Here is a 72,089-nt window from a genome sequence, read left to right on the forward strand (position 1 = left end):
ATATCGACCAGTGTTACTATTGTCACAAGAGCCGCATCATAATTTATTGCTGTACGTCAATAAGGCAGCGAGCGTATGTCGGTCAATGGTACCAGATTCCATGTTCCTGGAAGAAGGGAGATAACTATGGATGGCATTGAACTAACAGTCAATATGCAGAAGCTGAGTGGTCTCCCTTCATTTCGTTCGCACGGGCTCTCTATTCGATGAATGAACAAGACCAAATACTATATCCCGGGTGAACGCACGTCTAGTTGAGAAGTACACGCTGAAGTGTGCTTAAGAGTGTACACTCTTAAGTGTAGATCTCCCTCCGATTTTATAGACCTGTCGTATAGATGCGTAAAGTCCTGGATGGTTGTCTATTTATTCCCGGGGAAAGTTTTACTGACCTGTAGGGCCTACAATTCGAGCCCGTCCTTTTTTGGTATACACATGCGAAGTTATCCGAAGTGTAGGTATGCATCGACAACACACCTTTGAATATTAATTCAGCCGTTTTATCAGCCATTTGTATCTTTTGAATCGAACAAATCGAACCAACGCTTGCCATTTTTTGAATTCGAACTTCATCAAGGTCCGGCAAGGTATCAATTCCTCATGGTGCAGAGCAGGATTGTTTATATAACCGTGTATTACGTCAGATGGAAGTGTTTCAGGCCTGCACATCATAAGCTCGATGGGTCGATTGCGAGTCGGTACGCATGCATAGACAATCATACGGTAGATAAACTTTGACGAGTTTTAAAAATTGTCACGTTTAATTTCCCAGTTCAGGAACATTAGAACTATTTTCGAGTGCCTATAAAGGGATGTCTTACAGGCTCAGTTAATACGCAGAAATTGTACTTGGATGTGTGTGACTGCAGGGCCAAGTTGTTCGAAAGTGTATTCGCCAAAACTGGTATTAAGTTACTTTTATATTTAAATTTTAGCCACATTCAGGAGCCAATGCTCAGAAGCCCTACTAAATTTCAGACTTGGCTTAAAGTTAAATCTCGAATTAAGTCTTAAAACAGTTTTGAACAACCGGGCCCTGGGGATTACAGTGATTTAACATACAGAGACTTGTCGCTGTTTATCTGCAGCAAGACCCAGAAAAATCTGATCTATCTTACTGGACCAACTTAAAATTTAAATGTTTGGCTGCGTAGACGATCATCTAACTTTATACGCAGGCCTATTGTTCAGTTTTAACGGTGTTAAATTTGCTTTTGACCATTGCATTGCGTAACTGTTCTATATGATCCAAGCTACAGGTGTAAGTTGTGACGTGTGGTATATGCTTAAAATTTTGCATGGAGTATATAGCCTTTCCTGCTCTTTAAATGAACATATTTTTACCGATAACCTGTAATGCTAACCAAAATTTAATGAAAGAAAAAGAACTAACCTGTTACAATGCGAAACAAAACACAATGTGTCGTTGTTCCTGCAGAAGGATATTTTGCTGGCGATTACTTGGAATAACAGCTGCTTTCACCAGTAGGTGTATTCCACAATTGTACATGAGTACCTAACACTAAAACATCCTACCCAAAATCTCACATTTTCACCTGATGTTACCTTCCCGCTGTTTGTAGGCTCTTTTTTTCATACCTCAACCTTTCCGCACAGCTATAGCAAAATGGGTTCGTTTAGTCTGGTGCCGCCTATGTGGAGCAATTCATACACCTGTTCGAGAGGCAAGGTACCAGACTAAAAAGAAGTAACAAGGTCGAAGCCGGGCTTCACCTCATTGAATTTCATTTCACATGGCAACTCTAATGGCTTTGACGCTCGAATCAGAGTTGTGCATCTGAATTACAATAGCTTAGGAGTGGAAACAGCGAGACAGTCTACAAATATAACGTGAAAAACAGCCTAGAGGCCTTGCAGTCAATAAGCGATCGACGGCGCTCACCTGACCGTTAAAAAGAGTCCTTCATGAAGATTGCTGAAGCTTACCCCTTCCAACAAAGACAGTAACATGCATATTAGAGGGCCCTGTGAATTTAGTTCGCTATCTTCCGATCAAAAATGTAGGAGGCCTCCGTGGTCGAGTGGTTAGCGTGTATGGTAGCGCGATGCAATGATACGAGAGGCTCTCACTACAATGCGATCGCTTTGAGTTTAAGTCCAGCCCACGCTGGCTTCCTCTCTGGTCTTATCTGGGAAAGTCAGTCAGCAAACTGCCAATAGTCGTGGGTTTCCATCGGGCTCTGCAAGGTTTCTTCCGCCATTATGGGGGCTGCCGTGGTATAAGTGAAATATTCTTGAGTACGCAGTAAAATATCAATGAAATAAATAAATAAATAATTTATCCCCCAGCAGATCAGGTAAGTGAAGTGTTATTGAGTATGTGAAGCTCACCTCCAACCAAGACAATAAAGAAGTAATTTGTCCCAAAACAATCACCTAAATTTATAAAAGAAACGCATAGATGAATTTTGAAATGATAAACCTTCTTCAATTAAAGTAGAATAATTAATGTGGTAAGCTGCCATTTTCAGCCAAGTTATACAATGAGAAAGTGAGGATGTCTGCAATCATAACATATCTGGTGTCAACTATGCATTTCTTTTTTTTTTTTTTTTTTTTTGGGTAAAGCACATATATCAGTTTTATGAGCCATACTGACTCATTGTTTATTGGTACCAAAGTTACGTACAGTACGTCGACTATACAATAGCACACGGCAAAAGCTACTACTTGTTGAAGTGCAATGAACATTCACATAATTTCTGTAGATATAGTTCTTCACAAGTTCTTACACCGAAAACTATGTAAAGTGGTTTAAATTGATACAGTCAAGTTGAAGCACAACGTAGTGTATGCCTCTTCGTCAAAATAATCAAATTCTGACTAATCTAGTCAGTCCATTTGTGTCACATTTATGATTCTTACCTCGAATAAGGGCACATGAGGTATTCTGAAATGCAACATTGTAATTGAATTTTGTTTAAGCTTCTATCAGCATTGTTCATTACTCAGCCACAGTGCTAACCACAAACTATAGTCTCCTTTTTTAAGCCAGCCGCCTTTTTTAAGTCAGCTGTAGGTAAAAATCAGTAATACTTGTCCCCAAAATTACCTTTAGCGGGGGATATGTAAGAAGTAAAATCAGTCATGCTCACCACCAGAATTATCTTGAAATTATGAAATGAAGTTAGAGCACTTTTCTCATTTATAATGTTAAACTGCAAAACCTCAGGTTCGACGGCAAGAACTCATTGCCTCAGTGACGTCATAATTATTCAAAAACCCGCAGCATGCTGGATATCGGGCGGAGTAAAACACGTTTTGACGCAGGACGACACCAGATACGTAAACTGCTGTCGACTTTACTATAAACCCTCTTTCTGACACCGTCATATTTGAAACTGTTTACACGTTTTAGTATAATATTACCTTAATAGATTAATCTTATTTTGACTTGTAGCATATGATCTCACAGCAGAATGGTTTTACAGTTGGGTATTAGGAAATTCTGTGGTAAGAAAGAATATAGTCTATTCGCGGAGACAGTAGTGTAGTCTGTGTTACTGGGTGGAGTTTGTTCTAGCGGCATGTTGGTGCATCCATTGCCTCACCCGAGACAATGAGTTCTTTGTGTTGCAAGCAAGCATATGAAGTTTAACATCACGAATTAGAAAAATGTTTTAACAGCATTTTCTTTGGAATGATATAGATATCCAACATAGCAATGTGACGGGTTTGTGGTGTTACGTGCCACTAATGAAATACAATTTTGGTAGAGCGTATGACTGATTCCACATATGGCTGAAATTAGGCGAGTAGTTAAAAGAGACAGACTATAGTCCAGTATATCTGAGGTTAACACTATCTGGGTGAAAAATACATATAAATCACAGAGACGAGAAAATATAAAATCTTAGATATGAATTATTGTAAGTGCAAAATGCACGAATCTCTTCATCCAGTATCAAAAATCTGGTTTTATTTAAATGGAATGGATTCTCGTCACAACCTCTTTGCAACACAATGGCTTCAACGGCACACTAACTGTAAGTGACATATGACGTTTTGAAACTGGTTAGGCTGATAAACACTGGGCGTTGTTAAAATCGAGCTCTAACATCTATATTCTCTGCCATGGAATATCCATGAAATCATCATCTGTCACTGTCCATGTAGTTTTTCCATGAAATGTATGACAAGACGTTCATAAATTTTACCTCCTCATCCTTGATCGCCAGTTTCATTTCACAAGCTGGCAAGTGTATGACAAGAGCTATTATTACACAAGATCAAACGTTCGAGGACCTTTAGTTTACAACACCATGTCAATTGTGCTAGAACTTCAGCCCCTTGTGTTCCTTGGTTACATCAAACCCAAAATTCTCTCGGTTAAATAAGATCCTGGATGCAAAACAATTCTTCCTAGTTTGGCCTGCCAGTGCAAGACAGTTCACTCAAATAAACAGGTCAAGGATGACTGGTGTTTTGGTTTAAGTTAAGTCCAACACGTGATTAAGATAAGATATGTAACAAATCGCCAGGCGAAGAATTTCAATTTTGGACAGTTTTTTGTCGGGTGGGAGAGTAGGTAACAGTTTTCTCAGCTCTGTAAAGGCAACATTGAAGGCTTCTACGCGAACCCTTTCTCTTGTGGCATGCGCAGTTCGGTATTTCTGCGTGGCTCGACGTCGTCGACGTCTTTCTTCCCGGCTCAGAGCCGAATTTTCTTGGTTCGCACCACCACGTCGAGTGCGTGCGTGGAGCTGGCTCTGATCATGAACCCGATGTGTGACGTCAAAATGTAGATGTCTATTTTCTCTGTTAGAATTCGTTGCAGCAGCTTCCTCTGACTCCCTGTGCCCGTTGGCAACTGCGCTTCCATCTGGCTGGCGGACAGCTGCCATATTGGAGTTAGACTCGGCGTGCATGGTGATAGGAACAAGCACCGAGTCCATCCACCGACCTATGTCTCTCCGGTTGGCCGCAAACCCATTACAGGCATTCCACACCTTCGAGGCTTTTCCTGATTTTTCCTGAAACAAAGAGAAATTATTACTAGTCTACCGGAAAACAATATACGCACACAATTTGATAACGACACCTTTGAGTGTAAACTATACCATGAAGCTCGGTGCCCGCTTGCTCAGATCAAACTTGTCAACTCTCTGGGTGTGGACTTTCTCAGCCTTTAGGACCCAGGGAAGGGCAAACCCCAAAATGATAACCACATTACCATGTCCATTGACGCCGAGAGAACGGTATTTCCCGTTGCCATGGTCACCAGTAAAATGAATAGGACCTGGCCTCTTTGAAGAAAATTGGATTCCCTGTTTGAGAAAAAAATTAGATTCCCCGTTTTCACGCTTGTTCGGTTATTCTAGCTGCACTTGTGAAAATTATGTTACCATAAAACTACGAGCTCCAGTCGACATCCCTGGCCAATACAAAACCATATTTTCACCACGTCTCACTTCGTTTCAGTTGTCTCCCAGCTGATAATTACCTTGATGAAGCCCATTTCTTACACTACAGTTTTGTACAGAGGTGTGAGGCGAATCTAGTAATACACTAGTAATATAGATACATCGTCTACAAATAGGCCATATACCTTGCTGCATTAAATTACAATGTTCTGTGGGACGTAATCCCAGATCGCAAGTGGTGCGTACTTTTGAAAAAGGATGCGACCAACATCTACACTAACGAACAAAAAAAAAAACAGGAAAACAATTCAAATTTAAAGTGTTTGTTATGATTGGGGATGTTAACCTCTCCATGAGGAACACCCCAAGTGTTAAAATTTCATTTGGGGACTGAGGTTCTGATTAAAGACAAATTTTATTAAACCCGTGACACATTTGTAAGGACCACTTCAAGACTTTCTCTGCGTATATACACCACAATTACACAATTTTTTCAAGGCTTAATATATAGCCTTACTTCACACATAGAGTAGCATTAGGATCATGTCTCTTAATTTTGTGTTTCTGTGCTTCCCATGTTGTAATTGTGTCTAAAGCTTAAGGGTTTCGAGCCAAGAAAGATGGAACAGATGGCCTGATAATCTCCAAGGGCAGCGTTGAGTCTCCGTTAAGCCCATCCTCCAGATTGCAGGTTTTCTCGCACGGTCGAAGATACAGAGGAGTCTATTGCTATTAAATTCTACGTAATTACTGCAAGTCATATTTACTGTAAGAAATGCTAAAAATTAGCCAAGTCTGTTGATATACTACCGTTCACAAGGATTCAGCTTTGCATAAAATATTCGTCTAGCTACCCTATATGTTCCTGGCAACTCTATATGGCGCGAAAAAAATGAACCAAATTTAACATAAAGATTATGATATACGGTCTTTTCCGGAGACTTGTATACGATGATCTGAAATGAATACTTTCCGCGAAAGGCTGATGCTTTGTTCGTATAAAAATGAACAATACGCCGTTGACGGCCGCCATTAGGAGAGCTGTGTCAACGGTAGCCTAAATATCAATAGGCCTACAACTCACAACCTTATAAAGCATCATTCCACCCTACATGCTGAATTAAAACGGCTTCTTAAATGGCAGTGTGTTTTTGGGACGGCGCGAAAAGCCACGATCATTGTGTGTTAACACAAAACCACGCAGAGATCGGACTTACCTCTGGTCTGTCCGCCATGTTTTGCAAGAGAAACTAGAAAGGAGAGCATCGCGCGAGCGACATGCCGGAATACACAGGGGAATGTGAGTAAAGAGCCGAATAAATCAACGGTGCTCCTCCAAATAGGCCCTCAACACTACAAGATATGACTTTCAAACGGCTCCACTAGATCGGAATTAACTTTAATCCTGACAAAAGAATTACCCGGTCTTGTAATTTTATGTGCAAAAATACATCTTATACGCGCAAGACAGATTGTCATGAGAAAATAATTCTTATATACTTGACATAGATGATAAATTGTTAAAAGGTTTTATTATCATAGATTACATATATTTTCCCTCTACAGATAAGTATCTTTTTAAATATAGTTATCCACCTAATTCATCAGACCCGAGATCAGTTTTTACTTTGAGATGAGCAGATTTTAGGGTGTTTTGCTGACCACAGCGTCCAGGCCCTTGGGTGTTAATTTGTGGATGTGTGAAGAAGGGTGGGCGAACATTCATTCATTTCCCTAATCACTTAGTTATAAGTCCGGTGTGCATTCCATTCCAGTGAGATCTCTTCTATTTCGGTTTCAGATACAAGTGTTATACAAGTGGAAATTAATTCGCAGGGTATTTAGTGTTCAGAATGGTGTTCATTATATAAATGATGGATGCTAATCCGGGTTTGCAACACAAGAATGGGTATGCGGTATATAAGGGCTCGAATTGCGAGTTTGTCCAGTCTAATCTATACTTCAACTGAGTCCACAGACGATTTATATTCGATGATCAGACAAATTTCATTTATTTACTTTCATTCTTTGCACACGTTAAGTCGTATCAAGTACTCAAGAAGTTTCCAACTCTCATGCTGTCCTGCGGATGGCCGTGGGTTATCCCTGTGCTCTGCCCGGTTTCCTCCAACCATAATGTCGGCCATCGTCGTGTAAATGAAATATTCTTGAGTATGTCGTAAAACATCCATCAAGTAATTAAATAAATTTCATAATGTCATTATACATGACGGTGAATACAGATATTTAGTTACATACGTGCGTCTTTGTTTGGCAATTAAGAGGTGCGAAATACCACCCCAGTTGTGCCAACTGTCTCCCTGATAATCCATTTATCAACTGAGACATTTGTTAGTATAGTTCCAAAGTAGACATGACTGTGTACAACAAGCCTGTAGTACTTGGCACACACCTGGGTCAGAGCTGTAAAGGCGCTTTGGTGCATGCTTAGTCATAGTCATGTAACGTCTTACAAACAGAAGAACCGTACAAACGACAAGCATGGGTCTTCTCATTCCGAGGCTCAGCCTCAACGAAAACCGTTAGCCAAATGACTTTCTCCTTTAAAAACACAAAATTAACATTTGACACCTCCCCAGGGAGGTTTACCCGTCTTCGTTTAACTGGGAGTACTGGATCACAGGGGAAAGACAAAGGGAAAATCTGCATGTAGATTGAATGAGGGATAAGGGAGAGCAAATATTAGGTCCTTCGGGGGTTTCCTGCGACTAATTTCAATCGATAACCAGCCACTGGGACCTCTTAACTGTCTCTGCCAACCATCTCCGTCCGCCGTGAAAAGGGCTGGAGATGCGCAGGAATAAGTTAACAAGAAATGTGAAGTCCGACCATAACATCAGGGGAGTTTCAACTTTTCTGACAGACGAACGTCGACCAGTTGGAAATTGACGTGGATGTTCCGCGGTCTTATGCGGGAAAACTAAGGAAATGAGAGCGATGTACAAACAGTAATGTTACATTAAATGGCCAAATTATATTAATATGACAACTTACTTCATACCACAACGTTTGCGTTTGGCAGCTGAATATACTCCTAAGTTGGTAAGTTGACTATAACACGAAAGGCCTCATCACCAGCTGGTGTATTAATAGGTAGCGCACGCAAACATGACAGAGCATTCTTCATCCAATTAAAATCTTAAAGATCTAATTCTGACAAGAAAACTTGCAAATGCACATACAGTTTAAATTTATAGACATTGTATGTCCGGGACTACATGCGATATGCCCATGGTCAATCCAGATAATCATTTTGTTACTTATTGCAATAAAATTTAAAAAAAAAAAACAAAGTGTTAATATACGCGTAAAGAACAAGTATAAAAGTTTAAATTTCAGACCGGTATACAGAAGGAGGAGGTTAAAGATGTTAAACGGTAACAGAAAGGTGTGATCTACCTTAGTTTTCAAACCGTAAATAATTCATTCGAAATATCTATAGATGGAATATATACAAATTGAAGCACCTCATCTAGACACATCTCTTCATATAAATATTACGACACTTTCTACAAACAAACATCCAGCCTACAGTCCCAAATGTGGTGGCAGTGCAAACAAACTTTAAAGCAAAGTGCACATTATTCTTGTCTCGTAAATCTTTGCCAAATAACCGGAATATAGATTATACTACTACAACATGTTGCTAAGTCAGTTATAGTCGAGCTGGTAATCAGCCACAAAATACATAGTAACAAACGCAAATTCTAGTATTAGCCGAATTCAAAAATACTCATGAGGAATAGGTTAGACTGAGCACAACCTAACACCTTTATAGTAATTGTCATTGTGGTTTAAACTTGACAACTATATACGGTTATTCGTGTTATGTGCTGTGCGCAAGGTTCGGGTGGTTGTAGTCTCTGTCAACCTGAACCACTTTCCCCGTATGTGTACGACAGATTGGTCACAAACAAGTCAAACTGGAATAAAATAATGATAATGACAATGCCGGGGTGTGGAAAATATCTTACCCGACATATTAGATAACCCGAAGCTGGAATGCATTTTGCAATGCATTTTGCGGGATACAGAGAGGAAGGACAAGTTACAAGACGTGTCCTCTACAATTAAAACTTTCTGCAAATGAATGTTTTTGTCCTTCGCTATGACAGAAGCCCGTAATTCATCTGTACTTGATATTTAAGTACGTTGCCTAAATCAACCTGCACACCTTCAAGGTGAAAGCACACAGCCCTGGAGGGTTGGTAGGCTCCAGGTTTACGGTCCGTCTATCTACCTCTTGACTCTCCCTCCTTGAAACGGTGCTGAAACACTTGGTTACAAGATAAAGGTCAACAAAACACATGTGATTATATCTTTCACTTTACAGAAATAGTATGGCCGAAACAATGAGTATTCTTTTATTAAGGGAGTAATGACCTTTTGATGGCACATTCTAATATTGGTGTGAACAATTTATCACTCTCTCTCCGACACACAGCATTGATTAACCAGGGGCGCACTGCGTGGTACAGATTCATTACACCATGCACTAACACATGAGTCAGGTGTCAGAGCAGGTAACGTGTCTAAAGGGTAGTGAAGTGCCCCATATATGTCCACCTTAGAGGCACAGTTCCCTTTGTAAGATCACATCTGAGACCAGGTTACAAAACCCTCAGAACCCAGTTAAGCGTTTCCGTATGCTATACGACAGTTTTATAGAGCAGCTTTATCGTTATTGGCTAAAGAACCAAAACCCTTCACATGGAGAAAACCTTTTTGGATTCCATTTGTGGAAGATCAGTCAACATGTGTGGGCAATGTAATGTGGTTTTACGTAAATATTGAGAAAGTACTATGATATAACAGTTATAGTAAACTGTGTATATGGCGTGGTTTTGAGCAATTGTTCATTTGTTACGATTTAAATCCAGTCAACGCAATTTAAAAGAGTTTAAAGGGAGAAAAATAATCCATTTGACGTTTAATTCGCTGTAACGAGACAAATTCTTTGTTCAGTGAAGGAAATTGTACACTTTACCCATAACATATAGTGGGATCTGGAGATATTAACCAATGCACCGAGCCTGGAAACTGGCCAACATGAATAACGGACAAACAGAACGGAACCTTAGTTTGTCACTGGACTGAAAGTTACTATTATATTTGTTATTCCTGGTATTTCAAAAGGTAATAATAACTTACTTCAGTTTTGCTACAACAGGCTCTACAACAGGAAAGAGGTTTCAGAGATAACACCCCCCCCCCCAGCCGATATCGCAGGCACCTGACCTTGTAGATAATTATTTGCTAAACAGCAAGGGGAAGGTGAAAATGTACATTAGCTGTGATCTATACAGGATTAGTTCTCCCGGAGATCACATCTTCCGAAAATCCGTTGACCAAATTACAATGGCATGCAGTCTTATAACAACACATGCATTAAAATACAGACCAAGTGCCAACGTCATACCGTCAGTCACTACGCTAGGAAAAGGAGCAAAAGGCTATACCGCTTCGTTTCCTGAAAGCGATCACCAAATAGCCACACTGGTTGCGTTATTCACCAGGAGACACAGATGTAGAGTCAGGGTAATCTTAGCTCTTTTAACAGTAATAGGTGCAAAGCCTAAATCTCATTTCAGTTTGTCAACAGAATTCCCAAGCAAAAACCGAAGGTATAAATCTACATCACAAATATCGAGGTAAAGGTAAGAAATAAATAGTTTTTAATACGCTCGAGAAGATCGGTTGCATCCTCTGTGTTTGATGGATCAATTCCCAGGAACCATTTGCATTCCAGTTTACTTAATTTGTACCAATGTTGCTTGGCTGTTTCTAATTTCATTAAGCTTGAGCAGAGTTAATTTGGGGCCGTCCCTTTGAGTCCGCGGGCCTTTAGGCAACAGATGTCCAATTGACTTTTAACTATACGTCTGTAAGTGAAGACATGTCTTCAAGTCGATCATCATCACAACCGGTCGTGCCGCAGGTGTGCAAAACCCAGCAATAATTACCACCGTTAAATAACCAGAAAAAATGGTCACTGTCTCAAGTAGCCTGTTAAGAAGTTTTTTCAATTACTAGTTAGCGTCGAGCCCTGCACACCTGCCTCTGTGACTTGGCTTTGTATTGATAATCGACACTGCAGAGCGCCCACTATCATCAACCAGGATCATATAACCATCCAAACAGCAAAAGACTCTCAGCCATGCCCAAAAACAAAACACTCCCAGCAGTCGTGTGGTTCCACCATCTTTTAAGATATAGCTTTGTTCACCACCTTGATCAACAAGCTGAAACAAACCATCCCCCTGATTCGATATAGTAAATGAATAATAATGAGTATCCAAGAATGCAATCAAATAGTAGCTTCCTCATTGATCGGTTCAAAGGTAGGTAAAATTTGATCACACAATAACTCGCCATTCCCTCAAAGAGAAGGAAGAAAAGACAATAACAGGTAGGACGAATTGCTGGTACACTGTCATAAATATAAGCGTTCGATCGTCTCCTCAACATGGTCCGTCATGTGTTTAAGTGCTTTCATTACATAGTGCATTTGATTGACGTGTTTGAATTTTTCGATTTGTATAAATCTTGTGTCCACGTTAACAGGTAAGGTTCCGACTGGATAACGATGGCGGTCAGTTAAGCTCGGGTAGTTAGCCTTTACAAAGCTGTTGGATCTATTGAGTAAATGAAGTGATATAAAAACGTACATGTATAGTGTCTGCCTGGACTTATTAAAGATGGGCTTATATGTCATAATTGCTGTCAACAGGCGTCCACAACGTCGTCCACGCTATATATGAACAGACAAGGTAGTAAACTCACCATTTGTAATCTCCACAACTCGACCTTTCTTACCACAAATTGAGCCACAATAACTTATATCTGAATTGTATAATCATACATGCACTGTATGAGTGTGTCTTGTTTCCTGTCTAATCATCAAAATGTTCCAGTTGAAGATTTTGAGTAACGTTCACCATAGTAAATGTTTCCACTTTTTTCTTTGGTCATTAAAGCATCGCCATTCATTCGAAGTGTTACAAATGTGCTCAAAGTTAGGAGAGTTTCATTGCTTCGCCGAAGTGAAAAATAAGGCCATTGGATTGTTAGAAAAAACAATCAGAGGTATATTATTGTTTAGACGTTTGGCCCATTCAGCAAGGCAGTATTCCTACCGCTGTTACAGATAATGTCTTGTCAATATGACAACTGTAGACAAAACTTTTAAAGTTTTAAGAGTCGCTGCTGTGGCGCGTTTCCAGGCGAAACGTGCCACAGACATATTTACATGCAATACTTGTGACTAATATAAGTTCCAGACATTAGTAAGTTTAAGGTAAAAGCGCCCAGACCAATAAATGGCCCACTTAATGTATATGACAAAACATTTTCGCTTGTGATACAATACCCTGAGTATATTGAGGAAGCCGATGAATTATACGGTTATAAAGACAACATGGACTGACTGGAACATATGAGATGCGACTTGTCGGTTGACAGATAGGCTGATATATAGGCGATCCACTGACAGACCTCAGATGTTCTCTGCTTCCTCTAATTAAATACCGAGGGCACCAAACAACAATCCAGATGCTCATGTCTACATTAATGTCACTTCCACAGCTACCGATTTTCGCTACTGCAACAAATGTATTCGTCAAAACTACATGTACTTGTCAATAAAAACTTATCATGTTCTGTTAACTTCTTGAGACCCATCACACCGCCATCCATGCCAAAATATTTACATATCTTCCTGTTTTAATCTCCAATTTCAAAGAATGTGTTAGATTTCCTCTATTAGTAATACTAAAACATATCTAGATGTGACAAATTTCCTATTCTACCCAGCCTTCAATTACCTCGTTGTGCTACTTAGTGGGCATGATCACTGGAACAGTCGAGGCAGCCTCAGTCTTTTCGTGATTTACTCACGGCATACAATGTATATCTTCACACAAGTTCGCTCCTGACCTCTGGTCTACACACAGTGATTCGTGCAGCATTCCCTCATTAACACCCAAACACGGTATATTGCACCAAGAATAATAAGTTAGCTCGTCCAAAGCTGTGTAGTTACTCAAGAAAAAACGATCTGTTTCCGGATGGTATTGCTCCAGAATCAATTGTTGCGAGCAGCGGTGTTGTTCCAGGATCAAGAGTTAAACTAATCGCTGGGGAAATGACTTGTTTTCGTGCAGGAGGTCATTTAGGAAGTGGCCACCGTGTCAGAAATCAATGTTTTGTGCACTGTTGAAGAAACAAGAAATGAACACTGGTTTCGGGTGGAAATAAACTGAAGTTGGATGGAGCTGGTCAGATTTACACACGATCGATACAGTTTTCTCCAATTTTAATCGAAATACTTCAGCAGACAATTTCCAAAGAGCGAATTTAATTTGTCACGTGATATTCTCTGGAGGCAGTGTGTGTCGTCTGCCAACCAGCAGACGATGGAACTCCGCAGGGAGGACAGGCTGTGGGATTAGACGCCAGCTTTCCAACTCCTTCACATCTGTCGGGAGGAAATGCAGAATCATTCGAATGGAGCCTTCTAACAATCAACACTTTCCTCTCTCCCTGTAATCTCATTAAAACGGAACCTTTCTGATAATAAATGTGGGTGTACACAGGATGTGCTCTGCCAATGTAACGGGTGAAAAATAATTAGTCCTATAATAAGAAAAAACGTGCACAGCACTATTTTACACTGAGCTTGCTGACAATAAGATTTATTAAAATTATACATACATCTAACAAGTGAAGACCATACTAAGCCCAAGATCCGACTCATTCAGCATGGAGACATTCATTTATTTTGAATGTTTGTTGTTCTAAACAATTCATTTTCAAGAATTTTTAATTTACACGATGGGACTCAGTTTAATGTGTAGAGGGAATTGGAGTGCCCGGGATAAGCCACCGCCTTAGTGCAAGTTAGTGAGGAACTTTCTCACATGAGATGTATAGATACGCACGCCTTAAAAGCGAGTGGTGATCAACGAACGCCAAACTGCGCACACGGCCACACGGCCACACGGTCACACGAGTAAATGTTAATGTCTGGAAAGTTAGCTTACCTACCATCATTTATCATACATTTCATAAATTTCTCTGTTACTTTACTTGATCATTTATAAATCTTATAACTATTCTGTCCAATCAGACGTTTAAGTACATGTGAACTGTACTTTGAATACTAACTTTGTGCATAATATTCAAAACAACAAGTTGTTTGATTTATTCAAAGTAAGTAAGTAAACGGCACACCACTTGAGAATTATTAGACGGGAAAAAGAAAATAACAACGACCTCAAGCCTATAGAAAATGTGGGATTAATGAACCAAAGATGTATACACAGGGTGTTATGAACAAAAAGAACGAAGGGTTTTCCTGTACTCTTGGTTTAGCTGAAATTTGTCAAAACCTATCTCCCCAAAACCTACTTTTGTAGTTTTGATCCCTGTAGTTATTCCGTGTCTGGCTCAATGTCGTATCAGTTATTTTGTTTTTCTAAAAATGTTCTCTTTTCAGTGCGATTAATACAAATATGTCTTGGCAATCAAATGTAAACATAAATACATGTAAATACAAATATATATTTGTACTCAAATACAAATTTAATACCTGCATATACAACTCCATTAATTCATTTATTATTTGATTGATGTTTTACGCCGTACTATGGAATATTTCACTTATACGACGGCGGCCAGCATTATGGTGGGAGGAAAGCTGGCAACCGAAATACATCTCCATGCATACTGGTATATTTAAATGCAGATATATAATTTTGTGCACATTAACAAGTTTCACGCCGTTTCCCGATGCCTATAGCAGTTCTGTATAATGCGTCGTCTGTGCTATTTGTTGTGGTAAAATGTGGAATACTGCTCTCAAAAGTCTTCAATTATACGGAGTGCCCAGGGAAAACCATCGCAAAATGTCGCAGAAGGACTATAGCTAGGTTCGAACCTGTTACATCTTTATTCAACTTGTTATTGGGACCAGCGCAGCGAAAATAAGGTTTTAACTGCCCAGATACAAATATGTTTTAATTTCAGTCACATGAAGGCGCAACCGGAAATCTGATTAATTGAGATAACAAACAAATAATTATATAATTACATATAAATATATTTGAACACCTTACTCCATTAGGCATCCCTGATAAAACATTTACAGGTTTAATACAGTACAGGAGTTGTTTATACTTTACAAAGTAAATATACGCTGGTAGGTCTACCATCATAATAACTTGCGTGTAAACTGGTAGTTAGTGTACATCACGAAATCTTTTCATACAATACTTCGAAGATTACGTTAAAATACTGGTATGAATGTACCGAAACTCGTATGACAGTCAAAATGTCTTCTACTATCGAAATATTCTCTGATAATACTTCAACGGTGTCAAACGGACTATATATCTATATTACAAGCATTATTATGTTGAGCAGGCTTTGGGGATTTAATGTCACGTTTACAAGAGCGCATGTAATCAAGGAACTAATTACAACCTGTATGAACAGCTAAGTAATTTCGTGTTTCAGCAGAACGTTGCCCAGCACAAATTACTGCTCGGATTAGCCTTGACGAAAAGACAAGTAGATCAAATTTCCAGCAACTTCTCGTCATAATTCTGTTATAATTAAACTCGAACGCAAAACGGTTGCTGTATTTTACAAAACAAACATAATTGACAGGCGCTTATGTCTCGTGGACGGCACACTTGAACAGGGTCGGGTATCGGTGTGATTATTTCATTCCTCTGGGTGTACGATATAATCAGGTATGTATTGATTAGGAGTACATGCAGCACGTATGCCAAACTGTGTGGCAGAATAACCAGGTGATGTGTGACAAGTGACACACTCTAACGCTGTCGTCGTTGCTTTTGTTTAAGTTGATTTGTTGTGCATTTCATGTAACGAAACATTGCCGTTGTGCACAGGCATAAATTCATCAAATCTATGAGTGCCTGTCTTCTGTCTTTTTGTTTGTTTTTTTTATTTTGTTTGCTTTGTTTGTTTGTTGTTGTTTTTTTTTTCGTTTTTTTTCATGACGGCGAGTAGAATATAATTCTAAACGCTGCATATGTGTCGCATAACACATGAAATATAAAGTAAACCTGATGACAATTAAACAGATTATAACTTTTACAATCTCACACTTAAATGTACACCTGTATACAAGAAATTGACGGGAAGCGAACAGCTTGTTTAACAAAGAGAATAGGTAACATGTACTTACCAGGGAGTATAACAGCGAATTATCCCGGAGTTCCCATGTTTCCAGGGTGTGTTGGTCCCTGATGATCGTGGGCCTACTCTAACTCAATATGATGACCAAGTCAGAAGTGCCGCCTTAAGCCACTGTAGCACCTTAGTGTGTCCACGTGAATTTATACGATATTGTTCTAAACTTAGACTTGTCTGTGGACACGTGCGGGTCAGGAATTGCGGAGCTGTTGTCACAGAGGGTTTGCATGTAAACCGCGTGTACGAGGATTCTTTTTCCGGTCCAGCGCTGTTGTCTTCGTCGGTGGATATGGCACATGGAAGCACCACCTACCCAAAGTTCATTAGTTTTGACGACAGAGTACGCCCATGTGATCATCGGCCGTCGCGCACATCATTAATAACCCGAGCTCTGCTCCTTCAGACTGCCCACAGAACGGACGGTGGCCTGATTGTACATCAGTTACACCAGTGTTATGTTCATGGGCTGGCGTCTTCAACACTGTCGCCCTTCTCAATGGAGTGTCATCATATCAACTGTTAGCAAATAACAAATCCCCGCCTATCTTTTAGAATTGTTGTTGAAATCACTGGACATTTTCTGGTTTGTCCGACAAATGACAGCCAAACATTAGGTGCCTACATGCATAACTTTTTTTTATCTAGTTTAGGAATACAAGGTTGGACTGGCAAGTATTGTCTTATTAAGCGTTTAACTCTGATTGCTGGTATATATGTAACATTCAGTTTTCTGTGAGAGCTCGCTATTTTCTAACGGTTCACACTCCGTTCAGCTTCGAAAGGAAACGACCAGTTATTGTTCTCATTTTATTCTATTTAACTTAATAAACGGTTTTATCTGCGCATAATTGGAGAGTATTTCCTGACTAGGGGGCAGTGGGTAGGCGCGTTTCTCCCTGCTGACGGGGAAGTGGGCATGACGGAGTGGAAGTGGAGGCTGGAGTCGTGTGAGCAGCCGTGGACAGATGTGCCGAGTGGATTGAGGCATTGATCCAGACACTGCCATTGCCCTACTGAATGCTAATTAGCTGCACCAACCCGGTCTCCGATTGGTCAAACCCAATAGAAAGTGACAACTTAATTTGTATCGACTTGTGGCAGAACTGAACCTGGCTTTCAGCAGGCCATCTGTACAGAAGATGCTCGCTCAGTTTTCTTTAAGGTCTGGGACGAAAACAAATATTGTAACTGTATTCGCGGTATGATCGTCAAATCGAGTTAAAGTCGTCTTTATCAAGCTCTGCCCAAGGTCAAATAGTGCTCAAACTTGGCTCAGTTTCCTATACTCATAAAAAAGAGGGCCCTCAATATATCAGGAACTTTGCCCATTTCCCTGTACTCATAAACCAGACGACCCTCAACATATCAGGAACTTTGCTCAGTTCCCTTTGCTCATAAACCAGATGGCCCTTAATATATCAGGAACTTTGCCCAGTTTCCTATACCCATAAACCATATATCAGGAACTTTGCCCAGTTTCATATACGCATAAACCAGACGGCCCTCAATATGTCAGGAACTTTGCCCAGTTTCATATACGCATAAACCAGACGGCCCTCAATATATCAGGAACTTTACCCAGTTTCATATACTCATAAACCAGAGGTTCCTCAATATATCAGTAACTTTGCCCAGTCTCCTTACTCATAAACCAGAGGTCCCTCAATATATCAGTAACTTTGCCTAGTTTCCTTTACTCATAAACTAAAAGGACCTCAATATGTCAGGAACTTTGCCCAGTCCCCTATACTCAACCAAACGGCCCTCAATATGTCAGGATTTTTGCCCTGTTTCCTATACTCAAAAACCAGACGGCCCTCAATATATCAGGAACTTTGTGCAGTTTCCTATACTCATAAACCAGACGGCCCTCAATATGTCCGGAACTTTGCCCAGTTTCCTTTAAGCATAAATCAGACGGTCCTCAATATATCAGGAACTTTGCCCTGTTTCCTGTACTCATAAATCAGACGGCCCTCAATATATCAGGAACTTTGCCCTGTTTCCTGTACTCATAAATCAGACGGCTCTCAGTATATCAGGAACTTTGCCCTGTTGCCTATACTCATAAACCAGACGGCCCTCAGTATATCAGGAACTTTTACCTAGTTATTTTACGCATAAATCAGGCCGCCGTCAAATGAGTGGAATAAACTTTAATTCGACGTAAAGTACTAAGTACAGTACATAAATAAACTGATCTTTTAATCCTCACCCGGGTACTAGAGAAATCAGAAAACTAAGATAAATACTGACAAGTTTCTACCTTTCTAATACACATAATCTATTTTTCATACTTATATTGTGTAAAGTAATTTCATTTATCTGACTATGAAGAAGCGCGTTGGTCTGCGTTCAAGAAGCGTGCACAATTTGTGTGAGTATGGGGGCGGGGGCGACCCTTATGATATACGTGTGTGTTGTAATTTATTGAGTCCTTGAGACGGAAAACTGTATGAAAGCTGAGCCCAAATTAATAATACCAAAGTCACCATAATTTTAGTAGACGTTAAAAATTGACCTTTGTTAGAATATGTCTTATACTAATTCTGCATGTTCAGTGAATACCCATTTAACTAACACAAAGTATGTATTTATTTTTTTATTCCATTTGATTGAATCGTCAGGAATATGACAGTTGATGACAAGGTTTATTTTTGGAGAAAAGCGGACTTGGCGTTGCACGTACAGAGCATTTCCTCACTCAGTAGTTATACACTCCAACGGCAATGTTAAAAAACTAATGTATTACAAAAATTATGTCAACACAGCATCCTCACTTTAGATGACTAACCCTTGACCATTGAGGTCGCGTGCATGTTTTTAGAGCACTGTCTCGAGGTGGCTATCATGTAAAACACCTGCATTCAACTGAAATTTATGCTCATATCCGTTTTGAATACTCTTTAGTTCTTTTTTTATTAAAACAACTGGCCTTTCCATATACCGAACTATTCTCATTACCTAGATGTTGTGAATTTTTTCAAATGTTCCCCAAAACAAAGGTTATAGATATTAAAATAAAGCTGCATGGACTAAACCCGATTAAGTCTGAACAATTTCCATATTCAAGATCTTACGTATTATCAAACCAAGGATCGACTCCCGTATACCTATAGTAAAAAAAAATTATTCCACCAGGTAACAAACAAACTAATTTAAGCCGCGGCGGAATCAGCAGAATCATGAGGTGAATCAGGTTAAGAGTTTGTGATTCACATCGATGACTCACACGTTAGATCACTAAGCCAGCGAAAGCCCGAACAAAGTCTCATTTATTTTTATGTTACACCAGTTGCAAATTCTGCCTTGAACAGATACTTGTACTCATCTGTAAGAAATACTCTATTTGCACAAATATAGACGTAATGTGGATAAATTTTGTTACATAATGGGTTCGAAATGGGTAATGACTACCCATAGGGTAATAGGGTAATAATGATTACCTTGTGGGTAGCTCTCGGTATACTCATAATGTAATAATGTTACATTGCGGATTGCAAGTGCCACCCATAGTGTAATAATTTTAACATTACGGGATCTTATTACACTGCGGTCGTTATTCTTTATTTTTACAACGAATGCTATTCTCTATTTTTTAGAATTCCATTATCCATTAGATGTTATGTTAACCGTCATATTCATGTACAAGAATACAATATATGAATGAATATGAGTGCGAATTAAAACAACAATTTTACGCAAACCAGTAGTCATGTAAGTATAAAAATTTTTAAAGTAGGTATACCACTTGTAGGACAGCAATTCAGTAAATCTAAGTCAAGTAAATTCCAAGGTGACGTAAAAAAGCTCATCACCAATATGGAGGTAAAAGAGAATTTGCGTGTGTTTCAAATGGAAGATCTTTACACTGTTTGTATATTTGTACTACCGTAGTGGTTTTCTTGCCATTATTTTGTCAAGATGTATATTATAGATGGTATTTATTTTCAGTGTGCATTAATTATTTTCCAGTACATACATAAGTCTGGCGTGCGTGATGTTATATTTTCTTTTCTTATCTTTCCGAGACCAGAGCTTGTGTACTCCACGCATGATGCATGAAGCAGGCGTCGATGCATGCGTTAAACTGTCAAATCATTTAAAATGCTGAAGTGAAGTCCCGTGTTAAAACCTGTAAATCCTCCTGACTCAGCTGTGCCTGAAATAAGGAGTTTTATACGTGTACATGGACACGGTGATGCACTACGACTTCCGTTATCCGCTGTCACAAGGGAATGAAATAATCTCAAGTCACTATGACCTAAAACTATAATCAAATAAAAACATGGCGATAGGGATAGGCCACGTCGACTATTGTATGTGGATGAGTGCGGGCATTGTCCAAGAAAATCCCATATCAGTGGTTAAACTTTTCAAGAATGCTTTGTTGGTGGTAATTTGAATGACTATAAATGCTGTACTTCCAGGCACATGCGATTGCCTTTGGAATAGTCCATGCGATTACTTGACGCACTTACTACAGTGTTTCCACAGTCCGTGTTGACAATTGCGTTTGCCCATATTCTACTAGCCAGTCAGTGCAGTTAATCTCCGTCCGATGCATTAGAAATGGGACACGTTCAATTCACTCTGCGTTAAACAACAGCGCCGAGCCCGTGGGAACATTATGGACAGCGTATTTATGTAATCCTCATTCTCAAAACAGCTACCAGATTATTAATCGTAAATGCAATCTTATTGAAAACCGCACGAGCATTAGTGCTTTAAACAGTGATTAAATGAGTGAATGAATGCTAGTGCGATATGGGTAGTTATGTATCCAAAATAGGGATGAGGCGTGCATTGAAAGAGTATCAAGGTAGAGTTATAGAATTTAAAATGTCGTTAAGTGACAGATGACAAATGCCTATTGGCCACGTAACTAATGGGGACATTTGTAGCAATGGGAGGGCAGGAAATGAGCTGGTAAACTTTCCTCGGAACGACCTCATGTTCATGAATTTTGATAGAAAAAGCGCATAAATCATCGTTCGACAAAATTTGATACGCTCAGTTAATTCCGGTGACAACTATGCCCTATACACTGTATGAGGTGGAATGGAAATGAAGAAGCTTCTCTGGAGTCATTAGACTGGGGAATTTATCATGTTGCTGACATGCAGTCAGGTGTCGTGAATCCATCTCTGCCCGGGCTGCTCGCCTTTCAACCCCGGTATCAGGTGTGGGGGACAGGTACGGATTCTCCGTGAAGAACGTCCGCTTGGCTCAACAGGCCAATTAGGACGGTCCAAGGGGCAGCCTCGAGCCGAAGTCAAACGCCGGAGTGTGTGTTTTACAACAAAGTCGGAAACAGTGGCAACTGCTTGATTAGCGGATTTCAAATGACGCTACAACGAGGGAGTAATTTGTCTCCGCTTCCGACCACTTTATCCGCTTGCCGTAGCGCTAATTACATGCTGAAAAGCTCATCCCATTCGGGCAGAAGTTCGGCTTACGTCCGTCATTGAGGACCATCTGTTCGGCCAACAACTCGCCCAGGCACTCTGTAGGAGTGGGATTTACAGTCCCACACATATGGCCACAATCGGCAATATAACCGCAAAAACGCAGCCAAAACTATATTCCACTAACTATATTCGAAGTACATATTGGATGCAAAAGGCGCTGACATCGGGTAGTTATAGTTTTTTTAAGCACATAATTCCGATAAACAAAAAATTATTTTATGATCGACATGATACCACTACATACATAAGATGCTACAATGAGCTGTAAGTGGAATATCTGGCATGTTCTGTAAAAAAACAACGTACTTATTATTTTATGTGGACATATTGGCTTTTATATTGCGTGAAATTAGTTAATTATCACGTGATCTGTGCTCGTATTGGTTGGTTTTAAACCGAGTTACATTTATCTGTATGGGTGAAAAGTGTAAGTTTTCGACTCGCAGAGAAGTTTCTTGTGTGTCACACGATGCATCAGCGGACCTGCATATCAGGTGAACGGAATGTTTAAGAAGTAGAAATAGCTGTATAAATTTAGTAAGCTGAAACCAAAACAGAACTTGTGTTACCCATACCTAATTATGAAGTTGTGGTGTTGCAAGAACACCAGCTGTGGAGCAGGTGCATACTATAGTTTGACCCAGCAGGCGGTAAATACCATGACCGATATGGCAATTTATTCCTTTGCTTGGTAGAATAGTTATTTCGAGGTTATTTGCTAACATAAACCGGTTACTTCTGGCACATAGCCAACAACTGTTATGAGCTTGAGTTTTCACCTCGAAACGAATCCTTGGAGTGAAATATTGTACAAAGAGTACCGTTATAGGCAGAGCAAGTTCACTTTATAAACGATTGTTTTTAATTACATTAACAAGTAAATATAATAACACTGGTATTTATGATGTATATGACTGTATGCATACTGTAGGACAGAGTTCAAAACGGGCATCCGATGTACATCATTTGTTATCATCCTGTTGTGTGATTTTTTTATTGTCACGATATTCTCTACAATTATAAAGTCATATAGTTGAATCGTGTATTTCGATTGCTTCAGTTTGAGGAAGGTAAATTATCTCTGAGTTCATGGAGATCAAATTTTGTTTCTCCACAAAGACGACGACTGCATTGAATATATTGATTTGATTTTTCGATACATCATGTACAGTACGTCATACACGATATAAGGGATTTGGATCATGCGCTTCTAGTGATTTGACTGTTGCTTAACGCCATATATACTTAAGAAGCTTTCACCAGAAGTCATTTGTAAGCATGGAGATAATCGGAGAGACGGGCGTAAAACATCGAACTTTGCCAAGTTTCTGACAAACGTAACCTACCTGAAATGAATCAGTTTATATGAGAGCCTCCAAAAAACCTTATAATATTCAAACATGAGTCAACATGGACGAGCGTGTATATTTGACCGTATGATAAATCCCATCAAAGTTTCGAATTAGGCCCTATAGGAGTAACTCCTATGTAGAAGGTTTAATCCAAATCTTAGGTGATGCACGTATTGATGTAAAGTTTGTATAAGTCAATTAAGTGTGCAATATTTGTAATTTATAGTAAGTTGATACGAGATACACAATAATGCGTTGTCCTAAGTTATATGCGAAAACGAACTACGAAGTGTTTAGCTTATAAATTTGTGAACAGGTGCCTGTTGTTCATCTCCCATTGATCATTGATCGTTGATCATTTCAATTCATTGCAAGATTCTATACAGTACTTGTTAAAAACAGGGCACACGGTCAATCAGATACATGTTATGTTAATGGACTGCTTTATCTTCATCAACATTAGCCCTCATCGTGCAAGCCTATAGAGATCAGCGTTATTTTCCGCACAATTTCTCCGCTAGTCACAACCAGCCATGTACGAAATTACCAATCTCCATTGAAACACGCCTGTTTAGGAACACGTAAAGGCCACCAGCCAAGCGTACAGTGAAAATCGGCAATTGAACTGGACAGGTTATGCTGGTCGTACTTGCGGCCTTTAATACAAAATCAGAAAAATGGTTAAAATGTGAAATAAAGAAAAACAGAAAACTAAGGAGAGTTCGTTTGATTAGACAAAGAGTACACGCGATATATGAAATGTTTCCGCCATATGATATGGCTGTGATGTAGAAGTATTAATAATCATCCAAGACGAGGATCCATTACTTTGTGAACGACAGATCACGTCCCCAGGTTATTGTGTGCTCGGCACGCTTCGTCAGTGTTATATAGTGCCGGATTTGTACAGCGGCCTGGCTGCGCGCACGACCGGCAGAGCGCTCCTCGTTCATCCCAACGTTAGCGGGGAATCTTCTCCGGACGGGTGATTTATCAACCGTTGTGTCACCTTGGCGACTCCGCTTACGACGCCGTTAAATTTGTGGTGTTTCATTCACAATGCAATGATAGCCGCGTCCCATATTCCACTGAAGGCCGGGCTATGGCGTGTTTGGACGCAAGGACTTCGGATCGCTGGCTCTAATCAACCACACGAATCTTATCTCTGAAATCGGCAAACATGCATTGATGTCAGTTAGACATGTGCATATGTTATCAGGTGATAATTAGAATCACTTGATCGGATGAGGTGGAAAAGCAAGCTCATAGCAGTTATTGGCTATGTGCTAAAAACACAATGGTTAATGTTGACAAACAAAGCGCGGAATAACGATTCTATCCAATAAAGAAATACCTTTCTATATCAGTTCTGTTATTTACCGCTTGCTAAGTCAAACTGGCACTATTCCACATAACGCACCTCTTTGTTCACACTCAATATAGATAGCATACGTCTCGTTTTCATTGAGAAGCTGGACAATCGTCTACCATCTTGCAGCACCCACGCCAATTTAGATCTTGAATGACATGAATTTGTGAAAAAAAAAAAGAACTATCTTCCGATTGTTTGTACTCGAAAATTTTGAAATCTTGAAGTTTTTATGCTTTAACACTTTAATAATAATATGGTATGTGTACGACAATAAATAGGGAATTTAGTTCAATATTCGTGTTTGTGCGTGTTTAAAAATATCACAGGTAACATTATCTGATGAAAATTTGAACTAGCACAATATATATGTATTGTTTTTGCTTTAAATGGGCTTCTGGTAATGGATTTGGTTCGTTGACTTTCACCTCTCCCTGCATGGACATACAACTATCGCCGTGGTATACATATCTAATGTGAACTGTACGCTCAAATTGATCAACGTAAAACGATTTACATCTTATCACTTGGTCATCTTATTTTGAATTATACACTCAGAAGCAGCCTGTCCCATGCATGTCTCTTGTTAAATGTTTTAATACAGAACTGCTGATAATTAACTTTGCAAATGTTTCGAATTTCATGAATTGGTCATGTATCAGCTGCTGGTTGCCACGGTAACATTCACAGGGCAATGTATTGTCAGTCGCAAAATAATGTCTTGTTTTCTTTCTTTTTATATACAAAGGAACAATACGAAATAGTTCCTTTAATAGGCACTGTGGGAAATTAATTCAAATACATGTAGATTATTAAGATACCACACAATAGAAATCCTCTAATGTTATATGAAGTTACCTCACTTTCACAAGTGCTTTCTGCAAATCACGCCGATTTAATGAGTCGAAAAATCTTAAAGTGCTGCTTCAGTGGAAATGCCACTTTCTCACTAACTCGGATCTAGCGTCACATATTCATGTCATTAATGTAAACAATATGAATATGAGTTATTTTGGTGGCGTATATGGGCATTTTAAAAAGCGTTTTGTACTTAGGGCGACCATATACCCGAAGACACCTGCCGAGTTTGTCAAGATCGGCGTGACCTCACAAGTACAGCTGATCACAGTCTACAGGTCTTCGCGAGGTAAAATGGAGGACGTACCTGACACAGTAACCGTTATATATCTAGCTATTAATGTGTTTCTATGATGTTGAAACTATCCCGGGTTAAGTATTTTTGACTCAGATGTACATTTTGGTTTCATTGTGTTATTTTCCAGTGTATGTAAGGAATTAGTGCGCAAAAAACACACTTCCTTTGCATTGTTTCAAAGTTATTGTGTGTTAAATGTTGTAACAACACATTATTTTGCGTATTTCTGGACAAATGACGTCTAAATATTGCATAAAATAACATCACTGCATTTTTTTTACATAATTCAGCTAAAGTCATGCATGGTGCTGTACAGTTTTTTGTAATTTGCTACTACTTAAACATTTACATAAATGTTAGAATAAATACCTAACGGAGGTAAATTGACAGGACGGCGTATTTCACCGGTTACGTGTAACCATTAGCCAGATGTCATAATTTGGTCGGTGGTCTGGTTTTTCTCTCTTTACTGTACGCCTATGTTGTTGTTTATTTATCTGTGGAAATTCAGTCTATTGTTTACTCTGAGTCAAATATGGACTGGTGTATGATCGTGTGGTAAATCCCGGAAAAGTTTTGCGCCGCTGGAAAGACCTGGAAAACCCAGTACGATGCCGAATTAGCTTGTGGAAGGATTAGTCTAAATCTTCGTTATAGGGGCAGCAGCCTGTGGTGGCAGGTGTGACACAATGAGAAGAGACGGTGCGGGAGGATGGTGAAGACAGAGCGGATTACGACAATCACGCTGTTCACCCTGTAGCGAGCTATGACGTATTCTTGATTTTCTACCTCAGAAATAGACAGGAACGGACCCCTGCCTCTCCTTCATCCCCCAAAATTCGGCTAACGGCGCGTGGAGCACTTCCCCAGGTGTCTATTCCTCTGACTGTTGACATCGCCACGAAGGAGGTGAGAGACGCTCTCAAAACATGGATGATGCACTGTATAGGAACATGTATGTGAACGCGATACTATAAACCAATTACACAATTTTATATGTATGCACCAGGGATAAATATATGCTGACGAACTTTTCAAGGTATGCAAGAAATGAATGGGAAATTATTTTTTCAACAATTGCGTGTTAGTACAATCAAACCATTGGTCAAGGCAATAACCAGACATGCAATAGGCTTCTCTGAACGATAGATAGGTTGCCCCATACAGGTACGAAAGGCAGCTTTTAATGTATAAGCAAATTTTGTTTTTGAAGAAAAAAAATTGAGCACCCATACACATGTACATACCTATTTATGGACAGATATAACGGACGGCGACTCAAAAAAAAAAAAAGAACTCTGTTTCCGCAGGTAAAAGTGTGTTATCGTGGTGTAACCATTCAATGCGTGTCCAAAGTTTAATTTTGTTGCCATTTTGCAGTTGAGCGCATACTCAATATGACCTGTACCGCTACAGAAAAGAGTGGATAATTTACAAGGGCCTCGACAAATGGTGCAATAGTTCTCCGATCATGTCAATCACGCTCAAACAAGTTGCATTCTTGACACTTCAGCATCTGCCATTACACAGCTATGTGTAGCCACTGATGACAATGTCTACCCAACACCTGTCTTTAACGCCACATCAAGCTGTGCCTATAGATTACTGGGTTTCCGCTTGAAACAGCATTCCATTTATCTGTTTATGTTGATAAGCTAGATATCATCTTTCAATCGAGGTTTCACAGCTTCATGTTTGACGTCCCGAATTTCTTTAATTCATGGTTGCTTAACACAACTCTCAAGAATTGTTCACATATACGATGACAGCCATTTTTTTTTTGGGGGGGGGGGGGGGGGGGGCTAGCGGAAACCGAATTGCCCGTAAATGGTATAAGCCACATACTTTCGTCGAATTACTACATGGCAAACTCTCCCACGTGTGACATATATCATAATGGTGGAACATAATCTTCAGCGAAATTCATGTAAGACCACACAAGGAAGTAAAGTTCTCCAAAACGCCGAAAATAATTGAATACTGAATATTCCCGGTCAGACAATAGTTTTGAACCCACGCCCCGTGTTTTCATTGCGATTGAAAGACAAGCGCCCCAAATGATCACAACCAGCTATAACGAATTTATTTATTTGATCGATGTTTTACGCCATACTCAAGAATAACTAACTTATACGACGGCGACCAGCATTATGGTGGCTGAAAACCGGGCAGAGCCCGGAGGAAAGCCACGACCATCCGCAGGTTGAATATAACGAATTTGATACAGAACTTAGCATTCTACGTACATGTACACATCTCAAATATAGCATAATAAGAGTAAGCCAAACCTCTTCGTTCATTTGCTATCCTGATTTTTGTCAAGCCACAGGTCTATGATATAAAGGAGTGCACATTAATTATACAAATTATATAGGAAGAATATGAGATTTACATTTCTTAGAAATATTTCACACTTGAAAGGGTTTTAAAGCCCTATGAAATTAAGGATGTTTAAAGGGTTTAATTTGAGACTTCAAAATGTAAACTGAAAAAACACTATACGCACATTATAGGTATTATTAAAAAAATTAACCGCTATCAATTGCTCTTAATGCTCTGAATTCATTGAAATACGGATATATTGTTGAATATTATTGTTACCATTACTCCCAATATCATTTTCTTTTAACCAGCCGATTATAATTTAGAATATCCCCTTTCCCACCTTTGTTTATGACCTTTATGATCAGGGCCTTACGTGAATTTCTATTTAAACAATTTAATAATAAGTGAAGAATCCAATCTATGCGTTGAAACAGACATTCGTAAACCAGTCATCAACCAAGATGGATGTTCCAGGTCAATAATCTCAAGGTCAATTCCCAAAGCGACGTGTAACACAAACTACCAAAGAACTAAGTATATACTAAGTACGAAAAAAATGACAGAATCATACGAAGAGAAGCAGTCAACAGTTTTCAATGATGTTGGGAAAACGCAAGGTATATTCTAGGCGACTGAGTGAAATCAGTGCTCAAACTGTGTACCATACAAGTTGTCGATAATAAAATATGTATCTTAGCAGCGCTTTGTTTACAACTGTTCCTATGCTCAACGCGGCGATCTACGTACAGCCGGAGAGGAAGGCAGCAAATAATAAATCTACGTGATTTATAAATAAAAAAACGTGAAGAATATACCGCCCCAAGTCACGGGTTATACTCATTGTAAAACATAAGAAACTTAGAGCGAAGGTGTGTGATGGAATAACCTTGACACAATGTTTTTGTAGTAATACGTTGAGACGCTAATTGAAATCGTCACACTACTCACGGTGTCTAACAAACATTAAAAGGTCCATATTTGACAATAGAAGCAAGAAAAGGTATAAAGATATCTCAGTTACGCCTGTATTTTAATTGTTCATATAAATACAGTAGTGGTGTTACATCTTGGCTGCGTTTATAAAGCCCTTAGCCACGGGATTTAATACTTTGTCAAATGCAGGCCGGTTCAAAATCCAGATGACGTTTAATCACAGTATGCATATGCTGGTTAAACTTTAGATAATTATTCGCCAGTTCCATTTCAAATATTATAAACCTTTATAATGTTGTAAAAATCAACTGCTAAAATTAATATTCTATTTATTGGCAGTTGGGATGCACAGTACATATGCATGTTGGCTCTAGCTCGACTTTACTGTTCCATGTATGCAAACAGCTACCGTTCTGATATTGCTGACAGAATATCAGAAGTGTAGTGTAAAACAAAGTAAACCAAATAGTTAGTCAGAATACGTTCGTAACGAATGTATTTCCAGAAACCAACGCTATCATCTACCTTACAGTGTTAATGTTGTTTTATAGATTAAGGGTTGGTCACTGAAGAAGGCAACGTGCAGAGCAGATGGTATATATATGGAGACGTTTACTGACACGCCATATTAGACAGCTTTAACACAGATTATGTGAAGAATATGTAAAGAATAAGCAGTAAGCAGGAATACGTATTAACAGAATTACTGCAAATAAGGCAGATGAAATGTTGAATGCAGTATAACCTGTGCGCACATATGTAGGGATTACGTCTAGCTCGTAAACAAGGGAGACTACTATAGAGCGACCAAAAATTATGAACGATGCTGTTGGTTACTTCCCTTCCAGTAACCTGCGCAAGACGGCTTATGTAAGAATATGTGAGAACATACGTAAGAAGAAGTCAAGAAGTTAATGAGTCTGTAGGTGTAGGCCTACATTTATTATATATTTTTCTCCTGCTGGTAATCTGAAAGGAAACGCTTATTCCTGAATGATATATGGCCCTGTAAGGTACATATAGTGTGTGGTTATAACCATGGTAAGACTGGTCGAGTTTTAAGTCTACAGGATGTACATTTTTTTCTGCAGCCTGAATTTATTTGCGTTCATTTGTGGGTTACAGACACATAAAGCAGTGTTTATTTAAGTTCACGTTGCAATATTCAGATAACCTCGCTGGCAGTGTGGCGTCATCCAATTGCATGCATGGCACTGACCCGCAAAACTTATAATACAAGTGACACAACCAGGGTCTATGACTCAGTGAACCATCTATTAACCGTTAGGCCTATATGTTTTACTTTATACGTTCAGGCTGTGGATACAGATCTTCGTTTATTAACAGAGCGTTTGGAAATCGTAGGTGACATCTTGGATTTTGCCCGTGAGGAGTATGCCATTACTCATTATATATATATATTGTAGCAAGCTGCTAATTGTGTGTTATTCAAGCTCGATAACTCTCAAATGTACGCCCCTGTCAGCCAGCCACGGCTTCGTCGGCAGGATATGACAGTCCTGGCACTGCCAAACGCTGACAAACACCGGAAATGTTGAGATTCTGTTTATACAGGACATGCAGCGATGGCGTGGATCAGAAGAGCTATAGATGGACCATTTAATTCTTTTCTTTGTGCGTATACATGTATATAAATTTTTATGTGTTATAGTTTAGGAAATTATTTTTAAGCACTGTGTGGTGATGCACTTCATTCTCAAGATAAGAACCATTTATGGTTTTAGTTGGGCTTGGGGTTTTCTTCTGACTGTCTAATGAACATTGTGCTATGCACGATACACATATACATTTACCTTCACGAAATAGTGTAGCTATAGACATACTCCTGTTGAAGGCATGTATGTAGTTAAAAGTTGAAACCAGAATAATGAACCTTAATTTATTTTACTATATACATATGATCTACACAAAGATAAGATATATCATATAGTTAAAAAGATTGACATACATGTATACACTGACACTTCTGCTACACTCAGTTACACATTCAAACGTGCATGGAGACCCTCGCTTATAACGCCTATAACATCTCACGAGAAAATGGGCTTGTGAAAGTGGATGATGAATTTGCATGAGTTTCTTCAAAGGGCCGTAAGCTGAGGTCATTTACGGAATTATGTATAACCCATTGCCGAGTTTCGTGGCCGAGTGGTTCAGATACCCGTCTATTAATCGATAGGATATACTGCATCCTAGGCTCGGACCTAGGCAACCTAGGTTCGATCCTAGGCTCGGACAGGGAATTCTTCTCATTTCCCAACTCCACTCTTTGTGTGGCATCAGTAACAATATTTTTTGCTCGACAGCACTATGTACTGTACATGTATCTCCTCGTTTATATTAGGTGATCTTACATGAAGTTTGTTAACAGATCACTATGTAGCCGGCTTCCTCCAGTATGACACCCACACCGACATTGACATATGGCTGTGCGTCACGTGTGGGAAAGTTCGTCAGCTACTTGCCTAAAACCGATGTCCTTCGCCATATAGGCCTACACGTAGGCCTAAAACCGACAAAAGTTTTACAAGTGAAATATATTTGAGTACACCGAATGGATAAATAAATGAAATTGTAACGCGAGGCTTGCGCTTAATTATTGATTCCGACTAAATCAATGAAAAATCCGGTCACTAACAGTTTCGAGTTCAGCTCTAGCCTGTTCCGCCGTCGCTTTTATATGAATACCTGTAATGAGATTTGTCATAAATCTGACGAACTAGGGTAGTTTGCTTCAAAAACTGCTTTCCTCCACCAGTGACCAACCTGACCGTCGCCGTGGAAGTGATGCAAAAATAATGAGTTTAACGTTACAGGCCGATCAATTGAAATAAATTAATTTAATAAATATTTATTAATAATTTATTCTCACTCCACCCCACCCCACCCCCCACCACCACCACCACGTTCTATCCTCCAGGTCTTTGCTCGGCTTCCTCCCACCATAATGCTGGCCACCGTCGTATAAGTGAAATATCCTTGAGCACGATGTAACGAAAGCCCACAGAAGCAAGTAAATAAATAAATATTCATCATTCTAACCAGGCATTTTACTATGGGCCGTACCAGAGTGTTGTGGAGCAATTATACGAGGACACGAGGGTGGTAGTCTTATTTTACCATGCCGGTCACTGGACAAAGTAGGTGTTTGGACTAAAGCCAACTGGACCATCCTTGGGGTGTTTAATACCATCAACATCCCAGAATCCCCCTGGAAGGGCGTGGTCAGCGTCGCTGGATCTGTCAACCTCAGAATTCAAGCCCTTGAACCGGCGAGAGACAATGGGGAGTTTGTGTGTACGACAGATATAGGCAAACAAATAGTTACAGTTCAAGTTGATCGTAAGTAGTTCGTATCCATCATGATGTCATTTAAGTAAAATATTACTGAATATGGCATGAAAACAATAATACAACAATAAATGTACATGTATCATAAACTACTGCACGGTATACAAAACGTAACATATGATATAAATGCCTTTTCTCAAAAACACATGCAAATTCTAAATAATATAAAATAATTTATTTGCCAAAAAACAAAAAATGAATGAACACAACTGTATAAATTTTCCTGTTTCAGGCAGACCTACTCCTGGGCAGACGCGTGTGCAGAAAAATGGTAAGAACAGACCATTTATCCCACCTAACAGGGATTCTGATTGGTCATTGCCACCAGATCAGGAGCCCGACGGATCAGGGTCAGCAACGTCGCCACTTGCTGCTCAGCCTACAGCTTCAACGTCGCCACCTGCTGGCCAGCCCACAGCTTCACCGTCGCCTGCTACTGAAAACAGCACCCCCATTTCACCCACTACTACTACATCAGTGCTGATCGTTCTCGGGGTTACACTTGGGGTGTTCTGTGTCACTGTGTTATTTGTGATTGGGGTCGTGAGGTGCTGCTACCGTCACCGTGAGTAATGAAATGGACTATTATAGAAACATATAAAAAAAAAAGTGCCACTACATCCATGTAAGAGGAAGCTTATAGTCGTTAAAGGGACACAGAATCAACGCTGATTGGCTGATCGTGGAGAAAAGATTGACTGGTTAAAGTTTAAAGCCTTTGTCATGCTTGAATAAATGCACCACACTCAAAGTTCAGCTTATCCCAATCATAGTCTGGACACCACCAGCGAATCAGTGATGAGTATGTATCCCTTTATATGGCTCGATGATATGATACTTGACTCCAACAATGAGGTCACGAGGGCAGTTTAACCTCTATATTGAATAGTCCTCTCCTCATTACAGTCTCTCCCGTTTAAAACGTACGTTTTTAGGAGTACGTTAGGTTAGGTGGGACATCAGAAAATGGCTAATGGCAAGTTTCGTTGTTAAAGCGGTATAGGCTATAGTTTCGACGCGTAGATAAACTGGTTGAAGACCCAGCTTTGAGACAGATTTTAATTTTACAACCTTATTTTGAAAATCACTGGATAATCGTTATGTAGGTTTTTAATTCATTCGGCGAACTCTTAAGACGAAAAACACCGACTTCATACATATAAGATATCTGGACATTTAGTAGCCTACCGGTATGTCGAAACGTGCAGCTCAGAAGAGATTGGTATTGTCATTGTGACTTGTGAGATTTGCAAACGTAAATCAATTACAAAATGACACATTTTGATCAAACGATTACACAGATGACCAAACATCAATGTAACCTGTGACTTCTCATCAGGATTCTTCTCATTATGTGGAGGAATAAGTGTTTGATGCATTCAGGCTGTTCTAATCAACAACAATGGTCGATTCATACAGAACTATTACTACAATGACGGGGCTTAAGATTTGTGGCCCCAACATAAACAATTCCTCACAGCTTTAAAAACTAAACTTGCATTTTCGGTGCACAATGCATAGTTCTCAGAGTTTGGTTAACAATTCCAGCGTCTACAAGGTCATAAATCAATATTCTTCTTTGAGCAGTGTAACGCGGACACACGAGTAAAACATGATGAATGGTCTCATTAGCCTGGCAAACATTACAAAGATCTGAACAGCTTACCTTGCATTTTTTTCAGTACATGTAGCTATTTACTGGGAGGCCAAGCAGAATCACAGAGATAGTTCTAGGCAAAACATATCCACGGATCCAATTAGTTTACAAATTGATCTTAAGTTACACAAAATCTAACTGCACACAAAATGGAATGGAAAATAAGTGCATATGGACAGACAATGAAGCCGTTTCTCAGATGAATAGGTCTGATTCTATAATCATCTCGCGTTTGTTCCGCAAGGAATTCATTAAATGCACATCATGTTCATCGTGCTGATTTTCGGGCACACTCAGCGTAACCTGTAAGTTTCCTGATTCTTCTCTAATAAGAAAAAAAAAGTTTTCAAGATATCAATTAATTACAGAAAGCCGGATGCCTGAACCCACGGACCCATAGGAAAGGCAATCGGCATTTCCCCGTCCTCGTTTTTTTCACTTACACGACAACCACCTGTAAGATATAGGTGTTTTTAAGGATCGGAGAATCAGAGTTCTCCCATGCAATAGGCTATATATCATACTGGTGGTAGGCGAGTGGATCTCAGCCAACTTCATGCAAGACAAACACATACAGAACACCGTTAATCACGTATCGATACAAACTAAGGCCCCGATAACAACGAAAGTAGGTAAATATAGAAAATTTCCTGTTCCAGAATGAGATTGTAGCCACGTCTTGTTTGACCTAATGATTGAAATGAAAGCATCTAAACTATATTTCACAACGGACCGTCCTCTTCGAAACATATACAGGTCCCTGTAAGACAGTTTAGTTCCATCATTTCAGGTGACACGACCTCTCATTTTTTATATTCCTGATGTTGTTTTGTGGTGAGACGTACGTACACTGAACAATATTCTGGCGCCGTTTGGCACCAAATAAGTGATACATATACGTATAGACAGTTAATGAAGCCATTCGCATTTCAGGGTCACACAGGAATAGGCAAAAGATGAAAAGGTAGGTAAATAAACCTTTTGCCGCCAAATGCTTTAATACTCATTTCATACTTTCAGTGCATGCCATCCCTGGTTATTCCAAAATAGATGTAACACAAGACCCATACCCCAAAAGCTGGCAAGAAAATGGAGACAGCCAGTGGTACAAATGCACATATAGTGTGCTACGCTGGCATAGACACATGGTTACGCCGCTGGATCGCAGCGGCCATAAGGCCTTTGACCAATGAGATTGCGAGTTCGAATCTAGCTATCGCATATTCTGTCGCGGTTTTAAGTCAAGAGTGTTTCAGGTACCAGGTGAAGGTCGATGGTTTACTTACAGGGCCTACGCAGCCTCATCTACCCATAAACCTGACCGCCGTCATGTGAGTTAAATATCAATCAATCAATGAGTCAGTCAATATCAGACTTAACTGTATTCTCTTGTGTTTGTATTTGCACAGACCTGCTCCTGACACAGCGCTCCACGAGGGTAGACAAGTGCACGGGGAAACTGTAGGTACGAACACATGGAAGATTCCTATTCTTTCTTTTTTGTGAGGATAGAAGTTAATTTATTTGTTTATTTGATTGGTGTTTTACGTCGTACTTAAAAATATTTCACTTAAAAAACGACGGCCTGAATTGTGGTGGGAAAAAACCGGGCAGACCATTATGGGGGGTGGGGAGGATAACCGACGACCATCCTCAGGTTGTTGGCAGACCTTCCCACGTACGGCCGAAGAGGAAGCCAGCATGAGCAGGGACTTGAACTCACAGCGACCATTTGGTGAGAGGCTTCTGCGCCACGCTGGCACCCTAACCACGGAGGCCACGGCGTCCCCTCAAAGTTAATTGTATTGTGGTCTTATACCACCAGTATCAATCGCATGAGGTTATCACATTAACTGAGGTTTATTTTATGTACGATATAAGATGTATATATATAATATGTGAATTTTGACGTGGGCCCAATCTTACATATTTTCACGTTTGTTTCAGTGTGGATTTTAGTATCGTACATATCCTATGCAGTTTTGAGTATATGTATTGTTTTACGACAATTTCAGCGTACCGCATGCATATATAATTATGCATGTACAAATAATTGCTATGAAGCGTATTCAGAAATGCCGACTTCAAAAGTGAAACCTCAGGTGCTGGGGTGAAACTAGCGTCAAGAAAATAGCACGTATAAGATCTATCAGTAATATGCCCAATACAAAATATACATATACTAACAAAAAATGATCTCGTAGATGAATACACTGACAAATTACATCGTCGTCGCAACGCCTTTTTGCAGTTGTTGCCTTTATATATAGTAAAGAATACATACGAAAATAATAGTAAAAATTTTATTTTTACAAGTGAGTATTTAAAATAAAAAAATTGCATCACCAATGATACAACGTTTACGATGTACAAGAGGCTTTGTCATGTATCAGTACATTTATAATCATGTGCTGTCCCTTGAAATATTTCAGGACCCTGTTACACTCATTTATGGACAGACAGGGACGGCTACCTGGCACCCGTAAGGTCACCAGGCACTATGGGTAAACCCAGCTTTCTTGTCGAAAATAATTTTTCTACTATTTATTGCATACTGAAGCCAGCCAGAGCGAAAGTATAATTATAGTAAGTAAAAATATATACTCATGCAATACTCATTTATATCCTGTAGACCTATATATGCAGCAAACCATTTTCAAAGATCTCAACAAATGGTGCACATGTTGTCCAGATCGATGATGTATATACCTAAGTGCCATCCATGTACCATATACAAACATATTCAGTTTCTTGACATCTTTCAGCACCAACGTACACCCAGTTACACACTGGTGTCTACCTAACGCCTGTTTCTCCCGCGACAAGGAACGCAGGTGCCCCGCGAGAAGCCGGCACGCGCAGACCCACATCCAGTCGAGTCTATGAGGAGATCATAAATTAGAATATTGGCTTTTCAAGTGACACATGCAGCATTCAGTTATAAATATATGTTTATGAGATGTACATATATATATATATATATATATATATATATATATATATATGGCTCCTTAATCCATGTTTCACATGCAGACTGTTCATTTTCCCGAATTTCACAGAACTGATGTTCTGGCATTTGTAATAAATGACTTAAGTCTTAATAAGGTGTGAAAATGTTATCGAAAAAGCACTAAGGTATTTCATCAACTCAAAACTACGGTGTTACAACATTTATCACCGTAACTTCCTTTATTTGCAATGTAGTTGCTTGACGTTTGTAATTAACAACGTAAATAGACACAAACTTTTGATAGATTAACTCTTTTTTAATCGAAAGTTCAAAAAATGCTTTCATTGTATTATTATTTCCGTTAGTTGAAACCACAATCTATTGTGTGTAGAATCATTAGCCTGTGAATGAATAGCTCCGACAGGTATCCCACCTGTACTTGTACATAACCAAGGTTATTGCCTAGTCCACACGGATCCTTTTGAGAAGATGATATTGTGTACATCGTATATGTCATATCCTGTAGATTTATTGTTACCATGTACACGTACAATGTTTGTAAACCTCAACTGTTGAAATTTATATTATTTTCTATTGAAAGTCCTGAAGACAGTTATTTTCGAGTACCATTATGGAATATTTCACTTATATTGAAGCAATCAGGCATATCAGTGGAAGAAACCACCGCATTTTGCCAGGTAACTAGCAAATCAAATGACTTAAAGCCACAGCCAATCCACCATAAGAGTGTAATATAGGTATTTTTTACCAATAGGGAATAAAGCAATTTATTTTCACTTTTAACACTTTTTTCTTTATTTCAACATTTAAATAATGCAAAATATATAAATAGAATTGTAACCTTATGTATCACAGTTTACATATAAAAAATACTGTATAGTTTTAGAAAAATAAATAACGTTACAAATGTCAACAGTGTTGTAGCAGATTGTTGCAGTCAATATGCCTTTTGCATTTCAAATTTTATACTAGCCGCGACATGTAAACTACAAGAACAAGTTACATTTATTACTTTTCATTAACTGAACTCTTCATATGGTGTTTAATGTCACAGAGCCTCTGCGAAATGCGATGCATGCATATAAAGGAGGCTGCGCCATCTTGATTTCAACAATATGCACGGCACCTTTTTGGCGACAAGATTACTACTACCCTACTTCTGTAGACTTCTATACAGAGGACTGCCACAGTACTCAATACTAGCCTGTCCTAAATCGACCTTGCGACCGGGTGAAACTAGGTTTTTGCCGACTTAACTTTAACCGGGAGTATCTGATCAGGCTCTTGCATTAGTTGACCTACGCAGGCTTGCGATCACTGCTGACTCTGCAGTTGCTAGGAGTTGAACATGTTGCATTTTTCTTTGACTCGAATCATCAAGTTGCCCACGATCGCGAGGTTTTCTCAAACATTTAAACAGACATTTATTGGCATGGGTCATCTTTGTCAAGTTGGGCCCAGATGCTTATATTCAGGATCACAAATCAACCTTCGTCAGGCTTCAAATTTATGAAGCATAAGTCCAGTTATGGGTTGCCAAAATCCGATTGCGCCTACGAAAAAACAGTAGGTCAACCTGACAATAACCCCAGTCCCTGACATAAAGCTGACGGATGAGTAGTCATTCCCAACAGGCACGGTTCAGCCTTGATTCACTACACTACTTCTGTCTTTGATTGGTGTTTTACTCTACACTCAAACACATTCACTTCTAAAATATATAAGGTAGTTGGCTAGTTTGTCGGAGGAGAAAATCATGCAGAGACCAAGAGAACCGACCACACCAGGTATCTAACAAACATCAGAACTAAATTAAAACCTGCCACAATATGTTTTAGTGGTTTACAAGAATAAAACATAGGTATCTGTGGTTGAAACAGGATAATGCTGTGTGTAATTAAGGCATCAAAATGAACAAAACATGGCAAGTGAGCAGTAATGGAGAAGGCTTTTCAACCAATATAAATGTCCATGATTATTGTGAATTTTTTTTAGGAATAATAAAACATCTAGGCCATACACATAGATGTTCTTGTATCAAATATTAAATTTTATCTATATTACAGTCTGATAAATTGGCATAAATTAGCTGAATATACAGGTGTATGTTTGCAAAGATGAATCAGAAACAGTGAGGTAAACTGATGACCACTGGCATCTCTGAATATGGTCTTATTGTGTGCTGGATGAGATGATGGACAAATGCCTGTAAACGAAAGAAAACAGCAATAAAAATTATCAGTTTCCTGTAGATATACACATGTGTGTATAGATGGATTACGTACATGCATTACTAGTTAGGAGGGCCCTGAAGGCTCAATCACAGCAGACACGACTGAAGAATGGAGTTTATCCATTGCAAATCTACACCTAATCACATGACAAACACCCCTGTGCAAAAACTATGAAATGACTTTTGATGAGCTTTCGTCATGATCATCAAACTTTGAAACAAGATGAAAACCTGAGTGACATGAAGTACGTGGCTAACTCCAGCATATGCAATGCATTCGACCACCCACCCAGTCGTTAACAGATTCGTGTGGTAATGATATTCCCCCCTCATACTCACCGGTCACTGACTTGGTGATTTGATGGTTGTGGTAATGAAATTCCCCACTCATACTCACCAGTCAGTGACTTCCTCATCTGATGGCTGTGGTAATGAAATTCCCCGCTCATACTCACCCGTCGGTTACTCGCTGATTAGATGGATGTGGCAATAAAATTCCCCACACGTACTCACCAGTCAGTGACTTGCTGATTTGATGGTAGTGGTAATGAAATTCCCCACTCATACTCACTGGTCAGTGACTTCCCGATTTGGTGGTTGTAGTAATGAAATTACCTGCTCATACTCACTCGTTAGTGACTTGCTGATTTGACAGTTGTGGTAATGAAATTCCCCACTCGTACTCACCAGTCAGTGACTTGCTGATTTGACGGTTGTGGTAATGAAATTCCCCACTCGTACTCACTGGTCAGTGACTTCCCGATTTGGTGGTTGTGGTAATGAAATTACCTGCTCATACTCACTCGTTAGTGACTTGCTGATTTGACGGTTGTGGTAATGAAATTCCCCACTCGTACTCATCAACATCAGCCATGTCTTCATCGAGAGTGGCTGCAAGTTGACCTAGAAACACATCCAGGGCCTGTTGGAAACAGTAGCAAATTTGTTAGAATCACCCTTGACTTCATTCCAATAAAACAGGAAAACAAACATGTATTTACACTTAAGCCAAGAGTAAACCACTTACCTTTCAAACCTAAATGACAAACCTCCCTAGTGGGACACACTCAGATGTACACTGTATACTATATTGGCAAGCGACCTCCAAGGTATCTGAATTACCCAAATGGGGCTATGAGCGCTATTAATCTCTTGCTTATTAAAGCCTCAAGAACAGTAACGTCAGGAGAATTGTGGATTCCTCGTCCAGGGCTGTGAATGAACTCTACAATATGTCCTAACATGCATAATACACCACTCAGCCACAAACTGCCCCTCTGGCTCAATAATGTCCTTGACACTAATGACCCTACTGCATGGAAAAAACATTGTGCATGTTTCTTAGACAAAAACTTCATATAAGGTATGGCAGACAGACTGCATTAATTATCTACTAGTACATCACTTATTCAGTCACAGAATTCTGTAAAAATATATGAATAATTACTGTGTGATTTGTTGAATTCTTCCATAACAGTTCTATATGCAAACAACCCAACACACAAACACACACCAAATTACATACACGCCAGTCACTGCCTTCTCATGAAGCCGTCGAAGAGGAACATTGTCCAGGGTTTTGGAACGATCTTTCTGAACATGGAAATACTGCTCCATTATAAGAGAGAGCATCATGCCTGTAACAATTACGGTGTAATCAAGAAAACGCACTAAACACGCTGACTATCGAAAATCATATCAATATTACACACAAAGTGATAACTGCAAAAAAATAGCATGCAATGTCCTTACAGCCCTCAACATTACATCACAGTTCAGTAGCAGTATTGAGTGGATAATCAGGTGCAAATGTAGAATAAGTTTAGCAATGTCTTAAATACTTCAAGGTTAAATACACTCTAAGAGATGTTATACAAGGAAATGAATAACCATTCTGGCCATGATGACCTTTAAAAGTTGGTTGATGTGGTCAGAATTTGATACAGGTCTTCCACATGACATGATACACACATGGTTTAAGCATGGCTTAAATATGATTGAAGACTTGAACAATGCATTTCACAAGCCTCACAAAAAATAGCCCAATGAACGACTACGAAGAAATAAGCCAAGGGCACTGAAAATGATCTGGGTTCTACTTCATGACCAAATGGATATGTGCGATAAGTTTGGTTTTAACTTGGCTTTCAGAGTTTGAAGAGATATCATGCATACAAATAACTGAACAGGAATATGGGTAGGTGTAACCCAGGTGTAAGAGTCATGTAAAATCTTGGGGTCTAAAGGAAGGCAGTAGGGTCCATTCCATTTTTAGGCTGCATCCCAGTTCACAAAGTTCATTACAAATTGTCAGCTACAGACAGATATGAAGGTCAACGCCATGTTTACAATACATACTATCCATGGCTCTGTTGGCAAAGTCTGACTGTGACCAGATAGTGCCCTGTCTGGAGATCAACGCCAGTAAATAGTCCAGACACACCGAGTCTATCACCTTCTCCTGGCCATACTTAGATACCTGAAATATAATAAATTCACACACTCAGCATGTATAAATGTACATACACTGTCTGTTTGGCATATTTGGGGTTACATGTATGCCTTCAAGATAAAACATAAAAACCTCAACATTACCAGACCACGATCCCATTAACATAAAGTGAGAATTTTTCTTAATTATATTACTTGTATGTAGGCATGTCAGAGATAGTGATGACCTGTACGCAGAAAAATACAAAGAGTTCTGACTTACACAACTTTTTTCATTTCCACGAATCAATAAACTTTTTTGCACATACATGTATGATAAACATGCCAATGTACCTCTTAATAACCCACTCCTGAACAAACGCACTGCACTTTTATAACAAACCAACCTCCTTCAGTTCTTTGCGTCTGATTTTATTATCCAGCTCCTGTAGAACTTCATCAGCAACCAGTTTACTCTCCTGACTGACTTCTGACTCAATGACCTGATCTTCAATAAACCCCTCCAACAGCAGTTCAAATGTCACTTCTTCTATCTGCAGCGAACAATTAAAATAAGGTCTACTGAAGTAAATCCCTAGATATTTTGGGGTGACAGTTACACTCTACATTGTCAATATTTCCTTTTAAACTTCACTCTTTTAAAGTTTAATAGGTGATCAATAAATTTATATCTTAAAAATGAGTTATATTTCTTGACAAATTATAATTATCATTAACCAAAACATTCTTTTGATCCTCAAACCCAACCTTACAATGCCTAGATGTATATACATGTATAAACAGAATAAACATCGAGAAAACGCCCAATATCCTAACCAGATCTGGAACAGTGTGCTCAATCTCTGCCCAGACAAGGTCATCAATAACATCACATGACCCTGAGAAAATAAGAGCATCCTCAGTGAGGTCCTGAAGGGTTTCCTTGACGACCACCTGCAGAGCAGACTCAACTCCATCATTCATCAACTGGGTGAGGAAATCTTCCAAGGGGTCATGAGAAGTCAACTTCACATCCAGATAACTAAAACACAACATTAGAAATGTCAACTTTACATCCAGATTTTCTGAACCGCAACATGTAAAATGTGGCGGAACCACAATATGGAGAGGTTGTTTATTTAAAATGGAAATCAAAGGAGTTAGAAAACTTCATGATGAAATTTTCACATACAGCTGATGTTTGGACAGAATGAGGAGCACTCATGACTATATGATGACTTAATACTCATTATGTTTTTTAATATGTATGCATACTTGGGGTTTTCCGTTGTACTTTTAATTTTTCAGTCATATGATGACCACGACTCATTAGGTGTGTGTACATACACTCCGTCTTCTAGCGGCAGGGCGAGTTCATATCGCCAAAGTTCTGCCCCCACTGAGTATCATGCCAAGGACATGCAATACCTAACATAGCGACATTACAGGAAATCAATTCAAAGAATAGAGAAAGAAAAGCTACAAGGGAATCCACATTATACATACTCATCGACCAGCTCATTGGTTGTCTCTCTGATGAGCTCCCTGACCAACATCTCCACACCTGTAGACAATAGTTCACCACATACCTGCTCCGAGGCCTCAAGGGCAGATTTACCCAAGACCTGCATGAAGAATAATATCATAATAAGACTTCACAATTCCTGCTGATCTGCAGCAATGATGGCTGAAAACCAAACCCAGTAAAGTTACACAAGAAATACGATCAGTTATAGTATTTAATTCTTATTAATATAGTCATACTGATGAATACATTCTTATTAATATAGTCATCCTGACAGACGCATGTCAAAAGTTTAAAATGAGGGTTATAAATTAGACTAGTGCCATTTACATTTATCTGTGGTGAAGGCTTGAAATACATTTGTCATTTGGTCTGACATGACACTTTCTGAAAGCAGACAGTCGTGGCTTTCCTGGTATCCTCCCACCATAGTGCTGGCCGCCATCATACAAGTGAAATATTTTTCAGTACAGAGTAAAAACATCAATCAAACAGCTGATTAGAGAATCGTCATCACAATCTCATCTTATGCTCCATTACCTGAAGCATTCCATGTACATACCAGACTCTGAGAATTGCCATCTATGTCAGACAAGGCTGACCTTGGCTCAAACGACCGTACAGAAGATTTGTTAGGATAAATATACTGTAACAAAAAACAATGACTTTATGTACAAACTTGTTTACTATCATCACTATCACATACCCATATTCATCAATTCAGATTTAATGCATATATGAAAACAAAATCAAGACTTCATAGTACACTACACGCTCAAAACTAAATCATAAAAGAAGAATGAATTAATGAATGGTTATCGTTTTAAGCAACAGCATCAATATTTCAGCCTTATTAAAGGCGCTGACAAAGAGATGGTTGGGATTTAAGTTACACAGAGAAAGAACCATCACACTCATTACCAACCTTATATCTCTTCAGGATTGGGTTTCTGTTCTCATCAAAAGGGTCATCCCTCGGCCCATGTAAGGAAGACATTGATCCTGAGACACGCGGACCAGCACCTGGGTTAGTGTATAAGCTCTGATAGGCAGGATGAAGCTGGCTGTACTTCATACGCTGAGTGTCTACAGGTTTATCATATCGTTGCACTGCGTCAAATCTGACCACTTTCTTTTTTTTTCTCGGCATTCTTGTGTTGCTTCTGTCTACACGTCCATGCTTTATGTTGGGTGTTTCAGCTGATAAAGGGTAGAAGACATATGGTTGGCCAGGCATGCCAGGGTAGACAACTGCGGGTTGCGCTGGGTACACAGGCATTGCAAATGGCAGCACCTGAGGAGTATAACCTGCATCCTCTTCACTCTCTGATTCCTCTCCCCAACTGTCACTGTCACCATTGCTAAACAAAATATATACATCATCTCATCAAAAAAAAATGAACATATGAATTTATTCCAAAACCTTTCAGCAAAATTTTGTACTTTACGTTACATAAAAATAACTGACCTGCCTGACAGCTGAATATACTTGTACTCCACAAATTTTCAAAATGTGACAATACCTTTGAACATGCTTATTATCTTGGGGAAACAAGCACAAGTAAATGTTTTGCGACATCCCCAAAAATGACACTGTCTGATAGATAGTCCTGGATACTGCTTACAAAGTAAAATGTATGCTTAGGTTATCTTTTCCACCTCACTTCACTACAGGATTGAACAACAGTAACTCCAAAATTAAGATCATGTTCATGGGAGATAAAAAAAATAATTTTCATATTTGGGGCATATTTTACGTCTCAAAATTACCCATCCAATTTCATGTATATTGTCCGTTGAGGGTTGGAAATATTCAGCAATAAAGTCAGTAGTGAGCTTACTGGCCTTGCATCACCCCTGCCCCTCCATTCAGACTCTTTCTGCCACAAAGTTGTTTTGACAGCATTGTTTTTACCATACATTTCATGTATCTTTTAATATAAAAAAAAATGAGCTGGCATGAATAATATGTAATGTTACATGTTACTTATTAATGAAGTAATTTATCAATAATTCACCCGGGTTTCCTAAAATTACCCATCAAATTCCATAAAGTTTCGAACGCTGTTTTAAGGTACGTATCAGATGTATTAAAACCAATGCAACTTACTTCACAAATGCTTCTTTAGGGTGTACTGGTGGCACGATGTTGTATTTATTCCCTCGCAGGCTACTGTTCAGTCTTAGATGATCATGCTCAGGAGGTGTATCTAACCTATTAACAAGAAGAGGGAAAATTGATTAGAGCGTCCACCTCGGTGTCGGAACCCCCAAGCATCAAACCAAGGTTGGGTCATACCAAAGACCCTCAAAAAGTAGTTCTTTCTGCTGCCTCACTTTGCACTCAGCTCTGAGAGATTAGAACAAGGAAAAATGACTGGTTGGCACTATGTCAGTGAGTATAATGTGACTGTGTGGGATGTCATGTCTGGTGTCTGCGGCATGATACTTACGTCGGCAGCACTTTGGGGGTATTGACTCACCCTGCCACAAGGAGACACAATGTATGTACCCCAATTTTATGTACATACATAAAAAGTCAAATGACTAAAATAGTAAGGGAAACTCATTAAAGTGAAGAGGCTTTTAGTATAAATGGCTTCAAGATGCAAAAAAGAAAAGAGAAGAAAAGTCTTGCACAACTTACACAGTCCTCATAAAAGCTTTGTTTAAAATGTTTAAAACAATGAAGAACACCATTAACATGTGACTTTGTAAACCAGTCTGCATTTTGATGAACATGTTTGTGTTTAAACTGCTCATCAAGAACACACTCAAAGATCAAAACACACCCAAAGCTCATCAAAAACACAATCATTCATCAAGTCATCTAAACACAATGTCTACACATCAAAATATCCACTCAATATGAAAATGCTCATCTAAACACAATGATGGTTCATCTAAACACAATGATCTATACACTACAACTGGTCATCCAGACATGATGATGGTTCATCAAAACACAGTGACTGCTCATGAAAACTGAATCATATGACCACAAAGCCTAACTCTCTGTTTACTCTGTGTACATACCTGGGTAGATATGGTGGTGTGTAACTATTTGTTTTCCGTTGATTCTTCCCTGAACCACTGCTATTGTGTAACTGATACCTTCTTGAACCAGCTATAGACGGACTGTTGGATTAGTTCTGCGACCACCCTTGAGCTTTCCACGTATGTTCTTGAGTCTAAAAAGATTGAAGACAAGTACAATGTATGAAGAAGAATGCAATCATACAATTGCACAGCTGATAAAATGCATCCATAAGGATACCTTGATACATTCAAAAAGCTCTGCTGATGCCTGAATGTGACCTACAGATGCCTCTATAAAAGGATACATAGTATTTTGACCAAAACTTTCATAAAACATTTTGGAGTTAAAAGATATCATTCCTACCTTCCAAACAAACCTGATTTAGAAACCCCTTTCTCAGCGGAGGATCTGGCAAAATGACTGACTTAGTCATAAACATTATTTCAGGACAAATGCAATTGCTTTTTACATTCTGTATCAGTGGCAGTTATATCATCATTGTAGCATATACTTTCATATTTATTTATTTTATTGATTTGAATTTTTCCCCCTTACTCAAGACACATTTTTATGACAAATATTTTAAATAATGTTCCGTACATGTGTTGGTAATCACAACAGGTACTGTTCAACAGGTCAACTTTGTTTGATGAGACAATATCAACATACAGACAAAATAAACCACCTGTGCTCAAAATGCATAAATCAGTAAATACTAAATGAAAATGACTAACTCAATTCTTATTGATTTTCTTGATGATTAATTTGCTTCATCTGACATGTCCAAGTATATTGGCACTGTCTTTAATTTTACAAAGCTAATAAAAACGTGTTGGCTGGATTTATTCTACAGGCACATGGAGGTAGACCCCCTGCTCCATGACGCCATAGTCACACCGGAAAGCCAGACAGCGTACCTTGAATAACTATTGTTTTACTCACAAATTTCTTAACTTCCCCACTCTGGCAGGTTAACTGCACCTGCTATACGAGGCAGTGAGCTTGATTAGGCCGGCAGTAAAATAAGGTAACAACAACAACATCGTTATAAATTATTGAACATGTGGAAACTTCTTCACAAGACTTACGATTCCTGATGCTGGCTCCATACTGTTTCTTTCGATGGTGACAAGGACATAGTTACCTACTCATGAGGCAAATGACACCACCAAATATCACCATTTCCTTGTGGCGTTTTCTAAAATGTTCATTCTCAGTCACGCCATTTGTAAACTGTTCCGTTGCTGTCGAAAAGCGCTGAAGAGAATCAGGGGCGATAACTCCACTTAAACCTTTAGTCAAAATGTTGTAACATGTATGTCCTCACCGTTAAGTTGGTATAACGCTAAATTCGTTCCTAAAAAAGGCAAGTTATAGACAGGGTTTCTTCTGACGATAAGACTGTGATGTATGGAAGTAGATGTTCACTAGTTATTCCTCGTTAGGCAAGCAGCGGATAGATACAAGGGCCTTTCGAAAATCCCTTGCCCTACGCTGCATATTGTGGATCCAGTACCTCAAAATCTCGCGATCTCATGTTACGTAGACTTATAGCGCATGTAGTAACCTCTGTCATACATAGCTTGACGTATAAGTTGGCTCAGATAGTTAAAGTGCTTTCTTGCTGTCACTGTCAGGCCCTTGACCAATGAGGTCAATCGCGTGGTTATTTGCATAGATTGTTCTGATGCCAGAGGAAAACCACGGACCACGGACTAAGGCAAGCCACTGACAATCGGCCCCATGCCCAGACTTTGCCTTGCCTCAGCTGAATTTTAGGTATATGGTACATTTATTTAACCGTGACCAAGCCTCAATATTTAACCCAGGGAACTCTACCTCAACTGTGAGCCAGTCAGCGTTGATTCTGTGTTCATTCAAAGAGTACAAAGCCGAGAAAAGATTAATAGTGGGGGATCGCGTGGGGGTGGAAGGGCAGTAGTTTAACAGCCTGTCCGAACACGTTAGTTGAGGCTCCAGGGGCAGCGTAGGCCCCGGAAGCGCCACGATTTAGATTGTTGTATGTTCGAGTTTTCAATCATTCAAAGTAAAGTGGTGCTCCGAGACACAGGGTATAAAAGAGTTCGGAGCCGAAAAGTGAAAAAAAAAAATTTTAAAACCCTCAAAGCCTGCATATTCTCCGAGTTTAGGAGTCGGGCCCCGACTTTTAAATGGCGGCCTCAGGTCTTTGCTGAAATTTTTTCACTATATTAAAGCCTTCGTAAAAGAGCATTATCTGATCGACAGATAATAAAGAATTTCAAAATTCTTAATATAATTTTGAATCCTGTCTGATTTCACGTTATTTATGAAAGGGAACAGAGAATATACTTTAAAAATGTAGGCCTATTAAGCCAGACGCATTTATAGATAAATATAAGTATCATGCAGTCATGTCGGCACTTAATCTGTTTCAATAAAGAATAATCATATTTATCTAACTGCTTGTATGTCGCACAGAAATTAAATCTCACTCCCGGATTATGCTGTACAGCCAAGTAAAACGGCGACAATAAACCATGTTTTCTTCAGATCTCAAAGCTTCTAGAGGATCGCAATACACAAATTGCGCTGTATATAGCTACATGTAGGTGCCACGGGGCTATATAAACACAATAAAAGAAGGGGATTTTGAATTCACATTTCTGCATTACGTTCAAGGGATAGGCTCCACCGACAGATATTTCATGCAGATCAAAATACACGTACTACAGTTTAATGCTATACCGCGTTCAGAGCTGTGCATTACATGGATTTCGTTCACTGTGAAAACTCTCGGAAAGAATAGCGAGTACCTTTCATGTATATTGTCACAAATTGAGGGGGGGGGGGGGTATGTAGGTATATAAAGTATGCAATGCTGAATAAAACAAAAGTAATTAGCCTAATTTTTGGATGTTATATTTCTATTATGTAGGTCAATCATAATTTCTTCAAGAGTCAGGACCCCTTTGAACCCCACCCGTAGATCTCTCTCTCTCTCTCTAGAGCTATTGTCTTGAACATAAAACGCAGCTCTTGTGCGAGGAATTGTGCATCCAGCTGGATCCAGTCTTGTTGGTATAAGCCGAGCTGAATGTTTTTATATCATGCTGTGTCAGTTCAACCTTATGCTATACATGATGAGAAGGATATCATTTATAACACATGGATAGAAAACATGTAAATGTAGAATATCATTATAATCCCGTGATCTGCAACACCACCTGTTAATATAACGGCCTATTGAAATAACTCAAACACAATATATAAAATATATATAAACACGTGCATTTATTTTTAAATAAATGTTTATATATATATATATATATATATATATATATATATATATATATATATATATATATATATATATATATAAACACGTGCATTTATATATATATATAAATATATATATATATATATATATATATATATATATATATATATATATATATATATATATATCGTCATTTAGTCCTCCTGAATGTATCCATCGTAGCGTGTTGGGGATATTACGCAAGCCAAATATTCTGTATAATTCTACTTGCACAATAGAGCAGGCACACTCTGACAGCGAACAGAAACTTTCGATTTCGTCCATTTGTTTTGCTTCTACAAGAACTTATAAGATTCTCAGCCATCCCTAATTTCGTTGGTAAATACAACAGAGGTATTCAGAAAAGATACGATACTCTGAGTTGAATCCAAAACATGACAAACAAACCATTCTTCCAATGCATCTTGCGGGGATTTTAACGTAAGCCTGAATACGCCAGTGTCTCTTGTGCTTTGCAGACACATACTGTTGTCCCATGACTGAACTTTCATTAGATACACTGCATTCACGGGCGGTTGCACAATGCCTTTCTGATACGCATCAAGAAGAAACGTTCTTAAACTTCGGCTGTGGTGATTTACATATTGGCTCGCTACGCCATGCTTTCACCAGGGAATCAAATATTACTCCAAATGTATATACGCATACACTGAAATTGAAACAATCGAAGAAACCTACAGCTTCATAACAGTATACACATACGCCAACAGCAGGCTACTACAAACCAAACGTTATCAAAGGTCAAATGCGCTAGATTCGGGTCGATGCTCTATCAATGCATATGAAGTCAATATAACATGCACATGCAAGCAGTAATTAAACACTGTGTGTTCTTGTGGTGATATATGAAACTATAAATGTTTTTGCCCATGGCCTTGAAAATTTCCTCTTGTGTTGTGGTTGTCCTCTGTCACACTTACAACCGTTAAGTGAGAAAATGTTTGTGATTTTCAGATATAGCGTGCTGAAAAGACAGACTGGACTGAAAATCACACAGCAAAATGCGATTTAATTTAAACCCTCACCTGTGCATATTCTACAGGACGATCAAGTGTATGATTAATCTCACAAGTATTCATAACTTAAAGGGAAAAGCAAAGAACTAAATTATTTTGCCCTTGTAATATTGAAAGTAACGCTTTGTCGCTTGTGTTGTGTTTGTGTCTAGCAGAGGCCAATGCACTTTCACTCAGCTTCGTAAGTCTAATTTCTCACAGGATTTTTCTAAATAACGTTGTTTGGGTTATATATAGCGCGGTAAGGTGGCGTGATTTACAAGATAGATTACGGAAATTTACAATTAAAGTCTGGTGAAAGCGGGCCCTGGAGTGTAAACATCCTCCTTTTCAATGTTTAATGCACATTTGTATGAAAATTGCTTTCTGCTCCTTTGCGCATAAAATGAATGATAATAATAATGACCAGATTGACAGTAATAATATTATGTTTTGGATATAGCAGGCTTCCACGTACATGCGAGCATGTTCAATATATAAAAAAAATATGTAATATACATGCACAAGCTGATATACATGACATGTTATCACCTGGTGCAGAGCGTTGCCTCTTCTGTATGCGCCAGTGGACCACTCCAAGAACAGTAAGTATCGCCAGAAGAGTAGATCCAAGTGTTCCGCCTACAACGGATCCCACCGGGAATTCCCGTGTGTATGATTCTGCAATGACAGACATGAGCCTGATCTATACCCTGTCTTAAGCCACTCTGATTGTATCTAAAGTAAACCTAAAGGATTAACACACGGCAGCTCCCACAAGCGGTCCCCGTTTACATTCGTGTGTTACCTGACCGATATTCGAGGTGGATACCGTTAGTGTAATTCAAATAAGTTTTTAAAGATATATCTGAAGCTAGTGACCGGTGTGGTATTGAACTGTATGATCTTATAGCATCTACAAGGCAGAGCTACTTTTTGGTATTGGGCGAAACAGTCATCAGACTGGATTGAGGCACGTTGACGGTTGAAATGTCTCCCACAGGTGCGAGCCTTTTCACTATTCAGCACTCTGTGGATTGTGGTCTTGGCGGTAAGGTACCACACAATTACCATAAGGGGCTTTCCGGGCTTTTGATTAGTTTGTGATCCGAAACGTGATGCTGTATGTTGAACTAATATATTTATCTGTATTGGGTAGAACAGGGTATATTTTGAATAGAATGCCACTCAAAAAACCTTTAATCATCACTACAAAAACAACCCAATGAGCTATCAAAACACTACATTGTAAGCCTGTAAGTTGTATGTACATGCAGAGTCCGTTGTGAACAAAATGTGAATTTATACAGCTTTATACAAACGACAACTGTTAACCAACTACAAGTGTATAGTATAGGCCAACACCATGGTGGACTTACCTATGTAAGCGTTAAGAAAAAGTGAGTGAGTGAGTGAGTGCTTGGGGTTTAACGTCGTACTCAACAATTTTTCAGTCATATGACAACGACGGAATCCTTAGGGTGCATGTACGTATAATGTGCCTCCTTGTTGCAGGACGGATTTCCACCGCTCTTTTATTTAGTGCTGCTTCACTGAGACGACTTACCGAAGGCAAGTAAGCCGCCCCGCCCGAGCCATTATACTGATACGGGTCAACCAGTCGTTACACTATCCCCTTCATGCTGAACGCAAAGCGAGGAAGTGACAACTTCCTCTTTTAAAGTCTTAGGTGTGACTCGATCAAGGATTGATCCTGGATCTACCGGTCCCGAAGCGGACGCTCTCCCAACTGTGCTATCCGGGCCGGTTTAAGAAAAAGTCTTTTATATGAACGATGCATATATATTTTGGCAATTAGCCAAAACACACCTCAGCATTATCACCAGACAGTGTATATGCTGACATTAGTATCATGTTTTTGTTGCGTCACCTACATGCCGCACATGGGTCACATCTGATTTAGAAATTAGCTACCGTATTTAAATAGCTTATATTAAAACTGTTTTAAGTGGGCGCGAGTATTCAAATTATGCTCATGATAAAGCATGTAGAAACAAATAAAAAACCAAGTCGAAATTCGTTGGTTTTGTCCTTTAATTTGGAATGGTCTTTACGCTGAAGAACGGAAATCTCGCCTGAAGAAACCCGAACGAAAAACGTGACATGTGACATGTGTTGTGTGATACCAGTGATATCAGTGATAACGGTTATAGTGTAGTTCCCCATATCAGCCAGACTCACGTGACTCAGTGTCAAGACTGTGACAGTACCCAGCACACAAATCGTCTCACCAAAGACCACGAGGTTCACCAATCCATCCTCCTCACGGTGACACTCTAAGGTCTAACTCTGCCCCGGTCTCCTCCATACCACTCTAACCTTTCCTAAACTGAAGCGTGCATAGACAAGTATAGCAATAGTTTCCTCTTTTCCAGATCCAACGGTACAAACCTTTGGGTAAGTGCCAAATACAGCAGCAGGTACAAATTAGAGATTCAGATTAAAGCCTACATTTATTCCCTGTTACACCTGTCGGGTTTGCCTACATACGAATTCCACGTTGCCTTTACACGTTACTCGTGGCGATCGTGCCAAATACGTTTCATACTGCATAAACAACGTGATGTTACCTTAGTGTTTTTCCATAGACTTATGCCATTTATAAAAAAAAAGTTACCATGAGTTCTAGCATTTTAAATATTTGTGTCAAATATTCATTATCGGCGACTAAATTTTGCTCCCTAGTTGCATTGATTGATGTTTTGTATAGTAAATAGCCTATATTTAAGCCTCGGCGCCGCGCCAAAATAGAAATTGTCCATAACAGCCAGTATATATATTCATCCAGTAACCTGTAATTGTGGTACATTCAGTTACGTTTGGCAGGTTATACACGGTATCAGACGTGCGGTATTGGGCGTATGCATATCGAGTATGTCTACACATGGCCACAGACACCCATTAGTTTTCCATAAGCGACAATGTTAACGTTTAGCGCTGTAGTTCAGTCCCAAACATTCCGTGGCCAGTAAGCTTTGGTATATACCTGGCCCAGCATGTGAGAAAGAAGCCATAAAAATCTTGACTTAGGTTGACCGTCAAAATGTGGGCCTTTCTATGCCGGCAGCTGGGAGGGGTGCCCAGCAACGCCAATGGAACGTCACCGGCAAGCCCATCGCTCATCACCACCTGTCTGCTTGTGTCCTCTCGCCAAACTTTCGAACTTTCATCATTAAACCTCATACCTGCCCAAAGCTTAGGCAATTCCCATCATTTTGATACCAAGCATGCATTTGTACACCAAAAACGGCAGACTGGCAGCAAAAAAGACTTTACACCCTAAAATACACAGAATTACATTTGTAATCCCGAAAAACGGAAGTTGTAATGGGGGTCTGTGTCCACATGCAGTTCTCTCGTAATGTCGTATGATGTTACAGCGTGGAAAAATATGGATTTACAGTTATTTTAGAGAACCAAAATACGTCTAAATTTTTGTGTGGAATCCTAGAAAATTTAATGACTTCCAAATAATTGCCTATCCCAATGAGCCAAATTGGTATCAAGTTGATCACTGGCTCCTGAATTCCTCTTTCGGTATATCGCAAGATTCATGACTGAACAGAACTGCATTGATTTAGTGGCACCATCGGAGAACTCCTACAAAAAATTGAGCAGCTGCCGCACAGACACATTTAATTTTTGATCATTCTTAAGAGTACCACAAAGTTTAGGGCTTCGCTGTGTCACGTTCAAATAACACGAAGAACCAATAATCATACAAGATCAGTGTAAGTAAACACGTGCGATTAACAGCAAGATGTATTGTTTGATATGGTGATATCGACCATCACAGCATCTTACTTTGGGCACTAACAGAAACTTGTCCCTTTTGTTGTTGTTTTATTCCGCTCGTTGGCACACTCACATGTTAGAGAGTGTGAAAAGTGTAGTTTGACTATATCCCGCATACCGGAGCTCCAGGTGTTCAGATGAGGGCTAGGTCCAGATGATGCTCTCACTGGGTGTGCAGGTCAGGAACCCCTTTGAGCTGCGCAGATTAATGTCCAGGTACTCTTGTTGTACGTCACAGATACAATACGGGATTTACACCAACATAAACAGGTTAGCGATAGCTACATCCTTTACATAACGTGAATGCAGATCTCTTTAAACCAACACCCCAAATTATTTGCATACGAATTCAATAATTAATCATTCTACCCATACAGAAAAAATACACTCAATTAGGATGTGTTTATTTCCTCTCATATATATTTTACTGTTGCTATACACTGCTTACAATAATATTTTGGATGTATCACGACGTTGTTTCAGCAAATCGGTCCCGTTTGTCGACATGATTACTTTATTTCATTGATGGCATGAGGCTGAGGAATTTTATCTTTATTTCGCGTGGTTGGATTTATTGATAGAGGAAACTATAATTAGATTACCTCGAGTATTAAGCACTGCGTGCCCCATGACAGAAAAATGCGGATTAATTGGTCTTGACCATGCGGCCTCACCTTTGGGATTTATTTGTTCATTTCATTGGAGTTTTACTCTGTACTCAAGAATATTTCATTTATACGACAACGGCCAGCATTACGGTGGGAGGAAACCCGGTAGAGCCCGTTGGAAATTCACGACCATGCTAGCATGACACCTATTCGGAGTCGCCAACTTGCTAATAGTACAGTGCAGCTGTTACTACTGATATACTGCTGACATACTGAAAGATGGTTGCATGAGCTTTAATTATGCCGAGTGCCCAAGCTATACTAAATACCAAGATTGCCGCTGGTAGTCTTACATTTTCCCGACAAGGGTCCTCCCGCTTTGACCAGGCGGTCTTCCAAACTGTATACCACCACAAAGCGGTCATTCCTTTTTCCGCGAAATTGTGACTTGAAACCTAGCCCGTCTGACAACTGCTTTCTTGTAATAATGGAATGGGCCAATGAAGCTACCCGTTTGTGCACAAGACATGGCAAAAGCAGAAGTGAGCAACAGACTACACAGCATGGGCCTGAGCTAATCTGAGCGGGAAAGATTCCACATTGTATTACATTTATGTTGGTACACCACCATGTTACATTCTGTGTCGTAGACCTGCTGACTCACACAGGGCAATAAGAAAGGATAAGCGACAACGACTTCCCAGGATGTTACTGCCGTTACACATGTAATCCCTAGCAGCAAACCTCGTCACATTCTCTGTTGTGTAATAGAGAGATGAAACCAAGACCTCTGCACTGCCCAACCTTGCCAGGTAAATATTGGCTGGGGATTCCCCTCTGTGGTGCACCGAATTCTGATGGGCCACTGTCCAGATTTGGGAATGTCCAGATTTACAATATGTAATCAAACTATAAGTATAATGATTCTTTGCGAATGATGTTTTACGTCGTACTCAACAATATTTCGCTTATACGACAGCGGCCAGCATTATACTTACACCGTTAGCATTATAGCTGAAATGGCAAAACCTGTCTACTGTCTACCTATCTTTTTTCTTTAAACTTGAACTGATTAATAAATGATTATCCTTCTTTTTTCATTCAAATGTTTTCATATCAAAAGGGGTTTTTTCATCAGCAGCGCATTATATGCCCCTTATACCGTGCAACAGACATTTTTTATGTATATTTTCCATATATAAGCATAGTCGATACTGGTCACTTTGCGCTTTAGCGGAACTATGCGAAGAGTTCGTCGATAAAAAAAAAAACATATGGAGAATTTCTATTGCAGTCATCTGACAAACACACTGGTTAGTGAACCATTTTAAGTAAAACAGAGACGTCGTATTTGTTATTTTGTCTGGCATTTACTTTTTGTCTCATCACAGCACTTCAGTAGAGCTGTTCAAAGTTCTGCACGGTGTTGGCTTGGCCTGCATTTCCCTTTAGCATTTCCCACAAGGAACAATCTATATTAACATCGAACCAGTTCAACTACCGATAGAAAGAGGGGTTCAACTCCCAAATTGCTTCCAGGACGGCGGCATGTTCTGTGCTTAGAATACTCCCGTTACTGTATGTGCTTGTGCCTGACATTTGACACAAGCCTGTCATCGACCGTTCAGCTGCTAAGGTGTACCCAGCTTCTTGTCTAACCGCATTGTCCTCATCAATGCTTCAGTTGTAAGACGGCGGAGGATAAATGTTTCTGGTCACATGACAGGTTAGTACTTTAGCTACCCCTTGTTCACCGTCGATAGATTCTGTATTCTGGGCCTCTGTAATCCCAGCTAATGAATGTGGGGAGATACGAATGTTAGATAGATCTTTATTTAAGTTTATCGCCATAGTCAAGATTGTTCCACTTCTAATGAGACATCAGTTGCAGAGGAATATATCAGCTGCTGTACTCTGCATGGTTCTTGTTGCCAACAGTTTTTTAGTCCCTCAGTATGTATAACTTTCCCTTACCTATATGTAACGTTAAAGAATTTTTGCAGTTGTTTACATGTATTGTGAATTATGGAAGCCGGACGTGGACATGTCATCCCGCTCCTCGCGGATCGAGATGTCTTCCGGCTTCCATAGTTAATAGCAAGTATGGAATAGCTCTGTACGGCTGTGATTACATATTCTAGCACAGGACTGTCTTGCTTCATGAGCTTACCTTGAACACCTACGTACATCTCGTGCTTTCCTCTATACACCACTGCTGTCCACCAAATAAAGTGTAGGTACATACAGTCATCTCAATCGATTTCAGGTAGGTGTACCCATACACGTGTCATCACTAGGCACAAGTCATGCTTCAATGCACGCTCCTCACAGCACACACAGGAAAAATAACATAGGAAAAAGTTCCTTGTCTAGTTTTACATGACTGACATGACTACCAAAAAGCATATTTGGTACAGAAATGTTTTAAGTGATAAATATTGATTATAGATCTCCGGGTGGTCATTACTGATGAGACTGACCCTAAAAAATTAGTCCATGTATGTGTATCAAAAGGTCAAGCTTATCATTCCCCTCACTGTGAGGAGTATGCATTCAAAGATGCCTTTTGTAGTTGGAATTTATCCACAGTAGTACATTACATCGAAAACGTGCCTATTTGCGGAGGAGGAGGGGGAATACTGTATACCGTATGTAGTATTAGAGAATAGTATTGTGTGGTATAGTACCGTATAGTACAGTATAGCATAGTATAGTATAGTATAGTATAGTATAATATAGTATAGTATAGTATAGTATAGTATAGTATAGTATAGTATAGTACAGTGTCTGGTCGGCTTGTAGTGTTGAGCTGTGGCGCGCCAAAACGGACCTATGGGGGAAGGGTTGTCCCCCCCTTGGATTTCGTTGACATCCGCGCTGCATCCTCTAATGGGAGACGGTTGGACGGACCAATGAGCGACGGGGTGAGCGAAAGGTGGGCTTGTAGAGTTGGGTTGAGTGGCTCCGTTGCGCCAAAACTGACCAATGTGCGACAAGCAGATCAAGAAACGCAGATGGTGGGAAAAAATCCTCCCGCACCCAGTCATAGCGCGAATTTCACGTTGACGTTTTGATTCACCCGTTCGCTGACGACAGAGGAGATCAGTCATATCAGAGTAGTGGATCCGTCCAAGCGCATTTTTTTTGGTTGAGGAGAGTGAACAAAACAGCTTGAAAAGTGTTAGCGGACGGCATCTCTCGTCAAAATAAATTATGGGCCGCACATGTGCACAATGCCAGCGAGAGTTTGTTGATGTGCATCAACGCCAAGCAAGGAAATGTCTGACGGAGTAGAGCCTTTGGAGAGCGGTGAGTTCGCTTGCCGAACGTACACCAAGTCACTTTCCAGACTGGACAACAGGCTCAGGCTTCACTAAACGCGCAACACCACCACCACCACTGATTTACGTGCAATACCTGTGCCCGGACATTTGCCCCACTGGCGGACGTACGGGAAAAAAGAACGGATGTACACATGTCAAGCGTATCAGAAGACGTTCTACACACGTGCGCGCGCGCACACACAGCGTATCGTTAAGGCAGGGTTCGTCTTACCTGAAGATGAGTCCTTCGGACGGGTTTTTTTCAGGCAAAAGCTGAACCGTTTACCACTAGGTCAGACACCGCAGCGCTTTACCACTCGGCGACGCGGCGATGCCTCCGTCTTGCTCGGACACATTGCTCAAGGACCGATTCCTCGGACTTTGTATATTTTTTTCATACAAAAAGGTTGTCACCTTTTACGACAAACTGCCTAGAGGGCTGAGGTGCTATTCTTGATACCAGACCAAACAAATTCATCATCGACACCGTTGCACGGTCACTGCTGCCATGTTTTCAACACAGCCCGGGGCATCATCCTTCACGCACGCCCTCTCCGGCCTGGCATTCTTCACCACGCCACACCAACAAAATTGCCCTAGCCATAGACAGATCCGGCAAAGTGGCCGGCTGGACCGTAAGACACTATTACAAACTTCATCGGCGAACCCACGGACGATGCTGCCCTCTTTTCAACACGTCCCGAGGTATCACCCTTCACAAACGCCTCATGCTTAGTGAGTGCTTGGGGTTTAACGTCGCGCTCAACAATTTTTCAGTCATATGACAACGAAGGAATGCTTAGGGTGTATGCCATGTACCTCCATTGTTGCAGGACGGATTTCCACCGCTCTTTTATCTAGTGCTGCTTCACTGAGACGATTTACCGAAGGGTATTAAGCTGCACCGCCGGAGCCATTATATTGATACGGGTCAACCAGTACTATCCCCTTCATGCTGAACGCCAGGGGCCTCCGTGGCTCAGTTGGTTAGCGCGCTAGCGCAGCGTAATGACCCAGAAGCCTCTCACCAATGCGGTCGCTGTGAGTTCAAGTCCAGCACATGCTGGTTTCCTTTCCGGCTGCATGTGGGAAGGTCTGCCAACAACCTGCGGATGGTCGTGGGTTTTCCCCGGGCTGTGCCCGGTTTCCACCCACCATAATGCTGGCCGCCGTCGTATAAGTGAAATATTCTTTAGTACGGCGTAAAACATCAATCAAATAAATAATTAAATAAAATACATGCTGAACGCCAAGCGAGGAAGTTACAACTTCCTCTTTTAAAGTCTTAGGTGTGACTCGACCCAGGATTGATTCTGGATCTACCATTCCCGAACGAACGCTCAAGTAACTTTGCTATCCACATCGTATATGCTCCAAATATCCGTATGCTGATATCCTCTTTGGGGACTCACCCCATAACCGCCTGGCCCGTTAGACAAAAATCAATGATTTCATCGGCAAGCCCCACTGACACAGTGCGCGGGGCGTCACGCCATCGCGCGCATCGCGCGCATCGCACGCCCCAGACCTTACCCACCAAGCGACCGTGCTAAACGACCGTACTACTATACTATACTATACTATACTGTACTATACTATACTATACTATACTATACAAGCCCACCTTTCGCTCACCCGTCGCTCATTGGTCCGTCCAACCGTCTCCCATTAGAGGATGCAGCGCGGATGTCAACGAAATCCAAGGGGGGGACAACCCTTCCCCCATAGGTCCGTTTTGGCGCGCCACAGCTCAACACTACAAGCCGACCAGACACTATACTATACTATACTATACTATACTATACTATACTATACTATACTATACTATACTATACTATACTATACTATACTATACTATACTATACTATACTATACTATACTATACTATACTATACTATACTGTACTGTACTGTACTGTACTGTACTGTACTGTACTGTACTATACTGTACTGTACTGTACTGTACTGTACTGTACTGTACTGTACTGTACTGTACTGTACTGTACTGTACTGTACTATACTGTACTATACTATACTATACTATACTATACTATACTATACTATACTATACTATACTGTACTATACTATACCATACTATACTCCACTCCACTCCACTCCACTCCACTCCACTACACTATACTACACTATACAGTGTACCATACTATACAGTGTGCTGTACTATACAGTATACTATATACTGTGCTATACCATGCAGTATAATGTTCCACGACACGCCTTATGCTTCTATGTTACAGAGACCCGCTGAAGCAGCAGCAGAGACGATAACCAGTGATCTAGGCCCGACTTCCCCAGTTTTACCAGCAGATGCACGGACGTATCGAAGAACAGAAAGTGAAATATCCAAGTGAGCCACTTTCAACCCGACCCAACCCAACTCCCGGACAATCTCCTGCCTAATAGTGCGAGCGACATAAGACAACTGTACCGGCAGCTACCCGATCAGCCCATCGGTGAGGGCGGAGCCACACTACCTGCAGGATAACAACGGACTGCACACGCTAGTCGGAGGAGGTCGTGAACCTCAAGAGACCATTTGTGTGTGGCCGTGCACCAGGACAAGGCCAACTCCAAAATCTGCCAGAACTAAGCTAGACATCATCTTTATCTGGAGGCGGTAAAGATGGAGTCCAGGCATTTCCGGGGTGTGCCTCACAGTGCGCTGGACACAATCGACAGCCTTTCAGCGTGAGCATTCAAGTGTACCAACTCGTCCTCATGGACAACTTTTACTCGGCTCAACTCACTTATCGCAGTGCACAGTGCTATGCTTCCACCATGCGGCTAAACCTTCACAAACAGCATTTCAGCTACATCAAGGACCTGGCTCGTTACGCCCAGCCCTACACGTGTGAAGTGTGCCATAAGATTTTTTATAAAGCAAATTATTTACCACGCCACGGTAGGACGTGCCCCGGCACCGTTCGCAGCAATCAACCCACTATTTTCGATGTGTTGAAGGACATGGGAATTTACCCTCGTGAAGACAACGACGGAATATTCCCTTACCGAGGGTGTTAAGACTTTGAAGCTCACCTGGTCCCTGTGGACGAAGCGACTACCGGCTCAACGGAATGGACGTCCCACAGCATCCCCATGAGTGTCAGCGTGAACTCCAACGTGTCGGACCACGACCAGCCCATCTTTACCGGTGATCCACACGCTCTCGTTGAACGGATGATGGCTTACCTCAATACCATCAGCAAGGTCAGTAGTGCCTATCTTACTGAGCGTTACGCCTACATCTTGGACCAGTTAGAAGAGCGCATCGATCCCAACGGCACCAAATAGTCTTACACTCGGCGGGTTTGGGACAAATTCATCGCCTGTATCGACCAGCTTCCCGTCGATTTGGCTTCAACTCGAGAAAGTACGACCTGAACTTGATCAAGCAACAGCTGTACCTCCACATGGTCAAGCCCGCTGATTTGGAGTGATTTGGATTTCAAGCGCAGCAACAATCATATGTCCCTCAGATCACTGCAGCTGAAATTTCTGGACATTCGAAATAAAAGGCAAGACTCCTTCGACCGGTTGGAGGAAACGGCATTCCCACCCCGCCACGCTTTCGACAACGATCTCACCCACGAAACGTCCACGGACACCTAGTACAGGACCCTGCAGATGACGTGAACGAAGCACGACATGCACACCGTTAAAAACTTGCTGCGGTGGTACAACAGTCTGGACGCGATAACCTTCATGGAGGCGGCGGAGAAGGTGGTGGCTTTCTACCAAACCATGCACGTCGACGTTTTCAGAGATTGCATCAGCATCCCAGTGCTCACCCCCCGCTACCTGTTTCACGATCTTTGCTCCGTGTTCACGCTCATTGGTAAGAAAGACATGCACGACTTCAGAAGAAAAACATCGATGACGGGCCGGACATCATTTCTATCGTTACCACGAACGAGACGTGACAGGTATACGCGAGGTAAGCTCTGTCAGCGGATCGTCGGGTTCGATGCTAACGCTTTATACTTAACCTGCCTTGTCTCAACCATGCCCGCGGGTCACTACATGCGACTGCGACGTGACGAGGAGAAGTTCGTTCCCTGAAAAGGCTGAAAAAAGGCTAGACTGGCAGTCGCACCCGCTCGGGTTACACATCCGCACGGAAAAAGGGTTCCTTGATCGTCAACTCCCGGTAGGCCTTTATTCCCACGTGGACGGACGTCCCACAGTCTTCCATTTCCACGGTTGCTATTACCACTACCATGACTGTCACCTGAATCACCCACGACAGGGTGAGCTACGCTACAGCGACCGGCGAGGGCTGACACCCCATGACCAACGCCGGGAAGTGGACAAATACGAAGCGTACGCTCATCCCAGGGGTACGAGCTGAAATGCATATGGGAGTGCATTTGCATGCGGAAAACAGGCCCGGCCTTGCGAGCTTTCCTGCAGTAGAACGCCTTACCGCCGTTACAGCGAGGGCGACGGCGTAAGCTTAGCTGGTGGAGACTGTCGTCCGACGCCATTTGCTTCGTCGACGTGACATCCACGTCCCAGACCATTCCAAGCCGGTCTCTGCGGAATGCCCATATTTAAAAACAACCACGTTGGCCTGGAAGGCATAGACCCCACCATGGCGGACTTCGCACGGTTCAATGACATCATGCCCGGTTCCAGGCAAATGCTGATCAAGAGTGATGGAGTACACGCCCGAGCGAACCTTCCAAGCTTTTGCGGAAGCTGTTACCCAAGCCCGGCGACAAGGGGACGCTGATCCTCCCTAGGCATTCATCAATGAAACAATAAAGCTTTTGGGAAATTCAGGCTACGGCAAAACCGTGACATAACGAAACCAACATGTGGATGTGAAAATCTGCTTGGCGAAGACGCGCAAGTTATAAGGGACTGTACGGTGCGAGGTAGATGGGCTGCTACTGCTCAGACGGTCTCGTCTCCCTGCTAAAAACACGTCAGTGTACCCTGAACATAAACCACCTGTTGTATTTACACCAGTGTACATTCATTTGACAGGGAGCGTCTATTGAATAGTGGCGGCTGGTTGGAGAGTCGCTCCTCGTACATTAACGTGGGGAGAACAGTGGTTAAATAATACTGCTGAATGGGTTGGGGGTCCTTGACGTTCGGCAGACGTCTTCGGTGTAAGCTCGCACGACCTGCAGACGTCCCTGATTGACGAAACCATCCGCAAGCACACGACGTCGGTGCTGACTGCTTCCTCGGCTGCCACCAGCAACATGTCCATGTCTGGGATGGCTTCCATGAGATTTTGCTAGTTAGTTAGGTAGTTGAGGGTGACAGCTTCTTTCATCGGGTAGAGCAGACCGTCGGGTCGGTATGCACTCCATTTCTTCACGTGAAAGAGCATGGCGCCGTCAGGGGTGGACAGAACTGACAGACGCTAGCCGTCGGATAACGGCTGACGCATAGTCGAGCCGACCTCGAAGAGATCTGCAGCCAATTCCTTCAACCTTGCGAAGCCCTGGCCGTCGAGAACGGCACGCTTTGGTGGCAGGTATGATAGCCGTAGTAGCTTCCCACTTCACGGCTCCCCACAACTCTATTTATCCAACCCGCGCGGACGTCAATGAAATCCGAGCGGGAAATTTTCCCACCCATACATTGATCCTTTTTGACACGACACAGTTCAACACTCAACTCTACAAGCTCAATCGCCTCACCAGTCAACTCACAAATTGCAAGCCGACTTGTTTCTCTCATCAACCAGCCCATGTGTCATTCAGTCCGCGCTCTTACAGTACAGTATACCATAGTGCAGTATTGTATAGTATAATTAGGGGATTCCCCCTCCTCCCCCCCACCCCCCCGTCCTCCGCAAGTAGACTAGTTCGGCTTATATCACATAGCATCCGGAAAATACAAGACGCCCCTATACCTCGCCCATTTGGCTGGGATGGTAGTTTCCAAGTCTCAACTGAGACCCCAGACTACACTCATAAAATACTTAATTTTAGTTAATTTTAGCAGAATGTCTGTGATGGTAGAATATTTTCTGTTTATAACATAATATTGCGTTATATCCAACATAATATCCTATCAAGGTAATAAAATCTTAATGTTGAATTAGCAGAAAATTTGTACTGTATTTAATAGAATAATCTGCTGCAAGAACAGAGTACATTCTAGTATAAGCGTCAAGTCCGACATTCCTATACCATTCGTAGTCCGTAAAGGGCGTTCCAAGTCGATAATCGCAAGATCCATTTCCACAACAACGTTTAACACTAACTCCCGAAGACAAAGGTATGTAAGAAATTATACAAATAAGAAATAAAGCCGGTAACACACAAGAGAGAAGCGGTCATCACTCAGACAATAGGCTTGATAAATTTAACATATTTTGTTAAATATTTTGTTTGTATATAACGTGCCAGTGAATTGTTGTTGTTGTTTTTTTTGTTTGTTTGTTTTTGTTTTGTTTGTTTTTGTTTTTTTTGTTTTGCTTGTTTTTGTTTTTTTTTGTGTTTTTTTTGTTTGTTTGTTGTTTTTTTTGTTTGTTTTTGTTTTTTGGGTTTTTTTTTTGTTTTTTGGGGTTTTTTTTGGTTTTTTATCCCGCTTTCCATCCATGATTTGTGTTCAGATATTGTTCAGAAATGAAGTTACCGTAACCGTCGGAGATGTACTTAAAGAACTTTAAACTGTGGCTGAGGCAAGTTCTGTCAAATAGGCCTAGGGCGTCTTCTCCTTTCATATGCAGCATCCGTACAAATGGATGTCCAAAACCAAGAGCGTCGTGCATTGTTTGTTTATTTAATTAGGCCTATGTATTGCATTGGGTTTCTGTCGTACTCAAGAATATCCTGGTGACACGACAGGCTACGTGTATTGGTGGTTTACGGATAATTTTGAAAAGTGTGCGTGCTTGAAAGTTACTTGTGTGGCCGTAGTCCGATTTCGTTTTATTGGTAATCATTGTAGGTTACATTTTCAACTAAACTAAAATGGCCCAACTTCCGAGATTCTGAAATCCTATGGTAGGTGAACAGATGCGAAATATTTATGTTTAAATTTCCAATGCGGGTGGTTTTGTATCATTGGCAAGTGAAATGGATGTTAGGGTTGTTTTCGCGGCTGTATCGTTATGCTCTAAATGGCCTGAAACGATGCACAGCTAGCCAAGCTCTGGAGGCTTTGTTCGGTCGCTGTTGTTGTTGTTGTTATAGTTGACCTCGGAAGTGTTTGCTTGCCAACCACACAGCCTTGTTTCAGTGAAAGATAGTGCATCCGCAGTGCATCTATAAACGCTGCATACTCTTTATTGTTGTATACTTGGTATAGACTTGTTAGGGCTATTGGAGTACGTAGGTTTACTAGGGAAAATGTACTAACACTCTACAAGGTTACTGTGCCAAAAGAGGCAACGAGGTACAGTCCATGGGTAGCCAAGGATCTCCGCTGTGATCTTTTAATACGGGGTTAGGCGTAGATCACAGCCGAGGAGTCTTCCAGGTTAAAATAGTTGTATTTATAAACAGCTTAGCACGTAGAAAAACCACGCCACAAAAGTCCGAGCAAAATGAACCAATACATGCATTTACTGGGCAAAACTACAATAAATTATGTTCACCAAGACATTCTCTGTTCCTCTGCCAATTTTTGCCACATTCTGTTGCCTTTAACGCCGGTAAATCCAAGATAATTCATAGTTATGACTTACACTCGCATGCTGTGTCAACGTTGTGACCTAATAAATCGGGTTGTTGCTCGACGAGCATGCATAGTTGACCTTTACGTCTCTATGTTTTGATCAGCTGGCTGTCAGTTTGACAGACAGAAAGCCATGTTACACGAATTTGCAGTTGTCTGAAGGGTATGGAGCAATTTGTGCGAAATGCCAAATTAAGTTTGCAGTAAAAAAATAAAAGGGTGTCATTGGCAACCGTTCCATTCTAAATTTCACAGAAAGGCCAACCACTGCTGAGCATGCGCACCTCGCTGACCCAGATTTTAAAAACTTGGCAGGGCGCGGGGACCAGCTAAATACAAGCTTATTTTTGACTTCGGCAAAGATTTACAGCAGAATGGTGATGTAAACGCAAGTAGGGATACTGATACATACACTGACAGTGACGACACCTCGCATGCTTATACTGAGAAGAGAAGTCGGTGTTGTATTCGCTTTCAACAATCACTTAATGAGCATATCATTGGCCCAGTATTTAAAATTAGGGCTTGTACATGATGTAGACAAATTCAAAATGTGGGATCAAGTGTAGTTGCAAACGTAATTCTGATGAGAATTGCAATGCGAAATGAGATCGCCGAAATCTTCAAAGAAAGATATTTTTTTAATTCTAACGAATTGGGCATTGTATGTTAACATAGCATTATTTGATTTGATTAGTGTTTTATGCCATACTCAAGAATATTTCACTTATACACGGGGGGGGGGGGGGGGAGGGGGCGGGCAGCGTTATGGTGAGAGGAAATCTGGCAAAGCCTGGGGAACATCCATACGTTGCTGCCAGACCTTCCCACTTATGGCGAGAGAGGAAACCAGCATGAGGTGGACTTGAACTCACAGCGACCACATTGGTGTTATGCTCCTGGGTCATTACGCTGTGCTAGTGCACTAACATAGCCATATGAATTAGACATTGTATGCTAATAATACTATTTCTGACAGAGGTCCCTTTTAAAAAACGCTGGGTATTTTCCTGTCCGCACTTAGAACTTTCATAGCGTTTCCTAACTGACACTCTTCTCAATCAGTCATCCTTGGCGGAGAGGATCCCAATTTTATTGGACCACAGTCGGCTCCGGGTTACAATCCTGTCAAGCATTTCTAGTGCACAACCCGGCAAAAATTTTCAACAGGCAGCCATGTTCGCCATCTTTATCCTCTGCGCGCATGAGCGTGGTGTGGAGAGGCCTGTTGTCCACAATATGAATCTTTCGTTTCTTCACTATGGACTTTCCATTTCCTTAGTACAGCGCATAGTTTTTATCTGCGAAGAGCCTCTGTATTGTTTACTAGCTGACATTTTCTCAGGTGGCAATCTCTGAAGGATGTCGATGTTACTATGTTTTATTTTTAGATGACCCTCCTCTTATCCAGTCTAGCAGCATCCTAGTCTGTTGTTCCACTTTGTCCCTGTAAAACTAAACTTGTTTCAACTTGACAGTAATGTTCCTGAAAGACTTAATCTAAGCTGCAACAAGTTAAGTTGTAGACCATATTAATAATATGCACTGTTGTATCACCACAGTAAATGTAGTATCAATTGTGTGTATAAAAAAAATCTTTTATCTGCACATGTATTTTATTTGCAGGTGTTGTAAACATCAGTTCTGCTGTAGCGAGTGGATCAGCCCGTTGTTTGGGTGAGCTGTAGGTAACACCAGCATCATCATGGGTGTGAGCATAGGTGGTGCAAAAAAGAAGTTTGCAGACATTGTGGATGAGCTTCATACAGAGCCACCCATGATGTCACAGTTTGCTGTGTGGCTCGACCTGAAGCTGGCAGAGTATAAACTGCAAGGCGATATGAGGCTAGGTAAACATTTTGTCCACTTTTGGCCTTCTTTAATTATCTGGGGTGGCGTTGTGGAGACATTCGGCTGAGGTGTTATTGTAACTTTGCTGCTCATTGACCAATGTTGACACAAGCTTGAATGCTGCTCTTTCTGGTAAGTCAGCAGGTTTTGTCAAGTACCTGGTTGGAGATTCACTCTTCATTAATGTCATCCACTCATAAACTTGACTGCCGTCATAGAAGTGAAAACTCTTGGAATACAGCACTAAATGTCACTCAAATAAATATATCCGAAACCTGACTGCTGTTGTAAAGGTGAAAAAATTCCTTCACAACATTGAGCATCAATCAAAATAATAAAGGACTTCCTTGCACAATTTAAGCAGTTTGAACACTGTCAGAATTAAGCAATATTGTGCAATTACATTTAACTCTCCAGAAATGTATTGTAGGAATATCAGGGCTTCGTGAACAAATTCTGATTAAATATGATTTTGATTTGACATGTTATTTTGCTGACATTTTATGACTTTTGTAGTGCTGGTATAAAAAATATCTGGTAAAATGTATTCTGTTACTGATTCTGGATACTGGTGCATGTTTAGAAATGTCTGTCATATACATTTTATACATGTGGCTCATGAAGAAGTTTTTTCGTGGAAACAATACGAGTAATATTTTGATGGTTAAAACATTGTTATAATGGTTGTGCTTGTTACAGATTTCCACGAGTGTGTGTCTGCTCCCGATTGGATGAAGGGCAGCAAATGCCAGTGCCTGGAGCGGGCTCAATATGGCCTGTCACACCTGAATGGAAAGAATCAGTGGATTTACTCTGACACAGAAGGAATCATGGAGAAGGGGAAATTAGGCAGGAAATCAAGTTCAATGGGCCCACAGGATGATGAGGAGATGGATAAAGAAGATTTTGATCCCAGCCATTTATCAATGGAAGAGTTTGGAGACCTTGACGATTCAGGAAAAACAGACCCTGACACAACCATCGATTCACAACATCCTCTTGTACAGCTGATTCGAAGAAAGTCTCGAAAAAAACCCATTGGATCTGGCAAAAGAGGGCGACCCAAGGGCGGCTCAAAAGAGGGTACTCTTACTGAATCAGGAGTGAGAGTAAAGCGTGTCAAAGTAAAACGCAAGGAGCCAGACTCTTTCCCGGACAGTACGTTACCTGCCCCTCCAGAAAGCTTTCCTTCCCCTGTTGCTGTTCCTTCAACATCACAGAGTGCTGTTACATCTGATCAGGTGATGCTTCCTCCGCCTCACAAGTCAGAACCTGGGACAGAACCTGCTAAACAGGGCCCCTTGGCACCACAGGTCTCCACTACACCAGTGGTCACTTCTGCACCGCATGCTGGCTCAGCACTGCATATGAGCCCAGCTCATCCAACATCGCACACGGTTACAGCACCACAGATGGGAACAGGACAGCATATAGGCACAGTACCACAGATGGGAACAGGACATCATATGGGCACAGCACCACAGATGAGCAAAGGACAGCATATGGGCACAGCACAGCAGGTGGGTACAGCACAGCAGGTGGGTGCAGCACAGCATATGGGCACATCCCCACAGATGGGAACAGGACAGCATGTGGGCACAGCACTGCAGATGGGAACAGGACAGCAGGTGGGTGCTGGACAGCATATGGGCACAGCACCTCATCTGGGTACAGGACCTCGTCTGACCACAACACCTCATATGAGCATGACACCAAATATGAACACAGCAACACTGGCAATTACTGCACCCCCAAATGAGTTCAAAGGACACTCACCTGATGATGATGATGACATTCCAGATCTGTCCGACGAAGATTTTTTGGATGACTTCAATGATGATTTAGATGACTGTTCATTTGGCTCTATGACACCACCAGACTCCCCTGAACATATGGATGAGGGTCACCCAGAACCAGGTCATCACCTAGGGCCAGGGATTCCCACAAGTGCTCCAAACGTACGCCATTCTTTCTCAAAAAGTCAAGATATGATGTCAGATTCTGCCGCTGCACATTTCAGACCTGGGCTAAGCCAAGAAAAAGGCACCTTGCAGACTAATCCTGTTTTCTTTAGGGCTGGTTATTCTGCTCAACAAGAGCGTGTGCCAAGCCCGTCCCACTCCAATGCCCCCACCCCAGGGCAGCAGCCCCACACAGCCTCACATCCTGCTCCCTCACATACTGCCACATCACATCAGATGCCCGCCACCATGCCTTCATTCCAAGCAGGTCATAACATGGGCCAGTCTAGTCAAAGTTCTGGTAACCCAGGCCTGAGTTTACGGTTTGACCCAAACAGGACTAATCTCACAGCGCCCCAGTCACTGTTGCGGGGTTCCATTTCAGACTCTTCTAACGAAGCACATAAAATTGGCATGGATTATGGTAGAGATCCATTTAATGAAGACTTTTATGATGATGACTTCGGTACAGCCACTGACGAAGAGGACATAATAGCTTTGGAATCTGATGAGGAGGCTGCTCATTTGGCGATGTTGGAGAGGGATTTAGACAGCCCCTCAGCTTCCTTACCTGAGCAACACCCTGGGGCCAGGGTAACCCTGCCAGCCCAGCCAGGTAAGACAAAGATAGTGAGATTCTCCTGTCATGATGAGAGCCTGTTCAAATACATTAACCTACAGCTCTGCTACAAGCCTGAAAATCATTTTTAAGTTGGTACAGAACATAACGACAAATCTTCCAGCTGTTCACATTATTACAAACATTACAATTTTGTCCCATTTTAAGCGGTTAGCTCCTGTTAATGTAGGACATTAACCTTGTCTTTTTGCTTATTTGCAGGCTTGTGCTACAATTGTGTGTGTTCACATATCAATATACATGTGTTTCATGTAATTTAAATTTACATGTTTAAAAGCGGTGATCTGCATGTTGCTGTTATAAGTTCTTTTGCCAGGTGTACAAAAAAGTGTACTAGACTTATCACCCCAGTCATTCATTCTCTCTTTTACTTATGTCTGGGGACATACGGCTCAGCATGAGGACTGGCCAAGTGTCATTAGACATGGGATGGGTTTGTGGGTAACGTGCCAGCCCTTTGTCTCCTGGTTAGTACCTCCATGTAATCCAAGTCTTGTGTATCACTGATATGACAGAGTGATGGATAATGGAACCTGCTGAAGGGAAACACTATTGCACATTACTGAAATAATGAAGAAAGTACTATTAAACCAGAGCCGAATAAATGCTGCGAGTGTACATGTATCATATTATTCAGATTATGACTCTGATTGTTATACAATACTGGAAGTGTTATGGAAATAATGAACAAAATCATGTTTTATGCGTGTTTTAAATTATCATATCCAGTACAGTCTCTTTTTGTGTATTAGAAGACATGTTAAGGTCAATATTAAGGTTGGTATCTCAAACAGTTTTGTTTGAATTTTTGTTGATCTGAAGTTTTTGTATTCATATGTCAATTCATATTCATATATAGAGGCAAGTTCTTTGGTATCTTCATTACCAAATCTGTTTTTGCTGATTTCCTGTATTTTTGGAATTTGTTCTTCATGTATTTAATTACGTACACATGTATTTTGTCCGGTGTGTTGTAACTCCATTAATACAGATCAGAATATGTTGGTGTAGAGTCACGTACAGATAATAGAAATTAAACCTTTGTCATGTGTCCTCATCTACAAGGAATCTATCTTCTCACAAGCTTTAATTATGAAAGCATTGGTGTGATAGTTTCAGATCCAGAGAATCCCACACACCAGGAAGGTGCTGCTAGAAAAAAGAGAAAGTATACAAGAAAAGATGATGGAATCAAAGTACCAAAGGATGTGCGAGTGAGTGGCAATGACAGATTTCTTCTTTGTCTTACCCTTATTCTTCTAATTTTTGGGATAGATGTTAGTTGTGTTGAAAGTAGAATATTACATTTCCTTACCAGACTTTTGGAAAGAAACCTAATATTCCTACTACAGTTACACATATATTTGCTGAAATGAGTTGGTCAGGTGTCCCCAAAATGAGAAGGAATAGGGTAGTTTCTTTTAATACACTAATATGCTAGAAATCACGAAC

The 72,089-nt window shown here is 40.5% G+C and overlaps 4 protein-coding genes across 8 annotated transcripts in view; 2 read left to right on the plus strand and 2 right to left on the minus strand.

The window, feature by feature from the left end:
• Positions 1 to 4,451: 4,451 nt before the first annotated feature.
• Positions 4,452 to 6,619, minus strand: LOC135463642 (basic helix-loop-helix transcription factor scleraxis-like). Its single transcript, XM_064741007.1, has 2 exons — positions 6,602 to 6,619; positions 4,452 to 4,994 (listed from the first exon to the last, which is right to left on the minus strand). Exons 1-2 carry the CDS (start codon positions 6,617 to 6,619, stop codon positions 4,452 to 4,454), a joined length of 561 nt encoding a protein of 186 aa, XP_064597077.1.
• Positions 6,620 to 30,731: 24,112 nt separating this feature from the next.
• On the plus strand, positions 30,732 to 37,178 carry LOC135462118 (uncharacterized). The gene is made up of 7 exons (XM_064739477.1): positions 30,732 to 30,869; positions 32,301 to 32,597; positions 32,839 to 33,171; positions 35,197 to 35,227; positions 35,673 to 35,728; positions 36,696 to 36,767; positions 37,029 to 37,178. The coding sequence occupies exons 1-7, from the start codon at positions 30,821 to 30,823 to the stop codon at positions 37,163 to 37,165; spliced, it is 975 nt and encodes a 324-aa protein (XP_064595547.1). The 5' UTR covers positions 30,732 to 30,820; the 3' UTR covers positions 37,166 to 37,178.
• Positions 37,179 to 37,300: 122 nt separating this feature from the next.
• On the minus strand, positions 37,301 to 47,697 carry LOC135475926 (uncharacterized). Of its 2 annotated transcripts, none has more exons than XM_064755893.1 (12): positions 47,551 to 47,697; positions 46,459 to 46,613; positions 45,533 to 45,637; positions 44,348 to 44,783; positions 43,985 to 44,068; positions 43,404 to 43,522; positions 42,735 to 42,939; positions 42,305 to 42,451; positions 41,826 to 41,946; positions 40,992 to 41,104; positions 40,271 to 40,389; positions 37,301 to 39,440 (listed from the first exon to the last, which is right to left on the minus strand). In XM_064755893.1, exons 4-12 carry the CDS (start codon positions 44,699 to 44,701, stop codon positions 39,407 to 39,409), a joined length of 1,296 nt encoding a protein of 431 aa, XP_064611963.1. In that variant the 5' UTR covers positions 44,702 to 44,783; positions 45,533 to 45,637; positions 46,459 to 46,613; positions 47,551 to 47,697; the 3' UTR covers positions 37,301 to 39,406. The 2 variants fall into 2 exon arrangements, with proteins under 2 accessions (XP_064611963.1, XP_064611972.1); XM_064755902.1 differs by lacking the exon at positions 37,301 to 39,440 and adding an exon at positions 40,009 to 40,082 and having other exon boundaries at positions 40,257 to 40,389.
• Positions 47,698 to 65,491: 17,794 nt separating this feature from the next.
• The window catches only part of LOC135473012 (uncharacterized), an 11,219-nt gene continuing 4,621 nt past the window's right edge, over positions 65,492 to 72,089 (plus strand). Inside the window, exons 1-4 of one of the 4 annotated variants that reach the window (XM_064752793.1) lie at positions 65,492 to 65,512; positions 67,812 to 68,035; positions 68,736 to 70,613; positions 71,751 to 71,851. In XM_064752793.1, the coding sequence (XP_064608863.1) occupies positions 67,891 to 68,035; positions 68,736 to 70,613; positions 71,751 to 71,851 (2,124 nt within the window). In that variant the 5' untranslated portion in view covers positions 65,492 to 65,512; positions 67,812 to 67,890. Of the gene's footprint in view, positions 65,513 to 67,710; positions 68,036 to 68,735; positions 71,105 to 71,750; positions 71,852 to 72,089 lie in introns of those variants that run through there. The other 3 variants (XR_010444572.1, XM_064752786.1, XM_064752802.1) reach the window with 3 other exon arrangements.

This window comes from Liolophura sinensis, chromosome 1, assembly GCF_032854445.1.
Source record: "Liolophura sinensis isolate JHLJ2023 chromosome 1, CUHK_Ljap_v2, whole genome shotgun sequence".
Classification (NCBI taxonomy): Eukaryota; Metazoa; Mollusca; class Polyplacophora; order Chitonida; family Chitonidae; genus Liolophura; species Liolophura sinensis.

Coding starts and splice junctions, on each gene's coding strand:
- LOC135462118 (XM_064739477.1), top strand. CDS start 30,821: ATGGCGTGGATCAGAAGAGCTATAGATGGACCATTTAATTCTTTTCTT. Junction 35,228..35,672: donor AATAGGCAAAAGATGAAAAG/GTAGGTAAATAA, acceptor GTATTTGCACAG/ACCTGCTCCTGACACAGCGC. Junction 35,729..36,695: donor AGTGCACGGGGAAACTGTAG/GTACGAACACAT, acceptor GAAATATTTCAG/GACCCTGTTACACTCATTTA.
- LOC135475926 (XM_064755893.1), bottom strand. CDS start 44,701: ATGCCTGTGTACCCAGCGCAACCCGCAGTTGTCTACCCTGGCATGCCT. Junction 40,390..40,991: donor AGAAGGCAGTGACTGGCGTG/TATGTAATTTGG, acceptor TGTTTCCAACAG/GCCCTGGATGTGTTTCTAGG. Junction 39,441..40,270: donor AATCAGCAAGTCACTAACGA/GTGAGTATGAGC, acceptor TTTCGTTTACAG/GCATTTGTCCATCATCTCAT.